Source organism: Phoenix dactylifera, chromosome 9, assembly GCF_051530095.1.
Source record: "Phoenix dactylifera cultivar Ajwa chromosome 9, Ajwa_hap1_PhDact_Kaust_v1.1, whole genome shotgun sequence".
NCBI classification, from domain to species: domain Eukaryota; kingdom Viridiplantae; phylum Streptophyta; class Magnoliopsida; order Arecales; family Arecaceae; genus Phoenix; species Phoenix dactylifera.
This window is the reverse complement of record NC_143198.1, coordinates 6,065,036-6,137,124: the sequence shown is the minus strand read 5'-3', so window position 1 is coordinate 6,137,124 and position 72,089 is coordinate 6,065,036. Positions and strand designations below refer to the sequence as shown.

Here is a 72,089-nt window from a genome sequence, read left to right as displayed (position 1 = left end):
CTCTTAATCTTAGAGAAAATGTATAGAAATATCAATCAGAAAATGATTCATTTGAAGCTTAGTTTCTTTCAACCGCATTTACATTTTCTTTCTTTTAGAATCATTTGAGTGAGCTGAAATATTTCTAGTTTTAAGATCATTCACTCTATTGATGGAAGTTTTTAATAATGTAGGGGAGAAAAACATATAGATGATCATTGAGGTATATATATTTATAGAACTCAATTTTTTAATCATAGTTTTTCAGCAATGTATACATGAAACACAATAAATCCTTTTAATATCAAAATAAAATCATATATTTAGAAATTTTTGTTTGCAATCAAGATCATCGAAAGACACATCATTTGAACCAATATTAGTATACTTTGAAGATAAGAAATGATATGTTTCTGATGCGTATCGGAGCAATCAACCAAGGCATCAAAATTAATTCTGTTTTTCTTACATTAAGAATTTATTTAAAAATCATATTGAGTTCAAGCTTTTATATAAAATCAGATTCTGAATTACATAAGGATTTTCAATAGAGGCTTTCAAAATCATAATTTGAGATATGTATCTTCCACATTGTAGCTCATCTTAAATCATTACGATTGAAAACCCATATTTCAAACATATAAGAGCATATTCAGAATATTTGTATTTATGTTGAATTTTGGTGTGAATTAGAACATTATATACTAAAATTAGGCATGTTGAAAGATGAAACAAAATCAATTCATTTTTCCTAAATAGATATATCCTTCTCTTCCCCTTTTTTTTTACAAATTTTATTCTACTTTCAGATTTTAGAGATGATTGTGAATGACAAATCTGAAATAAAATAAAAATAACTTCATATAGTACTTCAAACATTCAATCATGGAACATTACAAAATATTGGGAATTCATAATTCAGAACATCAGGCCACATGCAAAATATGTTATGTGTTAAGTCATGCATTAAAATAATAAGAACACGCATGTCAAGGATCAAAATCAATTCTTTTCAAATAAACTCCCCCTATTTAAATATAATCTTGCATTGATTTCATCCTTAAATTATGTTTTCAAGTGATAAAAAAAAAGATGACTTGATTCTTCTTATATACTTTCATTTACTTTGTCTTTCATTTTTTACTTTCTTATGCTCTATACTCTATTTACTCCCTATCCGGTGGAGTTGGGAAGGGGCACGAGGTACTACCACTAGCCTCCCTCTTGTGCCGTCCCTAATATGCCCTACACCGAATAGTTGGGTCAAATAGTGCCGGGTACTACCACTAGCCTCCCCATTGGCACCATCCCTATGATGAGCAATATAGAAAGTTTAAAATGGTTACTTCAAACTCTCCCTGTTTAAGTGTAATTAATTATGGATTTTATCCCTTCCAAAAGAGTGCTCACCCAAGTCTCATAAGTGTGCCGAATATATTATGTTTGTTTTGCTTTTCCTTAAGATTGGAGTACTTGCCTTGCTTAGATTTTTCATCTCTTGAATAATGTCCACTTTCTTTTCTTTATCTCTCTCTCTTTTTGTTATTCCCAAGTAATTTACATGAAAGAGCAGAATAAAGAAATAATCTTATGTATCATATAGATGTATATCATGCAAACAACATTTTCATTATGCTCATGGATTCATAACTTCTCACAAGTTATTTTACATCAAAATTTTAAGCATATACTTGTGTATTTCATGGTTATGATATAGTCAAAGATATATTTTAGTTTGTGCAAACCATGAAACAATTTCTAAGAGCATAAGTCAATCAATATATATAGAGACATGATATCAAAAATTAATAATTAAAGACCTTAATCATGCCATAATAGGATTTAAGTTATTGACTTTGCTCAATTAATTTATGAGAGAAGTATCTAGAATTACCAATTCATTCTGCATTCTTCAGCAAATATCTACTAGATTTCTTACGTGTGAACTTTTGGCTGAAGAAAATCCTCTCTCTTGTTTGCATGTGAATGTTTGTTGTATCTTATGTGGAGGTGTCCTTCAAGTTGAATTCACTCATTTTCTTGCTCAAGGATTCTGCATTATTAACAAACTCCTTTTCTTTCTTGAAGGAAAGTCTTTAGTTTATTTAATATACAAACCATTCATCTAACACTTTTCTAACTAGATGACTCAATATAAGATAAGACAATAGTTGAATATTGAGTAACTTTACTCAAGAGATTGCCTAAATATAAGCAAGCATATATCACTTGAACTAAAGAGATAGTTTCATTAACCAAGATGGTTCAAGGACAAGCATGTGAGGCAATAGGAAGATTCATCAAGGTCAAATTAATTTCTTATTTTCAACATCAATTTAGCTTAGATTCTATTTGCTTAAGATAATTATCAATAAGGCATGCTAGCTAAGTTTTGATCAAATTGCCTTAAACAATTGTTTCTATCAAAATTCAGATTATGATTCATTTGTTATCAATAAATTATGATTCATTAGAGTTAGATTGAAGTCTTGCATAAGGGCACATAATGATCACACAATCTGGTCTATTAGGTGTTTGATGAAATAATTATTCTATCATGCTTTTGATGCTTGTTCCAAATCACATATTGCTTTATCATATTAGTAATGAGTGTTTTCAAATAACGTGGTTATTTTATATAGATTTTTTTTTAAATGAAATAACCACATAGACGTATATTCTACACATTCATTTGACAGAATATAAAGCTCATAAAGCAAGCAAATGATAATGGTGATCTTTACTTCTAATCATGCAAGAATTTCATCAAGATCTAATTCATCTCTTCTTGATTGAATCTTTTAGTAGTCACCAATTTTTCTTCATTAAGTGTATTTTTGAAAACTCAATTTGGTTCTAATTATTAACAAGTTTTCAGATTGTCATATGTAAAAGATTAAACATATCCATATATAATTTGATTTTAGTATCTTGATAATGAATCATTAGTCTCATAAAGAATAAACTGAATTGATATTTCTTTAACTAGAATCTTTTTATTGAATATTCTATATGCATTGCTTGATGAATGATATCCAAGGATAGAAATATCTTTATCAGATTTGGCATTATTTTCATAAGAATATATCAGGTATAACGTGTACGACTAAAAAATATGAAAGATATGCAGTAGTTCATTTTCTATTTTTCAGAAGATCAAATGGAGTTTTCATCAAATATAGACCTAATAGAAACCATATATATGACAAGCAATGATGATAGCTTTTAAATGACTATCGTACAACATTGCCTTTTTCATTTCTTCAAGGATTCTATTAACCCTATTTTACTTATGGTGTTCTTTGGTGCAGAAATAATTGTATTCAATATTATTTTCTGTGCACAACTTAATACAAAATTGGTTTTCAACACTATGCCATGATACTTCTTTTACTTTCATAGTTTGCAAACCTTTTTCATTTGATCCCTTTCACAAGATTTAGCAAATGCAGAAAATACTTTAATTTTACTTGCCAAAAACAAATCCAATGTAAGCTTGTGAAAACTTAGTGATGGAAACAACATCTTTAGATTTAGAAATTGATTCTTGTTTGTTTCCTTAGTTAACATGCATAGTAAACTTTGACCTTGCAGAAGATATTCTAAGTAAACCAATGACAAGATCTTTTGAGATTAGGTCCATACTAGCATAAGTTAATTTTATATGCCAAAAAGAATTCTTTGATCATAGTATTTATAATGCATATATTCAAAGATATACCAAGTACACATTTTCATATCTATGATCAAGGAACAATAATGCCATGGATAAAAACTTTCAATCAAGCATATAGAGAATTCATAGAGTTATTCTTAATAAGTTGATTAATCATTTAGCACCTTATCCACTAGTGAGTAAAATGAAATGATTTGATTATATTTCCAAAAGTATTTTCTATATACAAAATTGATCACTACTAGCAAATCATATCAAATACTAAAGCACAAATAATGATGAGATGCAAGAATTACTGATTTCATTATTATTTTTTTTTGTTAATAACTTTTTAAGTTTCTTTATGTTCCATGGGTACCTTGGTACACCTATGTGTACATCCTCATTTTCTCATTTTGGGTACCCAAGCTTGCTTGAGTCCTTGAGAGTTAGGACATATGGTTCCTTTTGGAACCCATATCTGTTTAATAGTAATAACTTTACCATTTGATTTAATTATACTAGAACGATAGGTAAAGTTGTTATTCCCATCCTTTTTATTTTTGAAATAAATTATCTTATTTAATGGTTTGCTTGGTAAATTGATAACCTTTTTCTCTAGAGATTTATGGCTAAGTGAAGGAGTCAAGCTAAATTTTGATTTATCAAAATCAGCATGTTGGCTTTCAAACATCATTTTTAATCTTTCTAAGCTTACGGTGAATTTGTTAATGCAAGATTTTAATTGATTAATTTCTTCGCTTAAGTTTTGATTTTCTTTAATTAAGCTATGATTTTTCTGAATCAATTCTTCTGAAAATGACCTTAAGCATTCATTTTCAGAATTTAGTTTCTCTTGTATTTCATCATTAGAATTTCTTTCTTTTGAAATTTTCAGATTTAGTTTCTTAAGATTTTTATTCTTTACAGCTAATTTTCTACATTCACCATACAAATCATGAAAAGCATTTAATAATTCATCATAAGAAAATTCTTCTTGAAAATTATTTGATGTAAGAGTAGATTCAGTTTTTACCTTGTCTTCTTGTGCCATAAAGCACAAGTCAGTTACCTCTTGTAGTTTCTTGGAGCTAATATCATCATTGTCGCTCCTAACTTTTATTTTCTGGCTTGACTCTTTCTTGGTCAAGGCTTTCTTCCTTTTTATCTCTTTCTTCCTTTCTTCTTGCTTCCTTTTCTTCTTTGTCTTTAGGAAGCTGATTTGCCTCGGAGTCGACTCGGACCTTATTGGAGTCGACTCGGTGAACTTGAGAGTCGACTCTGAGATACTTGGAGTCGACTCGACTGAGGGAGATTCAACACCCTTTTCTGCAGTCTCATTGTTAGTATATATTTGAAGCACATGTGAGCTAGTCTGAGATTTATCATAAATATTTTCTAAAGTATCCCAGATCTCCTTAGCAGATAAGCATGCAGAAATTTCATTAAACTTCGTTTCTTGAATAGCACAATATAACATGTTCATAGCATTAGCGTTCAATTGTGCTAAGTCCTTTTCATTAATAGTTTGTGAGAGTGTGTGAAGGTCATTTGTTATGATTTTCCATAAATAATAGTTTTGTGATTGAATAAAGATGCGCATGCGTATTTTCCAATGTGTATAGTTTATGCCATTAAATAGTGGAGGTGTATTAATTGATTGTCCTTCTCCTAGAAAACTATCTATTTGAGTTGTCATGATCTTTGGCTCTTGATCGTGAGATCAATGATTAAACTTAGAGCACCTGCTCTGATACCACTTGTTGCCCAGTAGATACAACCCAAGAGGGGGGGTGAATTGGGTCTTTCAAAACTTTTATGCTACTTCTAAAACTTTTTGATTAACTATGCTAAGTTGTATAGATGCACAGTGAAAGTTAAACTTAGCAAGGGTTTGATGTATAGACTTCGACTTGATTAAATATGCTTGCAACTAAAGGATGTGCGGATAAGAATTAAGCAAGCAATTTATCTAAGTAAGTAAGTGTGTTATTTAGACAATAACTAGAGGCATTACAAACACAAAGGACATATAGTGGTTCGGTGCACCCCAGCACCTACATCCACTCCCCAAGACCTCTTGGGAATTTCACTATAATCCTACCGATTACAGCCGGTTGTTTTACAAGCTCACAACCCAACTTGTTGTTTTACGAGCGCACAACGAACTCGGTCGGTTTTTCCAGGCTCACCGACTAGAACCACTCCGATTGTTTTTCCGGGATCACAATCGAACCCTACTCGTTGGTTTTACCCTCGGCTCACCAACAAACCTAACACAGTTGGTTTTCCCTTTGGCTCACCAACAAACCTTACACAGTTGGTTTTCCCTTTGGCTCACCAACAAACCTTGCACAGTTGGTTTTCCCTTTGGCTCACCAACAAACCTTAACCCCTTGATTCAATCCCTTGATTGAATCAAGTTACAAGATATTAAAACAAGGTATAAAACAAAACAAAGCTTCTTAAACAAGCAAATATGACAATATAAACAAATAGAGTAAAGAGAAGCCCTCAAACGAGTTTTGAAGATGAAGGAGCTCGGCTTCTTCTTTACTTGACCCTCTTCTGATTTGGCACGAAGTAGAGGATCACCGAGGCAGCACACGGATGGAGAGGAAGCTTTGGGATTCACTTGGATGCTCTTCTTCTCTCTATTTTCCTTTGAATGGCGCCCTTTTGTGCTTATGGGAGATTTTCCGTGTAATCTCTCTGGAATCTTTTTCCTAAATGTTCTCTCCCACTTCCATGAGTTCTCCCCTAGCTCTCTTCTTGTTTTTATAGCTTTAGATGGAGTGGAAACAAGAATATAGCCGTTAGAGACAAAAATATAGCCGTTGGAACCAGTCTGCACCTCCTGACAATATTACCGTTGGGATCGGAGTCGACTCGCGCGATCAGGAGTCGACTCGGCTGTAGCGGGAGTCGACTCAAGCTTTTCCGGAGTCGACTCGGCAACTGTTCCAAATTTGAATTTTGTCCACTCGAGTCGACTCGACTATCCTGGGAGTCGACTCGAATCCCAGAGTCCGAACTCCCGATCCTCTGTCTTTTGGCTCGTCCAGTCTTGGAGTCGACTCGAACTTCCTTGGAGTCGACTCGGCTCTCAGTTTTCGAAAGTTGGTCTTCTGCCATCTTAGTGTAGTGCTGCCTTGGAGTCGACTCGAGCTGTCTGGGAGTCGACTCGAATCTCAGAGTCGGAAAACTGATCCTCTGTATTTTGGAGCCGCGCTGCCTTGGAGTCGACTCGACTTGTCTTGGAGTCGACTCGCCTCTCAGAGACGAAAATACCGTCTTCTGTCTTGGGGTTGCGCTGTCTTTGGAGTCGACTCGGACTTTGTGGGAGTCGACTCGAATCTCAGTGTCCAAAAACTGCTTCTCTGAGTTTTCCCTTGTGTACCACTGAGAGTCGACTCTCGCTTTCTTTGGAGTCGACCCGACAACCATTGGAGTCGACTCGCATTCCTCAGGAGTCGACTCGAATCTCAGGGTCGAAAATCCCTCTCTGACTTTTCTGCCTTTTACACCCTGGAGTCGACTCGTTCTACTCTCGAGTTGACTCGCCAAGCATTGGAGTCGACTCGAATTCCTCAGGAGTCGACTCGAAGACTATTCTTTTAAATTTTCCTTGAATTTGCTCCTCCAATTTGAATCTTTTGAACTTGAGACTTGGGCCAATAACTTGTAGCTTTCTTCCAACTTTTCTTGAGTGCTTTTAGAGGCCTTCTTGTGTTCTTCCAACTTGCTATGTTCCTTGCAACATAAATATCTTTCTCCTTGCAACATAAACATTAGTATCTATACTTCAAGGTTTTGTGATCATCAAAATCAATCTATGAATCAATCTTTGGGTCATCAGCACTGACTGCGATTGGGGAGACCGCCAGATAGAGGTAGAGCATCTCCCCTTCTTGCGGCTTGGACAGCAGGGGAGGAGACGCCAAGTATTCCTTGAGCTGGTCGAATGCTGCTTGACATTCGGCCGTCCAGAGGAAGTCTTTTGGGCGTTTCAACACCTTGAAGAAAGGTTGGCAGCGTTCGGCCGATTTTGCCACAAATCGTCCGAGCGCGGCGACCCTCCCAGCGAGCTCCTGAACCTCCTTCACTTTGGTCGGAGGGGACATATCTTGGATGGCCTTGATTTTGTCCGGGTTGGCTTCGATCCCCCGCTGGTTGACAATGAAACCGAGGAACCTCCCGGCCGAAGCGCCAAAGGCGCACTTCGCTGGGTTCAGCTTCATGCGAAACTTCCGCAGGGTGGCGAAAGTCTCCTCCAGATCCGCGATGTGCTGGTCTGCACGGCGGCTCTTCACCAGCATATCGTCCACGTACACCTCCATGTTCCGGCCGATTTGCTCTTTGAAGATTTTGTTGACGAGGCGCTGGTAAGTGGCGCCAGCATTCTTCAGACCGAAGGGCATTACCTTGTAACAGTACAACCCCCGGTCTGTTATAAAGGCAGTTTTCTCCTCGTCCTGTGGAGCCATCATTATCTGGTTGTAGCCGGAGAAGGCGTCCATGAAAGACAGCAGCTGATATCCGGAAGTCGCGTCGACCAGTTGGTCTATCCGCGGAAGCGGAAAGCTATCCTTGGGACACGCCTTGTTCAGGTCGGTGTAGTCGACGCACATCCTCCACTTCCCGCTCGCCTTCCGGACAAGTACGACATTTGCCAGCCATTCGGGGTAGCTGACCTCCCTTATGAATCCTGCCTCCAAGAGCTTGTCTACCTCCTGGTCGACCACTCGGATCCGATCCGGGGCACAGTGTCTCTTCTTCTGTTTTACCGGTCGGTGGGTCGGGTCGACGTTGAGGGCGTGAGAAATGACCTCCGGGTCGATCCCAGGTACATCGGCCGCCGACCAGGCAAACACATCGGCATTGGCTCGGAGGAATTCCACCAACCGGGCCCGAGCTCCCAGGTCGAGATTGGCGCCGACCCGGATCGTCCTGTCCGGGCGACCTTCCTCGAGGGGAACTTCGATCACACCCTCGGCCGGCTCCCCGTGCCGCAAGGCCACCTCGTCTCTGGCGTCGAGGGACTCGACGCTTAAGGCTTCTACGGGCTCCTTCCCTTTGAGAGTTGCTAGGAAACATTGCCTTGCGGTCGGTTGGTCACCTCGGACCTCTCCAATCCCGGCCGCCGTGGGGAACCGCATGAGCAAGTGGTACGTAGAGACCACCGCGCGAAGGGCGTTCAGTCCGGGTCGTCCGAGGATAGCGTTGTAGGCCGAGGGAACACGGACGACCAAGAACCCGAGCCGCACCGTGGCTTCTGCGGGTGCAACGCCCGCAGTCACAGGCAGCTCAACGACACCTTCGGCCGAGATAGCGTCACCAGTGAATCCTATGAGGGGGGTGGATGTTTTGTGCAACAATTGTCTGGACAAGCTCATCTTTTGGAAGGCCTCGTAAAACAAAATATCAGCTGAGCTTCCACTATCCACAAGAACACGCCTTACATCATAATTTGCCATAGTGAGGGAGATCACCATGGCGTCATCGTGGGGGGTCTGAACCCCCTTTACATCTTCATCACAAAAAGTGATTACATTACCGACCCTTTGCCTCTTCGCGACGGCTGCCCCTGACGCTTCAGTCGAGCCCCCTGCGTTCCTCTCGGGCCGGGGGCAGCTCCCAGTGATAGTGTGGATCACGCCCGCGACGGGTCGATTCTGCTCCCGAGGCTCCTGAGGGGCCGGGTCGGCCGGACGCGGGTCTGCGGGGGGACGTCGGTCGTTCACATATCGACCGAGACGCCCTCGGCGGATGAGAGCCTCGATCTCGTCCCGAAGCTGGAAGCAGTCTTCGGTGTCGTGGCCGTGGTCCCGATGGTACTCACAGTACGCCCGAGAGGGCCTCCTCCCAGGAATCCTCTTCATCTGTCTCGGGACCGGGAGGTCCTCCCGCCCCTTGATTTCCATGAGGATCTAGGCCCGGGGAGTCAGGAGAGGAGTGTACCGGTTGAAATGTCGGGGCGGAGAACGAGGGCGTAGGGCGTCGTGGTTCCTCGCCGGCGACAGGCTTCTGCGCCGACATTGAGGCGTCGGGCTCCTCCTCTGGTGTGCCTCTTTTCGCCTTTTCTTCCCGAGCTTTGGAGGGATCTCGGCGGCCTCCTTGCTCCGGTGGGCGGCCGCTTCCTCGGCGTCCGCATACTGGTTCGCCCGGGACAACAGCTCCGGGAAGCTCCGCGGCAGGCGTTTGTCCAGGGAGAAGGTGAGTCTGCCCTTTCGGAAGCCACGCTTCAGGGCTGAAAGAGCCACCTCCTGGCTCAGGTTCCGGACTTCCAGCGTAGCCTTGTTGAAGCGGGTAAGATAATCCCGCAAGCTTTCTCCCTCGTTTTGCCGGACATCAAAGAGGGAGTCGGAGACCAGTCGCCGCCGGCTACTGACGGCGAAATGGGTGATGAAGAGGCGAGTAAACTGGTCGAAGGACTGGATTGAGTTAGCCTCCAAGCCGGCGAACCACGCCCTTGCCGGGCCACGGAGGGTCGCCGGGAAGGCCTTGCAGAGGAGAGGATCTGATGCTCCGTGGAGGAGCATAAGGGTCCTGAAACTCTCGACGTGATCCCGCGGGTCCGCCGCCCCGTCATAGGGCTCGATCGCCGGCATTTTAAACCCCGGCGGATTCGGGGTCCGCAGGATCCTCGAGGCAAGCGCCGGCTGGGAGGAGATCTCCAAGTCGGCGAAGGGATCTTTGGAGTGGCCCTTCAGGACCTGGAGTTGTCGGTGGAGATCGTCCACCCGCCGGTCCAGGGAGCGCGACCGATGGGTGGGAGACAAGGAGCACCGAGAGGGGGACCGACTGGAGCGCGGGTTCCTTGAGGACTGGGGGGTCTGGGAACGCACCCGGGCCCGCCTCTCGTACCCCGCGCAGCTCCGATGGGAAGGTCCCGGCAGAATGGACCGTGCTCGAGAATCTTCCTCGCGCCGGCGCTCCTCCCCATGGGAGAGGAAGGAGCGCGGGTTGAGGAGGACAGGTGAGCGCTCAGGGAGCAGCGGCTCCTGGGCCCGCTGCGGCGCCCGAGACATCACACCCTGCAGGTTCTGCACTGCCTCCGCGAGGGTGCGAACCTGCTGGGCTAACTGGTCGAACTGAGCGGCTTCGACCATCTGAATGGGAGGTGGAGCGGTGGAGTGTTGCTGAGAATGTGTTGGAGACGCAGCGGCCTCCCGGCCGGAGGCGCGAGAGGCCCCGCGACCGGAGGCATTGGAAGCTCCACGACCACCTCACCGTGCCATTACGATCGCTCTGAGATTCGGCCCTTCCTCTAGCGCCAACTGTTGCTGGTGGTCCAAACCGAGAACGATTGGCACAGCGGTGTGAACGGGATTCCGTCTGAGTTGCCTTGGTTGGTGTTGATTGCGCTCCACCTTCCACCGAAAAACCTGCAAGCAAGCCTCGCACCACCACTGGGGTAGTGGGGGCCCTCCGACGATCAAGTCAGAGGAGATTGGAGGAGAAGGAGAGATAATAGTAGCAAGTAGGAGAATGCTCTGGAAGTTCTTGCTTACCCCCCCTTCTTCCCCCAGCCGCATATATACCAGGCTGGGGGGTCTTTCAGGGGGGTTCGTCATCGTGGGGCACGATGGAGCTGCCACTGACACGGCCGTTACAGGGCGTCGTGGGGCAGCGCTGGGTACGGACATGACAGGGCGTAGTGGAGCTCCGCCTTGTACGGCCGTTACAGGGGATCGTGGAGCAGCGCCAGATACAACCGTTGCAGGGAGTAGTGGAGCAGGAGGCTGCGGCGTGCCTCTGGGGAATAGCCTGTCGTTGTCGAGAGATGTCCGACTCGGGGTCGGGCTGCGGAGACGAAGATGTCCGACTCGGGGTCGGATTGCTGGATCAAGGGGCTGCCGACTCGGGGTCGGGCTGCGGAGCCGAAGATGTCCGACTCGGGGTCGGATTGCTGGATCAAGGGGCTGCCGTAGTCTTCCTGGGCGCGCGTGCCGGTCACGTGGGGCATGGTGGCTAAGTTCCCCCGTAACAGTTTATAATTGTGTTGGTTATTTGCAGATAAAAGTATATATATAATATTGATCTTTATTGGTTCCGTTGGGGGGGGAAATAGATCGTCCTGCCCACAACAAAAGGGCCACCCAATTTCGGCCCAATAGACATCAACACCAGCCAGACGGACCAGAACCAGCCCGACCTCGGACTCCTTCGACCTCAGATATTCGTCGACTCGTCCGACCAAGTTCGGGGCGCCTCCTATATTTGCCGACTCGTCCGACCAAGTTTCGGATGCCTCCTCTATTCGTCGACTCACCTGACCAAGTTCGAGGCGCCTCCTATATTTGCCGACTCGCCCGACCAAGCTCGGAGCGCCTCTTATATTCGCCGACTCGCCCCGACCGAACTCGGGGCGCCATCTCCAATAATACGCCTCGACCCTTCAACTCCGGGCGCTCCGTTGAGCACACCTTGGAACCCGAGATGCTAGACTAACCCCAGCATCCGTCAGGTCGTCCTCACCAAATGCATGATGCGACCTCTCAACGAGCTTGGCCCTGCCAACGGCCGCACCCATACACGTGCCCACGCCCTCCTACGTGGCCGTACATAGCAACACCACCATGCCATGCTTTGCTTGCTGGCCCACGACAGCCAAGGATAGCGCCTATGCTACTCCGGCCATACCCTACAACGGCTGTCAACATCTTACCGTTTCCAAGAACGGACTCCACCGCGGGCCACAAGCAAGCTCTGGCTGCGCGCCACTCCCACTCATGATGGGAACGGACCATACCTCCGCCACCTAAGCGCTCCTACCGAGACTATAAAGAACCCCAACAGGTAATGCCTAAGAAACTTTTGGCTGGACTAACTGATTACCACTCTAACTTTATCGTCGGAGGGCCTTCATCGTAGACACCAGTGAGGCTTTGTGTAGGTGCACCGCCATGCAGGAAGCAGTTTCCGTCCTTTCCTTCTACACTCCGGCAGCTTTCCTGACTCCTCCGGCGTGGTCACCCTCGGGCCAGATTTGAACCACAACAAGTTCGGCCGATATAAAATTAATGTTTTGAATGATTTTGATTCATGAACATCAAAAACAATTCTTCGAGTAGTAATTAATGTCAGTTTTTGGAAATTAACATTTGAGTGTTGAGTTATTTGGTTTATAATTGTGTTGGGCATTTGCAGATAAAAGTGTATATAAAATATTGATCTTTATTGGTTCAACCAATATATAATTTATGTTTTAAATGATTTTTATTCATGAACATCAAAAATAATTCTTCAAGTAGTAGTTAATTGTAGCTTTACTATATTTTTGATATTTCAATAACTTGGTTATTGTATATTGGTCTGGATGGCCAATATTTCAATTTTTAAGAATTGTTTGCCTAGATTTTGCATTGATCTTTAAGACACCAAAAGGCTCATCGAAACATGAAATTTGATTTGGTGCAAAAATAGTTAGTTTTTAGTAGATCTTGCTTTAGTTGAAATGATTAACATTTCAAGATCTGTTTTCTAAAAAAAATATATAGAGGCCATTTAATTAAAAGCAAAACCTTATTTAATTGGTTGCTTGATGTATTTTACCTCCTAACATAATAGTCATATTAATGTTGATATTTCAGGCCATGATAAACTTGTAATAATCAAACCAAGATATATTCCTCTTTAGTAGTTTCATTTGCTAATTCCAGCCTCTTGGAGATCTGTACCAAGAGATGATGAACTTCCAACTACTCTATCAAAGAAAGGACCCGCTTAGCACTATTAAAAATATATAGGAATGGTTGGGAATTTTGAGAAAGGCTCACTTCATTCTGCTATTTCCAAAACTCAAGACTATTCATCATCATCACTCAATTTTTACACAAGACCTAGTTTTCCAAATTTCAGATGCTTACCCCTAATATATTCGAATTGCATATTTCAGTGAATCGAACACAATTTTCATAGCAAATATGTATTCTTTTACAATGAGTGTGCATATCCTTTATATTCAATATACATGTATTCTAAATTTTGAGTGCACATAAGTGGTAGATAACAATTGGTATTCCCAACTCTCCTATTCTTAGATGGGAACAACCCCCTTCAATTTTGTATCTTTTGCTACCATTTTGGAACAGTGAAGCACCATTCTTGTCATTGCCAGATAACACAACTTAAAAGGGCCCAACTACATGGACTACAGTTCTCTCTCCCCACTTGTTGCTTGTTCATCATTTGTGATAAGGAAAAAGAAGGGATTGGTGTGATTCTGAAGGCTTTGTCACAACCCCAAACTTGAATTAAGATTTCAGCCTCTTGATGCACCATAGTATACTCTAATTCATGCAAGAAATTTAACTGTCTCAAATGCTTGGTCTATGGAGTTCAGATACAGGTCACTACAGAAAAAGCGAGATTTTCCGATGCTAGGAGAAAGCGTCAGAAAATTTTGGATCAGCGCCAAACTTTACCGATGCTCCTAAAAAGCGTCAGAATCGACGACGCTTAAAAAGCGTCGCTGTAAGCTGAACCTACAATGACGCTTATAAGCATCGGAGGCCAAATCACTTTCCAACCCCTCGCCCTACTCTCGATTGATGCCCTAGCTGCCTTAAAAATCTCTCCTCTCCTCTCCTTCATCAATCTCTCATTCAAAAATGTTCGACGCCAACATCAATCCATTGCCTCCCCATCTCGCTTCCCGATCTCCGATCGGCATTCTCCGTTCCGCTTCCCTGCCACCACTGGTGCCCTTCTTCTTCTCTCGTTTCTTGGGTTTTTTGCTCTTGGCGAGGCTAGTATTTTTTGTTGATTTTTTGGGGTTTTTTGCAGATTCCTTTCCTTTCTTGGTGATTGCAGGTGCTTCCGGGCCTTCAAAATTATAGGCGCTTCCTTTCTCATTTCTGAAGCGGCTTAGGGATTTAGAGAGGAGAGAGAGGAGCTCTTCTTCTATAATTCCTCCTCCTCCATTACGGATTGTTCGCAGTTGTTTCTATTTCTTCTCCTCGGAATCGAATCCATGGCGCGGAAGTACTGGAAATCGGATGCAACGCACCTCGACGAGGTGGATCGGACGCTCTACTCCATCTTCTGCAGTGCGGACAACTCGCTCTCTCAGTTCTACACCCAAGCCATGAACCATCATAAGCTCTCCTTCTAGGCCGGCGAGGGCCATGCCCCGGTTTCTCTCTCTCTCATCCTCATCAATCGACCGTTCCCAGGTTCATCTTTGATGGATATATATATTTCTCCTAAATTGTCATTCTGATTGATGATTGAAAGGTTGTTGCTTTATGGTTCCTTTAGATCGTTACTGGTTCCTACTAGATAGATTCAATTTTTATTGGCTCTTCTTTCATGGAATCATTGTAAAATTTCTTCTTCCATTTTGGGATTTTTTTTTTTGTTTTCTTCTATCGTTGTTCACATTTCTAGTCCTTGATGGAGTGCAGTTTCTTTTCTTTTCCTCTTGATATGCATGTTTGGAGTTTGTTTTATGCTTTTGTGATTCCATGATCTTGCCAAGTTAAGCTTTCTCCTGTTCTTTTCTTCTGATTGAGCGATCTTCTTCTATTTCGTTCTATTCTTAAGTGATCGAGCGAGTAGCTTTTGGTGCATTCTATCACTTTCTTCCTCTTGTTGCAAGGCATAATTTTCCATGTAATGCTTGTGATTGGCTAGATTATAGGTTCTTGCCGAGCACTTGCTGCATTTTTTTATGGCCATAATCGTATCCATATGCGTTGAAGGCTAAAGCGTTGGCTTTTTACTTTTAACTTTTTTTAAAAAAATTGGAGACTAAAGCCGACTCTTATAAGCGTCGGCTTTTAGTTTTTTTAGCGACGCTTTTAAGCGTTTTAAAAGCGTCGCTAGAAATTGTCGCTAAAAACTGATCTTTTACGATACTTTCCAAAAGCGTCGGAAAAAACTTTTCCTACTCAGCTATCGCCGATGCTTCGGCAACGCTTTGGATAGCGTCGGGCGGATCTTTACCGACGCTTATAAGCGTCGGTAAAGAATATAAAAAATGCTGAAAAAGACCACTTTTTTTTGTAGTGGGTGATCAGCATTCAAGAGTCGGCAATAGTAACTTTCCCAAAAAGAAAGATAAAGAAACACTCAAAGTGCGATATGTTTAATGGGTCAAGTCGGGTAGATATAATAAATTGTTTCTATTTACACATTTGAGTGGCGAATATTCAATGGGTGAGCTATCTATATATATTAGACCATATGAATAGTTGTTGGAATAAGAAAACATGATAATAGTTTTTATTTCACATAACAAAAATGATGAATTTTATTAATTAAGTCCCAACATCAAAAAGTCAGATAATTCTACTTGACTCTTGAATTATCTTAGTATGATCTTCCCTTCCTATCACTATAAAAACACCTTTTAAGTCCTTTCTTTTTTTTAAACCAAATATTCTGCTCTATAATCTCTCAGTTCTGGATGCTCATATATATAAATAAATAAATAAATAAATATATATATATATATATATATATATATATATATATATATATATATATATATATATATATATATATATATATATATATATATATATATATATATATATATATATATATATATATATATATATATATATATATTCTTTCAACATTTGGGACGCCGTTACTTTGAAATCTAGAAGAATAAAATAACAGGAATTTTTTTTGAGAGAATAAAATAACATGATCGAGATGACAAGTAAACAAGAGAAAAATCAAATTATATAAACCAATATGGAGCAAAATGTCAAATTAATGACAAAATTGTAGTGGTCCCTGTCGAAGAATAATTTATCAGATGCATTTAGATCGGTTGTATCATAAAATGTAATGATTCAGGACCTCACCAAAAAGGTTAGTTGGAAGGCATTGTTTAGATTTCTTAGTATTATATAAGTACCTAAAATCTACCTTATATATAACTGAAGCGACACTAAATATACTTGACATATGAGCCAGTGGTCAATCCAAAATACCGCCCTCTAATTCATGTAAGTTATGAATCAAGTTTGCTATGATACTATTTGTAGCGATCAAGAACCTCATCGAAAAAAAAAACAAGCTGACATGTGTTGTTTAGATTTTTTAGTCCCATAAAACCATCCAAGATCTAATTGATGTATAATTGATGCGATACCAAAAACATACTCGCATGGGCTCTCATGTATAGTCTCTCTAAAATATAAAAATTACAATGTGGGGCATCTCGGGGCATCGTTTTTCTTTTATAGGAATATACTCAATTTAGAGTTGGACCAACTGATAATAGGCAGAAATAACAGCCTACAATCTAGTCGTACGAAGAACCTCTTTTCTTTTGTCTCATTGCCTTGTTCAGTACCTATACCTATAATTTCTAATAACTTGATAACACCAATGTATCTACATATTAGAAAAAGTGTGAGAAAATACTGATGGCATAAGTACAGCCCCTTCTTGGTGATCTTGATATAATGTGGATTTTCACTGCAACAAGAATAGAAGGATTAGCTAAATCAACAGGCTTAACCAAAATCTATTTCAAGTTGTTTATACGCCATCACCCGTTCCTATCAGACTAACTTTGAACTAGGAAGGCCCCGGTTGGGGAAGTTTTTGGAGGCCCAAAAAGTACTTTCTGGCCCTCCAAAAGTACTTTTGGATGAAAAAGGGTATTTGATAAAAATTTCGGAAAGCTGTTTAAGCTTTTCCAGAAAGCTGAAACAATTTTTTGGAAGAAGCTCCATTTTGGAGCTTTCCGAAAATACTGTTTTCAGCTTTGTCGGAAAGCTATTTTTTTGATCAAAATACTTCCATTTTAATCTCACTTTTTTTTTTTTTCCAAAACACCTATCCCCCTCCCTCTACCTCTCTCACCCATCCCCCTCCCTCTCCCTCTCCCTCTCTATCTCTTCTTCCTCTCAACGCCGCCGCCGCCTCTATTCCTTCTTCCTCCTCTTTCTTTTTTATTTTGTTTTGGGAGCTCGTGGCTGCCACCGTATTGATACTTCAATCAAGTTCCTCATAGAAAATGTTCCATACATCTCTCTTTTTTGATAAACTGTACATCTTTCTTTTAGCTAAAAAATATTCTGGACAGAGTGCTTTGCAATGTTGTTAGTTAGTCTTTCACTTGGATCAGAACATAGGCCAATTAATTAGCATCAAATAATTTAACCAAAAATATTTCTTGAAATAATTTTCTAATATTCCTTAATTAGCACCATAATTATGAACCAGCAATAAGTCTATCAAAGTTCTTTTTAATCAAAGATTGAGCACTGCGTAGAAAATATGTGTTACATAAAACAATTTTAGCATCCATCAAAACCAAACCTTTTTTCTCATCAAAAGAATACTGTAATCTAAAAGACTAAAGATATATGACAAAGTAAGTGGATGCAGAAATATACTTGCAGTCTGAATAGGAAGATCAGTAACAAGAAGTCTTAGATGCAACACACCTACCAAGAAAGATAGGGGTTTGCCCAGGTGAAGGTGGCAGTTGACACCACCAAACCCCTGCTACTGGGCGTGTTGATCTAGGGGAAGACGAAGGTGCGATGGCAGCCCTTCGTCTTCGAAAACGTGCCGGCCCTCTGCCCCCGTTGTGGGCGGATGGGTCATCAGGCGGCGGCATGCCATTTTCCGACGACTACCCGGGTCGAGAGCGTTTGCCCTCGATGGAGGTGGACCCGGGGGGTGGGCCTGCTCAGCCGCCTTCGGGCGTCGGGGAGGAGGCCCAAGGACCGATCTACGACCCTTGGATGGTGGCCACACGGCGGAGACTCCCGCGGGAGAATCGAACGCCGCGGCCGAGGGAGACGATCGGGCCTCAATCGGGGCCCGGGTCGTCCTCGACTCGGCCGCCATCTCCGGCGGCTCGCCCAACCACGCCAGTATCCCCGGCGGACACCGACGGCTGGCAAAAGCCAGTGAAGGTTGCGCACCGCCGGTCGCCGCTGGCTAATGAAGGGGTTGGGCAGCACCCGGAAACTCCTTTCGACCCTCTCCAGGTCGACTCGACTGACGAGCCAGCGGGTGGCTTGGCCGAGTCAGGAGACTTGGGGCCAAGTCGGCGAGTCAGCCTAGCCCTAGTGTGGGCTGACCCGGGGCCCAGCCGGGCGGGCGAGGCCCGAGCCCAAACCCAGAAGAGGCCCAGGCCGCCTGCGGGCCCAGCCGGTCTATGTGACACTTGCGTTGGGCCAGCGGGCCTCAAATGGGCCGGCCTAGCATGCATAGGCCCACAGGGTTGGGCGCCGGGGACGTGGGCCGGCGAGTGCGGCCCAGGGCACGCCCCGCGCCGAGGTCGCACCCCGCGTTCAAGGTGCGCGGTCCCAGATCAGGCTAGGCCCGTGAGAAGACGCGTGCGGCCAGGGGGATATGGCCGCGCCGCGTGATGAGGGCCTGCAAGCCCAGGCCCAGCTCGCAGTGGACCCTTTGGTCCAGATTTCGGCGGGCCCACAGGCTCAATCAGCTTCGGGCCAGGGGAGTCAGGCCGACCTAGAGCGAGGTGCCAGCTGGGCCTTTTCAGTATAGCCCATCCTGTCGGGGGCTTGATTTGGAGCTGGGGACCCCCCTGCCGATGGCCAAGCCCTTCTCACGCCGAGCATGATGAGCGAGCCAACTGTCGTGCAACGAGTCAGGGCGGTAGTCATGCGGGTCGTATCCACTGCAGGTGATGATGATGAGCAGGGGGGCCTAGGCAGCGAGCTTAAGGCAGCCCCTGTGACCCTGGGGAGGATAAGTCTGAGGCCGACTATGTGGACTGTGATCCATGAGGATCTTAGCCTGGAATTGTAGAGGGCGGCCAAGCCGTCCTTCATGTCCTCCTTTAAGCGGTTAGTTCAGGTCCACTGTCCGGATATCTGTTTCCTTAGTGAGACTCGATTATCTGGTGAGGGGCTCGTATGGCTGAGGCGGCGCCTGGGGAGGGACTGGGAGACATATGCAGTCGATTCCTAGGGATTGTCGGGAGGTGTCCTAGTCCTATGGAGGCGAGGGGTGGCGACTTTTGATGTCTTCCACAACTGCCCCCAACAGGTAGTTCTGATCGTGTCGGAACCTGATGCTGCTCTATGGGTGTTGTGTGGTGTGTATGCAAGCACGGATTACGGGGTTAGAAGAGTCCTCTGATAAGAGATCACCAACCTTGCCGCCCAGGGTGTCCCGACAGTGGTAGTTGGTGATTTCAATTTTATCCTAAGTACGTGTGATAAGAGGGGAGGTGCAACATTCACAGATAGAGTGGATAGGAAGGAGTTTCACGATTTTGTGTCGCAAAACAGCCTGATAGACTTAGGTTTCTCCGGACCACAGTTTACTTGGTGCAACAATCAGTTTGGCAGTGCTAGGGTTTGGGAGCGACTAAACAGGGCCTTTGCATCCCCGGACTGGATCCTTCGATTTCCTACCTGTCGAGTTAGTCATTTACCTCGGATTGCTTCGGACCACTGCCCCATGCTGATTTCCACATCATTGGGACCTAGTCATTACAGCCCCTTCCATTTTAAGAAGGTTTGGCTATCGTACCCCCAGTTTTGGGATATTATCCGCGATGCATGACGTGTCCCGGTGCGTAGGGATGTAATGCAAAGGGTGTCGTGCAAACTAGAGCTGACTAAGAGGCGTCTTTGTCGTTGGTACCGCGAGGTATAGTGGGCAATATCTTCCGGAGAGTAGAGGTGGTAGAGACTGCGATCGCTGAGTTGCAAAGAAAAGAAGATCTAGAAGGCGCGCTCTCAGTGGATGACATGGTTGACCTTCGGGGGCTTCTAGTGACTCACCACTCACTATTACGGTAGCACGAGATTTTTTGGCGACAGAAATTCCGGGTTCAGTGGGTAAGTGAGGGTGACCGTAATACTAGGTTCTTCCACCGGACTACAATTATCCGGAGACAACGGAGCATGATCCACTCATTGCGAGATGGGTATGGCCATCAGGTGGAAGGCGAGCTTGTCGTCAGACAAGACTTGCTTGACTTCTTCCGCGCTAGATGGACGGAGGATGAGTACTCCGATGATGGAGACCACCTCCTAAGGATGGATGCGAGTATTGATGATGATGAGAACGCAACCCTGGTCCGGTCGGTGTCGGCACGGGAGGTAGTTTGGGATCTGGCAGCAGACAAGGCCCCGGGACCTGATGGTTTCCTCCTTTTTTTTTTCCGGCAGTACTGGGGTATCATTCGGGTAGCTGTGGTAGAGGCTATTCTGTGCTTTTTTACTCAGACGGTGATATCGGAGGATTGGAAGGCCACCTTCATCACGCTCATACCGAAGCGTCAGGAGGCGGTAGAACCCTATCATTTTAGGCTCATTAGTTTGTGCACACCCCCGTACAAGGTTGTGGCACGAATAATGGTGGGCAGGATGAACCCCTATTGCCTGACATCATTAACCAGGATCAGGAGGCGTTTGTAGCTGGCAGAAATATTTTTCATAATATTATGTTGGCCCAGAAGATGATGCGGGATCTTCAGTGAGCACCGAAGCGACGAAGCTTGATGGCTATTAAGTTGGATATGGAGAGGACTTACGACAGGATCAGGTGGAGTTTTCTTCAGCAGGCACTAGAGGCTTACGGCTTCCACATGTGGTGGATTGGATGGGTCCTGGGGTGTGTCTGGGGGCCAAAGTTCTCTATCTTGGTCAGGAGCGGCCCAAGCCTTAGGCGACCTAGGCGGTCGCCCAAGGCCCCGGCTCGAGAGAAGGCCCCCGCGCGACGGCATCCTAGGCTCTAGCCTCTCAGCTCCCGCTCCTAGCTAGCTACAGTGTCCGGCTGTCCGTAGAGCGGAGGTAAGGCTGTAGGAGCCAACGGCTACCTCGACAAGACGCGGGTGCTCCACTGTCCACTCCTCCTCAATGGCTTAATCTTGATCCCATATTCCCATCGGCCATGATGCCATCGCCCATCATTCCTCTCTGGCTCTCTTTAAAATCCTCATCCTGCTCCACTCCTCAATCCTCTTCTGCTCTGTTCGACTGTTCCGTGAAGGTGTGACTGCCTGGGTCAGTCTACTCATCTCCTCCTCACCTCCCCCCGTGCCTCCGCCAGTCCGCCTCCCCGCCTCCTCGGGCCCCGGCATCCCGCGACGGTCCCCGCCTCCCCGGCATCCAGGCGGTCCCGCCGCCCGCGACCTCCTCGCCTCCCTCCCGGGCCCCCGGCTCCCATGAGGCCGTGACCCCGTCGGCCCATCCGGCTCAATCCAGTGAGCCGGCGAGGTCGTCTCCTCCGCCTGAGCACGTTCCAGTCCCCGGCCCTCACCTCCCCAGCATCCCGGCGATCCTGCGAGGCTACGACCTCCTCACCTCCCTCCCGGGCCCCCGGCCCCGGCTGACCGGCTCCCACCTCCCGTGACCAGTGAGGCAGTGCCGCAGCCCGCAGTGACCTCCACGGCTCCTCCTCGCCAGTCGCCTCCCTCCCCGGCCCCGGCTCCTGTGACACTGTCAGGCCGTCAGTCCGTCACTCCCGTGAGCCGTGACCTCCTCCGCTCCTCGCCCGCCCCCGGCCCCGGCTCCCGTGAGGCGTGATGCCGTGACGGTAGACGGCGTGACCTCCTCGCCTCCCTCCCCGGCCTCAGCTCCCGTAGTCCCGTGACCCCGGCGGGCCCGGCCGTCCCCTCACGTCCGTCTCACTGTCTGTGAGACTGAGTCTGTCAGTCTATGACAGTGACTCAGTGGGTCAGTGGCACTATAGCACGACATACAGTGTGATCCTTCTAATCCTCCATTCCTCCTTTTGTTGTTTGATTATATTTTCAACATCCAGTGTTTAATTTCCCTAATTTTGTTGCAATTTCTATAATTTTGTTACAATTTTTCTCTTCTATTTTTTCTCTTTTATATTTTAATTTGTTTGTAGTAATTATCTTAATTGCTTTGTTTGGTAATATAATTTTTAGATTCAAATGTCTAATAGAAAATATGAATGTGAATATGAAAAACTTAAAAAAAAAAAGAAAAATCAAAAAACTCGTTCAATCTCAAAAATGAGCTCTAGATAGATTTGTTATGACAAACAAACAAAACACTACATCAAGTTCAACTCAGGAATTAGCAACAGAACAAGCACTTGAAATAGAGCTAAAAGATGACATGAAAAGAATGAAATAAAATGAGATTGACAACCATATTCATGGTGAAGAACATAATGAGAAATTAGATGGAGATAGGATAAATAAGGATAGTATAGAGCTTAATGAAATTAGTTCTATTTCTACAAATATATACGATCCTGGTCAATGGAAGCAAATCGATACAAGGTTGAGAGATCTATTAGTAGAAAGAGGTCCAATTAGAGATTATGATCTTCATTTTCCTAGGGATGAAAATAATAGGCACTTCTCTACGCTACATTACATTCGTAAATTATCTAATGGTAAAAAATATGATAGAAGATGGTTAGTATATTCGAAGGATTTGGATAGGGTATATTGTTTTTGTTGTAAATTATTTGATTCAACACCTAACACGAGTCACTTAGTCAATGAAGGAACTAGGAATTGAAAAAATCTAGGTATTATGATCAAAAGTCATGAAATAACTAATGAACATATTACTAGCATGAATAAGTGGATTAATTTAGAAGTGAGATTGTTGAAAATAAGACAATTAGCAAAAGTCTCCAAGAACAAATAAACCAAGAGAAAGATCATTGAAAAAAAGTATTATTGAGAATTATTGCTGTCGTAAAAAATCTTGCAAAAAATAATTTAGCATTTCGGGAAAAGAATGAAAAGATCTATCAAAGCAATAATGAAAATTTTTTAAGTCTTATTGAAATAATTGCAGAATTTGATCCAGTAATGCAAGAACATATTCGACGTATTCAACATGGTGAAATTCACAATCATTATTTAGGTCATAAGATTCAAAATAAATTGATTCAAATGTTAGCATCTGAAATTAAAACTATAATAATTAAAAAGATTAAAGAAGTAAAATACTTTTCTGTAATACTTGATTGCACTCCTGATGCAAGCCATCAAGAACAAATGATCCTAGTTTTAAGATGTGTAGATAATTCAACAAGTCCAGTAAAAATAGAAGAATATTTTTTAGAATTTTTAGAAGTAGATGATACCTCTGGAAAAGGCTTTTTTGTTGCACTTATAAATATAATAGAAAAATATAAACTTGAGGTTAATGATATAAGAGGACAAGGGTATGACAACGGGTCTAATATGAAAGGAAAACATCAAGGTGTACAAAGAAGATTATTAGATATAAATCCTAGAGCATTTTACACACCATGTGGATGTCATAACTTAAATTTAGTATTATGTTATACTGCTAACTCATATCCTAAGGCTATATCTTTTTTTTGGAGTAATACAACGAATTTATACCTTATTTTCTTCTTCTACAAAACGATGGAAAATTTTACAAGATAATGTATCTACATTAACTCTTAAACCTTTGTCACAGACACGTTGAGAAAGTCGTATTGAAAGTGTCAAAGCAATTAAACATCAAGCTCCTAAAATAAGAGATGCATTAGTTCAATTAGCGGAAACTAGTGAAGATCCTAAAATAAAGAGTGAGGCTATATGTTTGCTACATATGAGATTGAAAATTTTGAATTCTTGTTAGGCATGAATATATGGTACGATATATTGTTTGCTGTTAATTCAGTTAGTAAGAACTTACAATCTGAAGACATGCATATTGATGTTGCTATAGATCAATTAAAAAATCTTCTTTCTTATTTGAAAAGTTATAGAGAAAATGGATTCATGAATGCTTTGAATTCATCTAAAGAAATTGCAAATGAAATGGAAATAGAACCTATATTTCGTGAAAAACGTGTGATCCGTAAAAAAAATAATTTGATGAAAATAGTAATGATGAAACAACAAGATCAGCTGAAGAATCTTTTAGAATTGATTACTTTTTATATATAGTAGATCAAGCTATTCCTTCAATTCAAAATAGGTTTGAACAATTCACCATATAGGAAGATGTTTTTGGTTTTTTGTTTAATTTTAGAAAGTTAAAATCTTTGAATGAAGAGAATTTGAAAAAGTATTATCTTAATCTTGAAAACTTTTTAAAGCACGGTGAATATTCTGATATTGATGGTCTTGATCTGTTTTCGGAGTTAAATGTTTTAAAAGAAGTTTTACAAATAGAAACTAGTACCCCTATTGATACTTTAAGTTTTATTAAAAAAATAGATTCTTTTCCAAATGCATTCATTGCTTATAGGATATTGTTAACAATATCTGTAACAGTTGCTTCTGCTGAAAGAAGTTTTTCAAAATTAAAGTTGATAAAAACTTATTTGCGGTCAACTATGTCACAAGAAAGATTAAATGGATTAGCTATATTATCGATTGAAAATAGTATTTTAATGAATCTTGAGTACAAAAGTTTGATTAGTAATTTTGTATCTCAAAAAGCTAGACAGATTATTTTGAAATAAATTTTTAAAGTATTCTATACTTATTAAAAATTTATTATTATTATTATTTCGTCATCCGGTCCGAGAGTAAACTTTCTGAAGTTAGCTATCCATTTCAGCCCGAGCACGGAGAGCAGGATCAGACAGGAGACCCGAAGAATTCTGCATATACCTGAGCAGGAGGAGACATTGACCTACCTGGGAGTCCCCATTACTGGCCGCAGACTACGGGTGGCATAGTGCTCCAGTCTTGTGCAGCAGGTACAGAGCAGGTTGGAGGGATGGAGGGCGTCTTCCTTATCCATGATGGGGAGATTGATATTGGTCAGATCAGTGTTGGGGTCTATGCCAGTATATCTCATGGCCAACACTATGGTATCAAAAACGACCTTACTGAGGATCGAGCGACTCCTTCGGTGTTTCTTGTGGGGGTCACACGGTGGAGGCCACGGGGTGCGTCTGGTGGCCTGGGAGCAGGTCTGCCGACCCACTAGTGAGGGTGGTCTCGGGGTGCAGTCCCTACTGGAGCGGCGCGAGGCTTTTATTGCTCGGCATATAGTTCGGTTCCTGTTAGAGCCACACGGGCTCTGGAGTCAGGTGATGGTAGCCAGATATGGTCGAGGAGGCTCAGAGGGGGCATTGAGTGGGCGTTGAGTCTCGTTCATGTGGCGTGAGATTGGGAGGTACTTGCTGACTGCATCGGCAAACACGAGGTGGCTGATAGGCGATGGGCGATCGAGGTGACTGCTGACTCATGGGTGGATACCCTTCCCCTGTAGTGATGGCTGACCATGGTTGATACTGAGGCAGTGGAGGGGCTGCGGGTGTGTAAATCTCCTAGCCCCGGGAGAGACAGCATGGGATGATGCCAGACTACGATAGTTGTTCGAGGTACACCTAGCTAAGAGGATCCGGTCTCTTTCGGTACCAGGATGTGGGGGGCCAGATATCAGGGTTTGAGGCACCTCTTGCAGGACCAGTGTCAGACTGGGAGACCTTTCCGTGTCATCCAGCGGGAGCATGAGCTGAGGCGGGATTGCACTTGGATCTGGAGGTCAGGACTTCACCCGAGGGATGTACTCTTCTTATGGAAAGTGATGTGGGACCGCTTTCCGATGAGAGCAGTGCTGAATAGGCGTGGCTGAGAGATCCCCACGGAGTGCGAGACATGTGGTGCTGAGGAGTCAGTGGACCATGTGCTATTCCAGTGTACATGGGTGAGGTCGGCATGGCAGTGGATAGGGATCCTGCAGGAGGCTTAGAGTGGGAGGTTTCAATTTCTACAGGTGATATAGTAGTGGTTGGTCCACCTCGGACATGTCAGGAGGCCATCAAAGCGACTTACACAGTACATCAGATCTGGCTGGCAAAGAACGCCCGCACCTTCGGCGAGCGCAAGGTGTCATCGAGGTTTGTTGCGGAGTTCGCTCGAGTACATGCGATGGAGATCATGCCCACCCTCTCTTCAGATGGACCTTTGACAGCTTGAGACACCTGAGGTTTCCTCTCTGTTCAGACAGCTCCTCAGATGGTGTTCTTTACCTGGGAACTCCCACCCTCGAGTTTCCTCAAGGTCAACTTCGCTAGATCAGTACTAGATAGAGGCGCGCAGGGTGGTGCAGGCTTTATTAAACGGGACCCACACTCCAGGGTGGTGGCAGCGGGTGGCTGCCAGTTGTTTGGCACGTCGGTTCTAGGGGCAGAGCTGCGAGCCGCCTGGGCTGGTCTTCGATATGCGCGGCAGGTGCTGCAGGCTAGCTCGATCATGCTGGAAGGCGATTTGGCCACGATTATCGGTGGATCCAGGAGGGGCCGAGGGGTGAGAGCCAGACCACCCCCTTATCCTGGAGATAGGGATGATGAGAAGGGATGGGGTGGCCTTCGAGGCCAAATATGTATTTAGAGAACCCAGTGGGGCGGCCGACTGGGTGGTTGCCTATGCAGCTTACTATTCAGGATACACCCTTTGGACAGGGGAGGGGGAGCTGCCACAAGCATTCCACGAGTTAGTGTTTTTTGACTTTGTTGGGTGTATTCGTACACGTATTGTATGAAGAATCCGTTTCAGCAAAAAAAAGAAAGAAAGAAAAGTAAGTAACAAACTTAAATGATCGAAGCAAGACATTATGCGCTCGATCAGATATCAAATATTTTATACATTCTCGCAATTTGATGAGCCAACCAAAACAAGAAAGAGCAAAAAAAACCATCCAAAATCATCATCAATATTAACACCATCAACTAAAACAATAAAAGCTTAAAATTTTATATGATTAAGACTGCTCAAGCATAATAGATCAACCAATAGTTGAATTGACAAAAAAAAAGGCCTCTAATGCCCAAAAAAATAATTATGTACCCCAATGTTTAGCATCTTGGAAAGGGACACAGACTAAAGAGCAGTCCAAATAATTTTTATAGTTTTTATTCTAGACATATGTAAACACAAAATACCCCAATGAAGATGATGCGGAAAGGAAGTAGCCCTCCTATGAGTGAGACTGTGGATGCAGTGACATTCCATTTTTTCTCTAGATTAGACAAGGAATAGTCTTCACATGGGACAGATTATTATTTAGTTCCTAGTAATCGGTAGTATCTTCATCTTAGCTCCATATCAAGCCACATATCAGAGATTTATTACTCTAGAAATTTTAAATTTTGAATTCAATATTTTGAAAATTTAAAATTTCTAAAATCATGAATTCTTGATATGTGATTTGATATGCGGTTGAGATGAAGATATTGCCAATACTAGTCATTCATAATAATACCTAAAAATGCTAGAGAAAAGCCGAAAGCATGAGCACAACCACCTTCATAGCTGATTCTATATGTAGTTTTGTGTAGTTCTTAGCAGTTGCTAAGATAGTTAACAGAAAAACAAACATTATTGGCTAGGCGTCATTACCAATAAGATTGAAAGGAGAATAGTAAATACACAATACACAAGACATTTATATTATTTCAATGGAAATTGACAGGTTTTGTTCCCTCTATTTTTCAAACCAAAAAAAATGCCCTCCATGTGATGTCTATGTTCTAGCAAAGAGCTACACGCAATCATATATTTGACCTAAATATTCATTGGAACAAAGCAGTAAGAAGTTCATGGATTGATTTGAATCATGCATGTAGGTAGGCTAGGCAAAAATTCTTTAGCTTAGAATACAGCAAATCAGGTTGTATGTTGGGTAGCCATCCTTGTAAACCCAAATATCCCATTGCTTAGAAGTTAGAACAAAGAAATGGATCCTTATATTAGACTCTTTATCGTTAGGGTTAAATAAGTATTTAAGTTAAAATAAAATAGAGAAAAATTCATTGCTGCTGACTAGTGTACTTTAATATTTTAATTGACTCAAAATATTTTAATCAAATTATATAAAAATGATCAAAAGAATTCTGCTATTTACTTTCAGATATAGATATAGATATAAATTGAAATATAGATGTAGATTATTATTTTTATTTTATTTTTTAACCAAAGTGGCACGCTTTAATTACTGTAATCTTTATCGGCCACCATAATACTATTCTTCCAACTACTTTAGAATTATATTTGATAAACTTAATTAATACTAAGTAGGAGCGGGGTCGGGTCTCAGACTCATCATGCGATCAAATGATCCGATGCAGAGCAGATTCTTGGATCTGGATCAGGGTCCGTCTGCGTGCATGAAACAGTATTTTGCACGACTCTTAATGCAGATCCAAGGGTCTACGCTTTATCGTACCATCAACCTAATCCATCCCTTGTTAATTGTTATCGAGGCGCGTTGTACTTTGTCACTGGGATTTACGTTAAATTGGGCTTGACATCCTGCCAAGTGGAGGATTATTGGCCGTCCGATTGGTGGGCACGTGAAAGGATGGGGCTGACAAGATGTTTCCTTGCACCTGATACGCGTCGGGACCACCCGGATTGCCGGCTTTTCCGGCGTGGACGGCGCGACGTGTCTCCATGATTGCCGACTCCAGCTTGCCCAGTGACACGCCGCCACGTGTTCGCCTGCACGAGATACCCACCTCCTCCGTTCTGTCGCCGTGCCCTCCTATGGCGGACGCAGCAAACGCGCGAGATATTTTTATGCTTCGTCTCCCCCCCGCCGTCCCCACAAGGCTGCCCGACCACGGTTTTTTCCTGATCCGTCGAGGGGAAAATTTGACATTTCCGGTCCAAATTAAGCATCAAACCGTGCATAGAGCTAAAAAGCCGGGCTTGTAGCCGTTCCGGGGAACGTCTTGGGGAAACGTAGTAGCGTCGTCCTCTGTTATCACCGAGCGGGAATTCTCTTGTAACGGCCACCCAGCTGTAATCCGCTCACTCGCCACCACGCTTTAGATGACTACAAATTTACCAAACTGCCCTTGCGTGACCTATCATTTTGGATCCGCCCACTCCCGGTGTACTTACCTCCAGCATCCAAAATTCCAAGCAGAGGATCTCAGAGGCCCAAAAATTTCACCAAACAGTTTTCCACCCATCGGTGCACCTGGAACAACCAAATTTGGCTTCCGCCACGAACTACTCGTGAGGCGAGCAAATCCCCTCGTGCTACGTGCCTTCTTTTCCTCGAAGGAGAAAATTTTGGTATTAGCCTTGGGTTCCCCGCGTTATTCAAGAAGAATTAGCGTCCGCCTTCAGAAAAGTTTCGAGTACCGTTAGCGGCTTGATCCGATTCTCCCACTGCAAACTTAAAAGTTAAAGGTGTTTTGGTAATTTCACATGAATAAAAATAGTTATACTCTTTGTTTCGATAGATGTACTCCAGGGCTCCCACTCGGGAAAGTTTTTCTTTGGCGTACGATATAAAAGTAGGGGTGAGAATATAAGTTCGCTTTAAAGGGTATGCGGATTATTATAATTTGGATTATCTTTTCTCGATCGCGTTTTAGGGGGATGGTGGGGAGAGAGCGCTCCAGAGCGTGATTCGGGAGAGTCAAAAGCACGGTGCTTGAGCTCGAACCAACTGGGCGACAGAGATAGAGGGAAGAAAAAGTTAAAAAAGAATCCTAAATTTCGACAATTTTGCGATCCAGGTACGGTTAATCTCTGTTGTTCTGCTGTCTGTACGATCCGTATGGGTGTTTTCGTGGCCGAATTTCTTTCAGGATAGCGGTAAATCTCCGTGGTTATGGTGTTTTTTTTGGCTATCTTCTGGGTTTCTAGGCTTTTATTGGGTTAGGAAGAGGGGAATTTTTCGATTGTTGCGATTTTTTATGGTTTTTGTTCAAGATTTCGCTGTTGCTTGTTGTGGAACTTGGTAAGAGTGTTCTGTTGAGTTAATTCTGTTGGCATATCGCAAAAAACGTGACGTTTGCTGGGAAATTTAGTGTGAAATGTAGGGTTTAGATTTTGATCCTGCATAGAAATGCGATTTCTGGAGTTGATCTCTGTTTTCTGGTAGTAGATCATGTTGGAGTTTTTGTTTTTTGTGCATGGAACACTTGGGCAGCTTGAAGTGTGTTTCGTTGGTGTATGACTACTGTTTACGCTGATTTGAACGCAGATTACTTGTTCTCAGCCGTATAGGTTAGTTTTTTGGTCGCAAACAAGAAATTTTGTGTCTGGTGACGATAATGCTGTGATTAAGATGGATTCTGCGAGAAGCTGGTTCCAAAGATTCCAACCTAGGGATAAGTCAAAGTTTGGACCGACAAAGAAGAAGGATATGGACAGTGGGAAAGATTTGCAGAAGCCTCCAGTTGATGATGCGCCTTCAAACGCTACAAAACAAAGGGTTGCAGCTGCAAAGCAGTACATTGAGAACCATTACAAGACGCAGATGAAATCCTTGCAAGATCGAAAAGAGAGGTGAATTTTTACTTTGCTTCTTCTTTCTTTCCTTTTTCTTTCTCCTTTTCCTTCATAGTGTATAGTTTGGTACCGAGGTATACTGAATTACATGATATACAAAAACGGAATAACCTTGAGAGGAGTCTGATGTACTTGAAATTACTGATTATCCAATTTTGCATTATGACATTTCTTCGCCTATTTGATTGATCTCTATGTTAATCATATTGTTCTCTTTCTGCACTGGGCCCAATGAGTTCCTTTGATGCAGGCTGGCCATATTGTTGGAGGGTGGGTGACATTCCATCGTCCTTTTCTCTACTGAGTATCAGGGTGTCTTTGGATGTAGCACAACTCAACTCAATTCAACTAAGCCTTAATCCCAAACTAGTTGGGGGTGGCTATATGAGTCCTTTTCCTCCATTCTACCTATGTATAATACTTTGTACATAGCCACTCCCAAGTTTGGATAAAGGAGGGTCGCAGTAGGTTGGCATTTGGCATAAAACTATAGTTGCATCCTATCAACATGGATGTGGTACTACAATGTAGTACATTTATAAATTTCTTTTTTTTTTAAATCAAACATAAATGGTTTTATAACACCATTTGTTTGGTTGTGAATTGAAATTTCATGAAAGCTTTAATCATGAAATCAGATACTTCCAACATCTAGTTTTCTCTTTATACCATCTTATGTCTTTCCACTTTATAGCTTCGTTTTTTAACAAACAAATACCTTATAAAATAATCTCAGTTTTAAAAGTTCAAGGAAAAAATGTAAGATGGCAAAATCATGTTTTTGAATTTAAAACCTTCAAACACTGTCCAATATCTCCCGAATATTCTATGTGTTGACTACTTCTTGCATTAAAGGTTGATTTGGTCTTCTTATGGAAGTTTTAGACTTGTGATTTTCTTCTTATTATTGTTATTATTTATTTTGTGTCCTGCAAGGGGATTTTTAGTACAATATTTGAGACAACTGTCAAATCTATGAGATGACAACAACATTCTTTTAAAAATTTAAAACCCTTCAAACAATGCATGATATCTTCGATACATAGAATGCTGTTTATATCTGTTACAACTTGGAGACTAAGTGTTTATATCTGTTACAAATTGGAGACTAAGTCTCCACTGTGGAACACCCTGACATAGAAGGTGGACTTTGAGATTTGGAAGCGGGTTTTGCCATATGCCACTTAAACATGGTGGCACTTTCCAATCTCAACAGTCTACCATGTATGGTAAGCAGGCCCAAAGCGAAAACTTTGTTTCCACCTCGTAGTGGACCTAAACCACATTTTTATACATAAATTTTTCTTTTAGCTGCCTTTTGCTTTTATGGTAGTTTTGGCCATCTCTTGGGAGCTTCAACTAGAGATTTGCTTATTATTGTTGCTATTTATTTGACTTGCGAGTGAGGATTTTTAGTATAATTATAAGCAATTATATGTTGACTAAAATATTTATTGCTGTTAGTCATTTTTGTGAATGTTAAAGACATGCATCGATGAATATACCCCACAAGCAACTTTCTGCCTTTTCCCTGCATCTCTCAATTAATCTGGGAATATGGAACTTTATGCTATCCCGCTAGATAGAATGAGTAGATGCTGTTGGATAGGAAGAGAATTGGAAATTTCTAAATGATAATAGACTTCCAAATTACGATTGAGCTTCTCAGTTAGTTGGAGGATACTTGTTAGATTGTTGACAAAAATTTTCTTTTCTGCTGAAGACTCTCTCCTGCCCTTGCTGTTTGTGCATGTGCATGTGCGTGCATGTGCTTCCTAAACTCAAATTGCATGGTGTTCGATGTTTCTGGATTTTTGGCACCAAGGTTGGTCTCATAGTTGAGGAGGTATTTGTACTATGTGCTAGAAGAAGTTATGAAGGGATTGGAGTTTCCTTCTGTGCTAGGGGCATTGCTTGCAAGGATTCTATTTTTCTGGTTTTTTGGATTGTGTTTAATGAGTGGTAGCTTGAAGAACAAATCAGTTGGAAAGAGAAAGGAGAAGAGATGTAAAGTATGCCATGTCTTGCTATGAAACTTTTGAATGTTTTACAAGAGAATACATGAGTTTTTACATGTTGAAGGGAGTTGAGAAGGCATGCTTTGTGTAGACTTGAAGTTTTGCAGAGCTTGCAGATAGTTGCTCGATTCTATCTGTGTGTTGGAAGTTGAGATAGTGAGTCAGAGAGACAGGTTCTTAGTGATGGAAGTCAGTACAAAAAATCTTGCATGTGTGTGGGAGCCTGCTTGTGGGTTTTGAGTGCAACAACTTGATGTCAAGGGGTTAGGCTGAAAAGGATGTCTGAGAATTCTAAGTTTAGCTACCTGACTGGGTAAACTTGTGATAGCTTGGATATCCATCACAAGCTGATTTGACACCTTTTAGTGGGTGATATATATTTCCTATCTATGATAGTTTTAAAAGTCTCCTTCTCCATTAACTTGATACATCCTCATTCATTCTGTATAATAACTCCAAGAAAATAAATGTCATCTTATTGTGGTATCTTGTGATTATTATTTTATTGATGCCTCATATTACTTTATTTCCGTTTAGATTGCACTCATACACTTTCTTTTGTTCTACTGACTTGTTTTATCTTTATTCTTGAAAGCTGTCATTTAGTAGTTCTAATCAGCATTAAACCGTGACCTTGCCTTATCATTATGTACCAAGTATCTCCTTCAAATATCAACAGCTAGTTTGCTTACTGCAAGTTAAAACAGATAGGGCATAAATCTGATCCTTAGTGTATTTTCATGATTATCCCAAGAAAATTGTTTTGCTACAAGTACTTTGTTTTCCAGTTAAAAAAGTAGTCTCCATCATTGACTTCTTGGCAATGAAGCTAGATTTCCCTCCTAAATTGTATTTATTTTCTTTACTTTCATTTTCTATCCTCTCGTAGATGGATATTGAGGGTTTACTATGGTTATTCTAGTGACAATTTGTTTGTTTTTGTACATCACCATTAACTTATAAATAGATCAGTAAATATAGGTTGAACAAAGTGGTTTTCAAGCTCTAATGAAGATAGATCGCTTATAGGAAAAAAAAGATATAGATTCCATTACTTGCCAAAATGTTTAATGAAGTATGTGAAACCTACACCTTCTTTGTTTGTATGATTTAGTTAAAAGTGGTTTTGTGAAGTGCTCCTTTCCATTTTATGTGCATTTTGAAATTTTATACATTTATTTAAGTTGCTTCACCAATTATTTTTATTGTTTTTGGTAATGAAGCCAGATTTCCCCCCAAATTGTATTTATTTTCTTTACTTTCATTTTCTATCCCCTTGTAGATGTATATTGAGATCTTACTAAGGTGATTCCAGTGATAATTTGTTTGGTTTTGTACATCACCGTTATATTATAAATGGATTGGTAAATATAGGCCACTTGAACAAAGTGGTTTTCAAGCTCTAATGAAGATAGATCACTTTTAGGAAAAAACAAGATATGTATTCAATTACTTGCCAAAATATTTAATGGCGTATGTGAAACTTACACCTTCTTTGTTTTCATAAATTAGTTAAAAATGGTTTGTGAACTGATTGTTTCCATTTTGTGTGCATTTTAAAGATTTATATATTTCTTTTAAGTTATTTACACCAAATGATTTCATTGTTTTTATTTGAATCTTCTAAGATTCTCTGGTAGTAGTGGATTTGCATGTTCTACTTTTATTTCTAATAGTGATGATTACACTGAGTTTCATTGACATCATCATTTTTATCTTCGTAACCCTAGCCTTTTTTTCACCCAAAACAATTTGGTTTCTTTTAACATGCACTTTCATTTTAGACCCTTCTACTGAATGCCTAAGATGTCTTAGTTTAACTTTGATTTTCAATGTGATGATCTTAGACGCTGGATTTTGGAGAGGAAGCTTGCTGATGCTGATGTTTCTGAGGAGGAGCAGAACAATCTCCTTAAGCATTTAGAGAAGAAGGAAACTGAATACATGCGTCTTCAAAGGCACAAGATGGGGGTGGATGATTTTGCACTGCTGACCATTATTGGGAGGGGCGCATTTGGAGAGGTTGCCATCTGCCCACACTTCCTGCTATTGTGGTTACTTCCCCTCATATTACAGCTTGATATAAGCATATCAATTTTGATGTTATGCAATAGTTTACTGTGTCTTCTAACAATATATTCTAGAAAAGACCTTTAAAGGTGATACTATATGAATCAGTTCTCTGATTGTCTGAGTTAAAACTGCTTGTCGCTCTTGACAAATCAGAATTTTATATTTGTACCAGTATGTTCCTTTTATCTGCCAAAGCTTCCTGTCTTCTCTGTTTCTCCTTTCGTTTTCCGTTTTTTTTTTGGGTAAGCATTGTCTCTGTTGTTCATAGTAAGATTACTTACCTGGCATGAATTTGAGATTCTATGGTGGATCCAGCTCCACCGTTTAATGTAACTACCCTGTACTGGACATTACACTATAATTCTGTTCAAACTGCTATTCTTTTTCAATTTTGTAGATTCTTGTTACTGTTAATCTCATAGAGTGGTCATGAATGCTTATATTGACATGGCCCTATACCCCTCCGCCAGCAAAATTATTCTACTGGTATCTCTTTATTTACTTACTGCTCATCTGTTCTGATGTTTACATCTTTCTTGATGTAATGGAATTAGATTGTGAATACCCTCTTATTTTTTCTGAGTATAGAAATTTTCTGTCAGTTATGACTTACTAGTACGAAGCACGTGCATTTACATGTCAGATATAAGATGGGTGATTTTAAAATTGAGGTCCAATCTTTATCATTCTATTTTTCAAAGAAGAAAAAGAATGGATCCATGGAATTTCAGGAGTCTAATGGATGGAGTCAATGGGAGATTTTAAATGCTCATGGCAAAAGTGGAGTGGCTCCATGAGAAACCAGACATGCACATATTTTACAAAGCAGAGTCGAAGGTTCTGGGTGGAGTCCAACTTTTCGCATTGGCATTATAATAGTAGAGAAGAGAGAATCCAGCATGTTCAATGCTGAGCAACACATTTGTGATTCAATTGAAAAAGGACTCACAATGGAAGCCGAGCTACATGCAAAGGGAATGCTTTTTTATTTTTTAAGGGGCTGTGGAGGGGAAGCGACAATTTTTTTTCCTGTTCCTTATTCAGTGAGAGGTGTTCTTGTGATTTGGAGGGGAGAGTACCTTATTTTGATGATAGATATACATTACAATAGGAATTATTCTATAGATGGTTTGATAGAAGTTTTTTTTTAAAAAAAAATTTTCCTGGTAATTTACTCTTATTGTTGAATAGTACACCTCTTATATTTCTTTTGAGGGGCAAAAAGGCAATCCAAAGGAGTGTATGCTAGAAAAGAGGGAGCGTTTATAGGAATGGAAACTTGGATAAAAGTGAAAAATTCCTCAAAGAATGGAGAGGAAGAGAAAGAATCCATCGGATTAAGCATGATTTCCCCTCTAAGGAAAGGAAACAATTTCATGTTTACCAAAAAGTGATGTGTCTGGACCTTTTTTTGGAAACATGGAAGCCTTTGTGGCTTCCATTTGATGTGCGCATGGTTGTTGGTGCCACCACCATGAGAGGTTTAGGCTCTGGTCTCCTACGGCAAGCCTCAAAGCCTTTCCTAGATGCTGATCCAAGGTCATTTATTTGATCTAAGTTGGATATTAGCCCAAAATCAAAACTTGGGTTTGTCTTAGTCTAAGGTGATCTAACCTCTGCCTGCTTATAGAATAGCTTTGTGTGTTGAATTTGGTTCATCATATTAATACAAGTAGGGACCTATGATCCTGTTATTTTATTACATAAATTTTTACATAGCAATGCATTTTTAAAATGTGATGTGGAAGGCCACATGTGCAGCTGCACGTGTATAAGTGTATTTATTCCTATGACTAACTACATGCCCTATATATGGGTATTGTATGTGGTAGGACCTCTTATGGGTTGAAAAGATGGTTTGCTTAGCATTCTGCGGACACATGCATTAGTTTCAACATTGTGCAGCTGTATATGCAGTTTACTCATCATTGTGCAAGTACATACATGGGCCTTTTAGCATTGTACAACCACATTTGTGGCCACTCTTATGCAAACCCATGCGATTACAGTAGGTTCAAAAGCTAATGGTTGGGTTGGCTGTTGGTTTCAAGCAGGCCATACGCATGTATATTAATAATGTCAATGTTTTTATTATTTTATGCTATTAATTAGAACCAAGCATTAAGTAATAAGTTCTAAATGCTAGACAAGGCTCGCCGTATCGGTACCGGTCCCTATACCGGTGCCACACTAGCATAGTGTCGGTACAGTATGGTACGGAAATTTTTTGGCATACCGAGAGTCGGTATGCTACATATACTCTTGGTACGCCATATGTACCGGTACCGGTACCATCCGGTTCGGTACGGTACGAGATACCATGTTGCTAGATGTTATTGTTGTTAATATTGCTATTATTTATGACACATATGGCTATATTTATTGTTCAGTACTAGTTGTTAGATGTTATTGTTATTAAATATTTCTATTATTTATAAAAATATTTCTATTATTATTGTATATAATATACTTTGTTTATTTTCAACATTTAAGATACTAACCACATAGGTACTTGCATTTGTGGCCTGCATAAGGCATATGCGCTATGTGGTCCCTTGACCCCTGCATATCGTAGCTTCCTTTTAAAACATAGGGAAGTGATATATTTAAATAGATCTATTGGGTGGCATATAGTTATGGGAAGATAGCCTATTAATGTGATTTCTATTTATTACAATCCTCCATAGATATGAACAACAATTCTTCCTACCATCAATTTATAATTATGAGCCTCATCTTGAATTATGCAAGTTATTTTGCCTTTTCGGTTTCTAATGTTGTACACTTTTAAAGAGCCCATTTGGTTAGCAAATTGAACGATTAATTCACATAGATTGTACATCAGGGGCTTGAGTTTGTCTATTTTTTAATGAATCAGAAAAATTAGAGATTGCTAAGTGAAATTTCTTCCCCTCCATAGGTAACTCCCCCCCCTCCCCCCCCCCCCCCCCAAAAAAAACCAAAAAAAAAAAAAAAAACTATTGACCTGATGCAAATTCTTAGTAGGTTTTGATGCAATGATGCAGGTGAGACTTTGTAGAGAGAAGACCACTGGTAATGTTTATGCAATGAAAAAGCTTAAAAAATCTGAAATGCTTCGGAGGGGCCAGGTATCATTAACAGGTCAACCTTTCCTTTTTTGTCAATTACCTTGATAATCTAGTGACCTCCCTGTGCTCATTTTTAAGGTGGAGCATGTGAAAGCTGAAAGAAATCTTCTTGCGGAGGTTGACAGTGCTTACATTGTCAAGCTCTACTGCTCTTTCCAAGATGAAGAGTTTTTGTATCTTATCATGGAGTATCTTCCTGGTGGAGACATGATGACTTTACTTATGCGTAAGGACACACTGACGGAAGATGAGGCCAGGTTTTATGTTGCAGAGACGGTTTTGGCAATTGAGTCTATTCACAAACACAACTATATTCATAGGTATTCTTTTCGCAATTCTGTATCATTTGTTTGCAACCTTTTTAAGTTGTAAAAGTAGAAAATTACTGTCCATCTTTCCAGGGATATAAAGCCAGACAATTTATTGTTAGACCGAAATGGTCATATGAAGCTTTCAGATTTTGGGTTGTGCAAACCTCTTGATAGCAGTAGTTTTCCAAACCTGAATGAGCCTGATTATGCAACGGGAAGAAATATCAAGCCTCCATTAGATAGCAATAAGCAGATGAGCACCTCCCCTGCACCTAGGCGTACACAGCAGGAACAGTTATTGCATTGGCAGAAAAATAGGCGATTGTTGGTAAGTCATTTATTAAATTACTTCATTTTTAGCTATTCTACATGTAGATTGTAATGGTTTAGTTGTACTTGTAATATATCTAATGCTAAAATTTGGATATATTTTTCATTAGGGCTTTTTGCATATGTACCCCTGCAAATATGGCTTGCTGCATATGACCCATTTCTGTGAGTAAAGCAAAAAACGTTACGAAGGAAAGGTTATGTGGAAGTACTTTTAAAGGAGTCTGTGATAAGCATAGCCAGGAAAGCCTTACCCTATCTGTTTTTGGATTGTTTCAGTAAATACTCTTCTTATGGCACTACTTATTAGTTAACTGGCACAAACTTGAGGCCCATTTCACTCTTCCGTCAAGTTGGTAGGCCTTCTAGTAAGAGAACCATAAGTGTACTTTTCTTGTGCTTGAAAGATGTTTTTTGTCCAATTTTATGTTCAAACATTACTTTGAAAAACGTAGTCTACAGGTTCTTCTACTAGCCGACATGTTCCTGTGTTCCACGTCTGGATATTATAGTTGATGGAATTATGTACATGTACGGATGGGATATACTGACAAGTGACAACTCCATTTTTATGTTTATGCTAGCACTTATGCTCATTCTTTTTTTTTTGTCAAGTGCAGGTGGGTATTAGCTGCAGTTCTAACATTTGTTAATATGTTCTTTTGTTATTACAGGCTTATTCAACTGTTGGTACCCCTGATTACATTGCTCCAGAAGTTTTATTGAAAAAAGGATATGGAATGGAGTGCGACTGGTCAGTTTTTCTATTTTGTTCTATTCTTGAACTTTCTACCAGTTTCCTGATCATGCATATATCTATCAGGTGGTCACTTGGAGCAATTATGTACGAGATGCTTGTGGGTTACCCACCATTCTATTCTGAAAATCCAATGTCAACCTGCAAAAAGGTATGCAAGTCAAGTTTACTAATTGCTTTAAAATTTTTCTGAATTTATTATTTTTTACGGTGGAACTTTTATCATGGTGTATTTCCATGAGGGGACCACTGTTGTTATCGTTCTAGTACTTCCAGACCATGACATCAATTCTCTATTAGCTTCCCTATCTGAAAATAGATCTTCAAATGAAAATCTACGAAATTTCTTTCAGAGCACTTGCATTTTTTATGTTACAAATTTAGGCTTGTGAATCTTTTTTCAAAAATACATTGTCAACATTAAAATTGCCTCTCATGTCCATATAGACATGGCCTCCCATCATTTCTTATGACAAATTCCTTGTTTGACTTGAAAATGGAACCGGGACTACCATTTCGCATTTAACTAAGATGCCTATTGTTAACCATAGAACTACCTTAAATCACTTATAAATTCAGGGCCTCCTTATTTGTTCTTGGTATAGCAATTCAATTTTGTATTTGACTTCTATATCTGTCAATTTAATGAAAAAGATATCCACCCTCTTGTGTAAAAGGCTGACATATTTAAAGTGTCTTCCATTCATGTTCTTTAACCACACATTTGAAAACCATCTACAACCCACTTTTGTTTAATGGATAGCGTACCGTAATCACTATGCTTCGCCCTGATTGTTCACCTTTACTCATACCCCAATTCTGCACCCGTATTCTTTTTCTGAAGTTTTACACTTAATTCTAGGAGTAAAAAAATCCCCATTAGCACCCTGTCCCCTTTCATGCTACAATGGCACGGCAACTTTCCCTAGCTTGGATGACAATTGCCTGCACCAACCTTTAGCACCTAATCCTACAAACATACTATTCATCCGTTCCCTCACATTTCCCTCTACCTAGTTTAAGTAACTCTCACCATCAGTTCTCGATCTTCTAAGCTAAAACAAACTAATCACAGCCATTATTTCAAAGACTTTAATCAACAGGTGGGTGGCCTGGTGGCTGCAGAGCACCTAGGTGCTAGGTAAGCACTTGGATTTCAAGGTGATTTGAAAGCAATGAACTGTAAGAACAAACAAATATCAGGAAAAACCCTGAAAAATTATAATACAACAAATGAAATGCACCATGTCAAATAAGCTTAGCAAGTCAATGACAATTATTAACTTGGAAATGTCCAGTACTAACTTCTAAATCAATCTTAATGTTTGCACTAAAAAATGATGCAGAATGTTAAGCTTGGCTCCTAGGCAGGCTGCCTTGGCTGCCAAGGCTGGATTTTAAAACAGCGATCACTTTATCTTTATCAAACAACTAAAAATGCCAAAGAACCCACTGTTATTATAAAACTCCAATTTTAACACATGGCATATCTGACCCGCTGGATAAGGATATCTGTACATTCTCCTCTGGTATTCTATAAATAATCTCATCCTGCTTTTCCTACTTTCTCATGTATGAGAAACTCATAGGAGAGAAACCGCCTTAATGCAAGAGATCCTTTAGCTTAGCATTTCTTCAGTATCTAGAAGCTCCATCCACCCGAACTCCAAGGAAGATATTGAAAAAAAAGTGTCTGCAAGAAATCCAATAATAGTAAAATCCATGACAAGCTAACAAAACTCTATATATCTATGGAAAGTTTGAAAAATAGGAGAGCTCCCTTGACCGTAGAGATCCTTCCTAAGGTAGAAGAGTGCTTCCAGAGTCTTAACATAGGGCTCATTTGCCGCTTCACGGGAAATAATTTCTCTGATCTCCATACGATATAAGAGGAAATCTATTTCTTCAGTGGAGTTTACCACTGAAAAGCCATTTCTTATATCCATCGGATATAAGAAAAGTACTTGTCATTTTCTATTCCTACTTAGGGCCGTTTTAGGAAAATCCTGCAGGATCTAGCTGGATAGGCTGGAGAGAGAGAGAGAGAGAGAGAGATGGCAGGGGGAAAGGAAGGGAGGAAGCCGGAAAGGGAGATGGAGAGCATGGGGTCCCGATCGGGCCCCATGGCCCCCAGTACTTGCCATCTCCAACTCCCCCCCCCCCCTCTTCCAAAAAAAAAGAAAGAAAATAAAATGTCTGCACTTTCTCGCCGGCCTTTCTCACCAGATTTTTCCAAACAGGCTCTTAAAAGGTATCTCAGGAAATACAAAATGACATTCAGTTTGAGCTTTATCTATCTCTTCTGTGATTTAGTTTACTTAATTTTGTTGATTTAACAGCTGGTACATCTTCAGTTTGCTTGTTCATAGTTTTGTACTCTTTCATATTTAGTTCAGATTTTCACCCTTTTTGCACCCGCAAGAATGCCTTATTCAGAAGCAATTAATGATGCTGAGCATCTCTATGCCAAGTGGATCCCTTTTAGAAGCTTTCTTTTGTTCTCACAGTTACATGAATCCATCATTCCTATGAGATACCAGCATTGTCATGTGGTATATATGATGGCTCTACTTCGTATTGCTTCAGTGCTTAACTTGAAATTATACCTCTGGAGAAATGAAATCCCTCTGATGGTGAATATTCTGAAAATCACTGATTTCTTGGGCATTCCATTTTCTACTCTGAAATCAATACTTTTATTAGGAAAGAGTCCTGAAATGTAAGGTACCTTTAGATTGGTAATACTTTTTAAAAAGCTTAGAGAAGCGATATCAAATTGATGTAAGGAATACCAGTGATGGAATTTTGTTGCTACTGAGGATCTTAAAAATGAACACTGTGCTTACAGTAGCATGCATATATTGTGCATAAGATAAGAATGCTTTAGTCGGTTTGGTGGTTGAAAATTTATATGACCAATGATAATTGTCCAGAAAATTAGAAATCCCTTGTTCTAAAATCTGTGGCAATTGATTTAGACTTTATGCTGGGTCCTCATGTCTGAAGTATGTCTTGATTATAATCTTAATCTTCTGCAGTAGTTGGTTCCATAGGTATCCGAACTCTAGTTTGTTATCCTAACTTAATTACTTTGTGTCTTGCAGATTGTAAATTGGAGAAATTACTTAAAATTCCCTGACGAGGCAAAGCTTTCACCTGAAGCTAAAGATCTCATCTGCAGACTCCTGTGCAATGTAGAGCAAAGGCTTGGAACCAAAGGGGCCCATGAAATAAAGGTTTGCACTTATCAAGATATCTAATTCCTGTTGGTTTTCTTTACTGTCTGTTTGAAGGTTAATACCAGGATAATGGTCCACTTCAGGCACATCCATGGTTTAAAGGCATCCAGTGGGACAAACTGTATCAGATGAAAGCTGCTTTCATACCTGAGGTTAAAGATGAATTGGACACTCAGAACTTTGAGAAGTTTGAGGAGGCAAGCCATTCTTCATGTTGGCTGATTCATCTATTTTCTTAAGCACAAAGTCTAAGCATCCTCATGCAATAAAAATCACGTGCATAAACTCATGATTAAACTCTTGATGCACTGCATCTCAAGTACCAACATTTTTCTTTTGTCTGGGATGCTCAGCCTACTATATTCTTGAGACTAGTCTTTTTTCTCTGTTACCTTGAGTAGAAATCAATTTCTTTCTGTGCATGCATTCTTTGCTTTTGCCTTTTAATTTCATTTGCCATGCTTTTCAACTATCCCTTCTGTTCCTCTATTCTTTTCTGCCGCTAAGAGTTACCTCATGTTCAGTCTCTTTTAACCTCCACCATGGTGGAAACTGGAAAATTTATGCAGTAATATGTCTTGTTAGTATCATTTATGGAATGAAACACAAGTTGTCTGACTTATTATTTGTCTTTGGCAAGGCACGGCAATGCTCCTATGATTGTGTTTAAATCAGTAATAGTGACCTAATAATCTTTGAATGTTGTAACAACTCTCAGTTTGTACTTAGTATGTCAGTGGTTTAATTTGGTTTTTCGGCCAAGCTGGAAAAAAAAAGGCTCTTCTGTTTTTATATTTCTCATAATTTTTTTATTTAATTCAAAAAATAAAACCAGCATTTTGAAGCATAGCTTCTGATTTGTTCTGCCTGTAAAAAATAATAATTTGTTAATATCATGGTTCAGATTGCAGCACCAATGCAAACTTCATCAAAGTCTGGCCCATGGAGAAAGGTATGTTGCACTTATTTTCTGTATCCTTGCTTGTTCTGATGACTTATACACAACATGTTATTGAGTTTTACAAGTCATTGCACAATTCTTGTCCTTTTTATCAGTATCCATGAAAGATTTATAGGTGGTTATATTTTTAAAATCATATGCTGTTTTATTGAGTTGTCTTGTTTATCAAACTGCGTTTTCTTGTCTGTATATTTAAATCATAAAACTAAATCCATTCTACTTTGAATCATTACCTTGTATTTCTTTCACTGTTTCATCTGATTCAGAATCATGCTCTCAATCATAATAATATTGGTTAGATCTTCTATCTTTATTTATAAGTTATTTTAGATCTTCTGTCATCCCTTCCCTTCAGCCCTTTAGATCTTCCGATGTCTTCTTTGATCTTTCATCCATGTATTTCTTTCACTGTTTGATCTGATACAGAATCATGCTCTCAATCATGATAGTGTTGGTTAGATCCTCTATCTTTGTTTATAAGTTCTTTTAGATCTTCCATGATCCCTTCCCTTCAGCCCCTTAGATCTTCCATCATCTTCTTACATCCTCAATCATCTTCAGAATCATGCCCTCAAGCATAGTTATATTGGTTAGATCCTCTTTGTTTGTAAGTTCTTTTATGTCTGTGATCATCCCTTCCGTTCATCTCTTTAGATCTTCCATCATCTTCTTAGATGCTTGAACTATAATAAAGATTTAACGACATGGCCCTTCAGATCTTCCCTTCAGCCCTTTAGATCTTCCATCATCTTCTTAGATCTTTCATCCTTGAATTTCTTTCACTGTTTGATCTGATTCAGAATCATGCCCTCAATCATAATACAGCATTGGTTAGATCCTCTTCTTTGTAAGTTCTTTTAGATCTTTCACATCCCTTCCTTTCAGCCCGTTGGATTTCCATCATCTTCTTAGATGTTTGAACCATGATATGGATTTCATCACATGGCTGTTGCAAAAATTTTGAAAATGGTAGAGATTAACAGTTATGTGTATTCTGGAGTTCCATGTGGAATATTGTACCTATATTGGCGGACTTTCATTTGACAGATGGTAGGCTTACTGGCTTGGATATAAAGATCTTCAGTTGATAACATAAATCATATTAGGATATCGGATCCTTTATGGCAAGGCTAACTTGCAAGCTTGTGTTAATGTGAGTTTGGCTTGAACTTAGTATTTGAACCTATTGGCGGAGTTTTTGAGTTTTGAACTTATGCTTTTGACTACATGTGATCAAACGAGTTAGTGTGAGTTTAACCTTGTTGAAACTTGATTTGACTTTAACCTTGTTGAAACTTGATTTGACGTTCTAGTATCATATGATAGTCATTTCTATATGAATTTGACTATGTAGTGGTGTGAAAAATTTGGGGTTGAGCTTTGGTTAGAATGATCGATCATTCAAACTTTACCCATCAAAGAAAAGCCAAGATGAGCTCTGCCTACCAAATGTTTACTTTGGACATTTTATCAGCTTATGCTGATGCAGATAGGTGGGCCATGCGGCTCCGGCTCCCTGTTTGCAGAGATACATGTGTTTGGGAGGTTTATTATAGTAATTAAACTTGCTAATTGCAACTTCCAACTATTGATGTCAGCTGGACTGTGGCAAATTTGGTATCATCTCTAAGATCATGGTAGAAAATATTAGAGTTTAATTACCAATTTTCAAAGCTTAGAAAATGGATCATGCTTCCAAGAATGTTAATATGTTACAACCAAATTTATAAGTACTACTATGTATGGTTGTTCTGCTTGTCTTTTGTACTTTATGTTTCGGAGGGCTAAAGCGACTTTTGTTGTCTGCCCGTAGCACATAGAAAGGTGAGAATGTGGTTCCCTTCCTTAAAGTTGGCACTTTATACGCAGCAAATAGTTACAAATTGGTGAAGGAAGTCTTCCCTTTGGTACATGGAATTTGGTGCCACACTGACCTTTTTTAATTTTGTGACAATCTGGCATTGTGTTATGGAGGTAGACCACAATTGGGAAGGAGAGTTTTTTGGTGAATTATTGGTTCTTTTAACATCCTACAAGGCACTAATATAAAGATCTTCTTAAGAAACCTCCAGGGCAGAGTAAGTTTTGAAGTTTTCTATTTAACAGAAGTTAAAAAATAATCTAGCATGGAGGTGAATGAGAAGCTATGTCAGTGTGAAGTTTTTTGATGCATGGTATGGTTTTTGAATAAGCTGTTGGTGGTGCCTTGTTTATTTTGTTTGCTCCATCGTTCTGTATGTCCTTTCTTCTTTGTTCATCATGTAGTCTTCCCTCCTCCTAATTCATTTTGTATGCAATCCCTACTTTCATTTCCCCCACATGGAATAACTAGTACTTGTCACATGGATTTACTTCTCTGTCCAGAATGGGTTTGGGTTCGGTTATGGATGATGGCCTATATTCCTTAATTTTAAATATGATGGTGAGAGTTTGTTAGGTTTTTAAGGGCATGCTGGATATGTTAGATCCTGGGTTATAGAGTGATCTTATAATTGAGGTCCTCTTATTTCATCACTGTTGTCTATACCCTTGTAAAACTGAAATATATGTTTTCACATGCCTTGGTTTGAAGCATATCATAAATATCCTTACATTAATATAGTTGGATACAATAAAGATAGTGAAGTCTTAGAAGCATATTATAACATGTAACAAGAGCCATGAGGAAGAAATTTTTGAAGGGGTTAATTTGTCATCTTGCTATTTTGAAAATAATAGTTTGTAGTCACGTGCAGTGCATTTTGAGTATCAAACAACAATAATAAGTTTATATGAAAATAAAGAGATCTAAAAGAGATTTATTTAGAGTTATGTGCTTATTAATGTGAATGAACATCTAACAATAACAAGGAACATGGAAAATCAAAATAAAAACCAAATTGAATAAAAAGCCCACAGTTAAATCTTCCACCTTCTCATGTTATTTACATTCTGTATTCTGAAGAGAAGTAATAGCAATATTTAACAGGCAATGTAGAAGGGTGTCACATTCCCTAGTCAAGGTGCCATTAGGAACAAAATGGTGAGGATCAGTTAGGGATATTATTGCTGCGAAAAATAGATAACCTGATTTAGTTGTTAGGCTTTTGTGTTTATAATTTGATTTTTAGAATTTAGAATCTGTTATATATATATATATATATATATATATATATATATATATCGACAACATATGATGTAGGTTGGCATAGTCTGATTAGAGAATATCTTAGTGTTATTAAGCTTGTTTGGTTGGTTATACTGAAGTAAATATTTCTCTCTTCCCTTACAGATGCTCTCGTCCAAAGATGCGAACTTTGTGGGCTATACTTACAAAAACTTTGAAATTGTGAATGATCATCAAGTTCCAGGCATTGGTTGTCCTCTCTCTCTCTCTCTCTTTCCATGAATATGTGATGATGCTAGGATACTCTAAGATGATCTCATAACATCTTTAAGTTGCTATATTTAATTAATTCTCTAATAATCTAATTTTAATCATTTTAATGTACAGCTGAGTTAAAGAAAAAGAGCAACAAGCTGAAGAGGCCAACCATCAAAACGTTGTTTGGTAACGATCCCCATTGTAATTCTGGTTACCTAATATTTTCTTTCATCATGGGATCCCTTGCTGAATGCATGTGGTTTGCTCAGAGTCAGATACAACAGCTACTCGGAATCAGCCTGCCCAAGGGAGCTTTCTCAACCTGTTGCCAACACAGTTAGAGGTGTCTGAAAGCCTTGAACAGTCTCCTCATTCCAGCATTTCTTCTCCAGATCAATCTCAATCTCGACATAGATAGTGAAAAGCATTTCACCAGCTAACTGTTCATAGCCAAATCAAATTTAAAAGAAATGAGTTTCCTGTTTTGTTATACTGTTCAGTATCTGAGTTTTTGTAACCCTGTTCGTTCCATATATCCTTGTGTTGGACCTTCCATCCCTCTCCCATCACTCTGGAGACAGGAAGGTTGAGGTATCAGTTTGGTTCCCTTGTAAATTTGCATTGCTGTTTAAGAATGGAATTAGATTTTTTAATTCTTGTAATTTGAATCTTTTACCAATGGGAAGAATGCTTAAAATTTAAATCGATCTTATTTGGATTAAATATAAATTGTAGCACTTTCTTTTGTGTAGCACTTTCAAAAAAACGCTGTGTAGAAGGAGCAATGTATGAATGGTGATATGAATGAGAACTTTGAAGATATGCACTTCCCATGTGAAGTTGTATTTACTTGGACAAGTAAGTGGACGGTGCAATATTCATTCTTTTTAACTGGCTCGTCTTTTCTTTTGGCATATCTGAATCTTTGTTGTTGACTCTGGACTTGGAAAAAATTTTTAAGGGTGTTTAAGTCACATACCCTATAGTATGGGAAATATTAGTTTCGATTTGTATGTGGAGAAATAGAAAGATAAAGGGATTCTCCCATCTCAATATTTACGGGACCTTGCATGTCATTTTGGTTCAGGACAACAAATGAATGTAATTCGGTGATATTTTTATCAACCATGTTGGAATCTTATTTAAAATTCTAAGCTTTTATTGTGAGATTTTGATAGATTGTAGAAATCCCTTTCTGCAATCTCGGTATTTGTATGGCATTGCATATCATTTAGGTTCAGGGCAACAAATGAATGGTTCGGCGGTATTTTTGATCAACCATGTTGGAATCTTATTTAAAATTCTAGGCATTTATTGAGAAATTTTGTGAAATTATAAAGATTTTGATTTCTCTTTGATTCTTGCAGAAAAGTCTTGAGAGATTCCAAACATTGTTTCTTGGGATTTAAATGAAAATTCTTAGGTCAAAATTATACAGTTTATATATATATATATATATATATATATATATATATATATATATTCCTAAATTAAAGAAGGTTTTATTGAAAAAATAAAGAAAGTTGGACATTCAAGGATACATACACATCTGATCTGGATTATGCTAGATATTTAGTAAAAGATTGAATGATTCAAAAATTAATTATGGAATAAAACAAGGATCCATTTATAGTTTATATTTGTAAAACATTTAGAAATAAAACATACAATTTTAAAAAATTTCTGATCTATGTATCTTGTGGGTGCAAAAGTAAGCTATGCCTATTTTGGCAATCATTTTTAAAGTATTAAGTCATTTAAATCAAATATTTAATTTACTGATCATGATTTATACATGCAATACATATTAAATCATGTAGATTGAAAATCATCATGTTTTAATAATGAAGTCATATATTGTTCTTATGTCATTATAATCATCTACTTTTTATCAAATTGATATAATAGTTTGGAACTATCCAACATTGGCTTTAAATTGTTAAATCTTTTGTTAACGAATTAATGATAATGTCCAATTCTCTCTGTCTGGGCATGCACGTGTGTTTTGCGTGTGTATTGGCGTGCATGTAAAAATATGTTGGTCATGTTATCATCAACTATTTATGATTAAAAATAGCGGTTATATATTATAAGAAATAGGCTTGCTTTTAGATACGCTATAAGAAGATTGGGCAAGTATACCGTGAATCCCAATCAGCCTCACTAGGGTGAAGTTGTTAGATATCTTAAGAGAAACCTAAACTATTCTTTACTCTATACTAAATATCCTAAAGTGGTTAAGGGATATAATGATGCAATTTAGGTAATATTCTCTTAATATCAAATTTACGGCTGATTATCTTGATGGTACTATTTTTGCTTGTGGATTTTCTAAGCAAACCATATTTTTTAAAAACACTATAGAAATAGGACAAATTGTCCTTGGTACGATTTGCGCTAAAGCAGAGTAGATCAAAAGTCTTTTATTTGAAATTTTCTTAGTATCAAAATCAATTCCTCCTATCTCAATCCATTGTGCTAGTAAACTAACTATTAAATTAAGAAATCAAAAGAGTTTGAATAAGAACATGAATAGGTACATTCATTTAAAATATAAGTCTTTCGGATAGCATATAAAATACTTTTTGTAGTTTTTTAAGAATTTGTCAAGTTATATAAAAGAAAATCTTTCTAGGAGCCGGGTCCTAAAATCATCGAGGAGATAGAGCTTAAGCTATGAGTTACATCATTGGAGATGATAGCTTCCACCACCATGAGTTTCATCATTGGAGCCTGCATCCTTGTCGCCGGCTCCTTTAGTGGCTGCTCCATGTATTCAAAAAGGCAAAGAGGGAGAAAAGAGATGAAGGGTGGTCCTGGGTGGAGGGGGCATGTTGTTTTTTAACTTTGAAAATCAACATTTGTTATCATTTTTTTGAATTGTTAGTATGACTTTTAAAAATCATGTAACAGCCTGCATTACTCATAATTTTTTTTATTAGTATAATTCTATATCAATCTATATTATTTTTTTTGTTAACATGAAGTTGCTAGAATAATTTTAGGAATTATATGGCAATCTGTATCATCTATAATATCTTTTTTTGTCAGCGTATCCGTCTATATTATTTTTTTATATAGGTCATAAATATATATAAATCTAATATATATCGAACATAAAAAAATAACAAAAAATTTATTTTTTTCTTTTTTTTCCTATTTTATTTTTTTTTTCTGCAACACTGGCCATATTGAGGAGTGGATGATAACAGTTGTCGCGTGATCATAGCGGAGGGGTAAAATTGTCTATATAATTGTATGGCGGACGATCGTGACAATGCCATCGCGGGTAGTTCTATATACACCCCCCCTATTGCTCAGGACACCCCCCCCAAAAACCAAAAAGAAAATACCCAAACTAACCTTTAGTGTAATTACCATATTGCCCTTGAAATTTTCTCATACACCCCCCTTCCTCCTCCTCCGTTTCGTTTTGAAAAGAGAAAAAAAAAACACCCCTCAAACCCCCCTTAAACCCCTCCTCCCCCGTTCCCCCTTCTCCCTCTCGTCGCCGGCATTCTCCCGATCTCCGACCACCTCGCCGGCTTCTCCCGGAACCACCTCGCCGGCTTCTCCCGAAATTTTTTTTTTTTCACGGTTCGTGCTCCGTTCGGCACTGGACCGCCGAACAAAAGGCTTCTGTTCGGCTGAACAGTGCCGGACAGAAGCCTTCTGTTCGGCAACCCTCAACCGGACAGATCTGTTCGGCTGCACAGTGCCGAACAGAAGGCTTCTGTCCGGCACTGTTCAGCCGAACAGAAGCTTTTTGTTCGGCGGTCCAGTGCCGAACGGAGCACGAACCGTGAAAAAAAAAATTTCGGAAGAAGCCGGCGAGGTGGTTCCGGGAGAAGCCGGCGAGGTGGTCGGAGATCGGGAGAATGCCGGCGACGAGAGGGAGAAGGGGGAACGGGGGGGGGGGGGGGGTTTTGGGCGTTGGCGAGGTGTTTTGGAGGGGAAGAGCGGGGTGGGGGGGGTTTGGGGGGTGTAGAGAGCAATTTAGGTGAGGGGGTGGGGAGGGTGGGGGGTAATTTAGGAATTTTTAATTTTTTAGGGGTGTCCTTAGCAAATGGGGGGGTGTAGAGAGTATTTAATTTTTTTTTAATTTTTGGGGGGTGTCCTGAGCAATAGGGGGGGTGTATATAGAACCACCCTGCCATCGCCCCTCGACCAATCTCGTGAGTGAGTCATCTTTAGAAAATTTTTATATAATATTTTTTTAAAAAAATCACCCCTATATCTCAATATAGGCAAGAAAAGGGATGATTTTTTTAAAATATTATATGAAAATTCAGGCCCTATTTTCTTGGATTTCTTCTCAGCTCTCTCAGCGGAAACGTCTTTACCGAAACGATTTAATACATCCGCCACAAAATAAATAAATAAATAAATAAATGCAAAATGCCTTTCACTTTATGTTTTATCAAATTATTATTATTATTATTTTGGATGGAGAGGAAACCTCACCCGCGTAGCATCTCTTATTGGGCTCCTCTTCCATCAGAAAATGTTCGATGCATATAGAAATTTTGCTCATACCCTCCCTGACCTGTAGATCACCCCGTGTGTGAATATGTCACTCCAGCACTATCTTAGTGTCAGCTGGACCAGATAGCGTTCCCATGGAGCGTGTCCAGGTGGGAGCATCCGGTCCCCAACATTTATCCTTTTCAAAATACGTAAGAAGCTTGGAAATTCATCAAAAACAAAAAACACTGCATCAGCCGAAAATTACAAGAAATGCCATCCTCCTTCCCTACGGTTCCGAGGTTGAAGCGTTTCAGACCCAACCAGGAATTCCCTCTACAAAGGATTCAGGGGGGCGAAGCACAAGAGGAAACTTTTAAGAATAAAAAAAGAGGATTCTTTCCTGTTGAAACACAAAAACGGGAGGGTGGGTCAAAGTTATGATGAAGCTAGCGGTATCACCACCAATCTTGATGAGATCGTTGAGAAAGGCATTTTCTTGCAGCGCTGCACCCAGGTGGGAAGGTGGCGTCTCCATGGTGCAAGGAGCTTCCAGAGGAATTGGCCTTGAATTCGTGAGAAAAACCCATTCATGCTCCATCTTTTGTGAAATTTAGGGTTTATTTTGTTTTCTGATGGTCGTTCATGTTCTTCTGTTTGATGCTATGAACTTTATATGAACAACTATCTTAAAATCTGCATGCCATTATCTTGATGGGATTTAGTTCATGTTATTGCTTATTTAAGTTGCACATGGAAAGTTCGAATTACAGTTTATGTTATTGCTTGCTATCTTGATTTGGGCGAAATACTTGAACCTCTACTGAATTATATTTTTAAGATGCACAGCTTTAACTTTTAAGGAGGACATAACTGTAGAGACTGAAATATGAGAGATCCAAAGTGATGCAGGACGGAAGTACGGATTGAAATACAGAGAGAAAGAGGAGAGGAAGAGGGGAAGAAGAAGGGAAAGAGGAGAAGAGGAGGAGGAAGAAGAAGACCAATTTTCATTCATTAATTCATTAAAAAAAAATAACAAATGCATGCCCTATATATATATAGGGCCACCAAATAACAAATAAGTCCCAAAAAAAAAAAAAACAATTCGAAAGAGGTCCTCACAAGACAATATGCAAACTAATCCTATCCACATAAAATAAATAATAATAAAAGAAAAACATCAATCAATCCAGCCACAATGAAAGTGGCTGGACCGTCTTCCTGCGACAACCATAATCCCGCAAAATAATCAGTCCAGTATTCGTGTCCGCACCAACTCCCCCCGGGTAAGAAGAAGTCGACCCCGACGAATGACTCTGGTAGTACTCCAAAAGATCTGGGTCAATGCGCTGTAACTCCGCACGGGTAATCCATGTAGTATCAGACTCCGGGCGTCCTCGCCAACGAACCAGAAAACGCTGAACACCCCCATCACTGGTAGAAACAGTCTGCTCATCTAAAATGGCATCAATATGTTCTTTTTGTGCTGGCGGTAAAGCTAGCTTGGTCGGGGATGGGATGGAATCAAGAGGAGGAGTATCATCAAGCTCAAGTGATGGCGGAGCGAAAGGATCAGTAGGAATAGAAAGGGGGCCCTTGTAAGCAACCAAATCCTCAATATTAAAAGTGGAGCTAATACCAAAATCAGAGGGAAGATCAAGAACGTAAGCATTAGTACCCACGCGTTGCAATACCCGAAAGGGCCCAGCACTACGAGCCTGCAGTTTCTTGACGGTTCCAGATGGAAACCGCTCAGGCCGAATACGTATCATCACATAATCCCCAGTTTGAAATGATTTATCTCGCTTATGAGAATCAGCTTGTAGCTTATATTGAGCATTACTCATATGAATGCGCTTGCTAATTTCCTGATGCAGATTATGAATGTGCTGTGCAAATGCATGTGCAGACTCAGAAATGCGAATATGGGGGGACATAGGTAGAAGATCTACAGGTTTGCGAGCTTTATAACCATGGACCACTTCGAATGGACTCATCCCGATAGATCTATTGACTGACGAATTATATGCAAATTGGGCGACAGGCAGAATAGAATCCCAGTTACGATTGTGATCCCCGACTAGACTACGCAGAAGGTTACCTAGACTTCGGTTGACGACTTCGGTTTGGCCATCGGTTTGAGGATGATAAGCCGTAGAAAATTTAAGTTTGGTGCCAACCAGATGCCACAAGGTTTTCCAAAAATAGCTCATGAAACGGACATCCCTATCGGAGACAATGGTTTTTGGTAAACCGTATAACTTAACAATCTCATCAAAAAATATCTTGGCTACTCGAGAGGCATCAGAAGTTTTGGAACAAGGAAGGAAGTGGGCCATTTTAGAAAAACGATTCACAACCACAAAAATGGAGTCATGTTTCCGAAATGTGCGAGGAAGGCCGAGTACGAAGTCGATACTAAGGTCAAGCCAAGGGCGATCTGGGACAGGTAACGGAGTGTATAGGCCAGTATTTTGTTTTTTGTGCTTAGCTAGTTGACACGTGCGACACTGTCCCACAATTTTAGCAACATCCCGTTTCAAACTTGGCCAAAAAAATTGACGTTCAACTTCTTCTATGGTCTTATCACGGCCAAAATGTCCAGAGAGACCACCGGCATGTACTTCCCATATCAAGAAATCGCGCACGGAAGTGCGCGGAATGCAGAGCTTGGAAGCTTTGAACAAGTACCCGTCTTGTAGATAAACACCATCAATCAAAGGTCCTTGTCCATCAGCAAGGGCATTATAGAGTTGGCCAAAATCTGGGCAAGACAAGTAATCGAGCTTAAGTCTATCAAAACCGGTGATGGAAACAGACATGGCGGACAACAGAGTTACTCGACGACTTAACGCATCAGCAGCTTTGTTCGCAGCACCTGACATATGCTTGAGGACAAAAGTGTAATCCTGGAGGAACTGAACCCACTTGGCATGTCGATGATTAAGTTTTTTCTGGGAATTAAGAAAACGAAGTGCTTCATGGTCAGAATAGAGAACAAATTCATTAGGAAGGAGATAATGTCGCCAATACCGTAGGGCCTGGACTATGGCATAAAATTCCTTGTCATAGGTGGAATATCTTTGTCTAGCCTCATTCAGCTTTTCACTAAAATAGGCTATAGGATGACGTTCTTGACTAAGCACACCACCTATTCCTAAGCCAGATGCATCACATTCCACCTCAAAAACTTTGTTAAAATCAGGGAGTCGCATAACTGGCGCTTCCGTCATTTTTTTCTTAATGTCATTAAATGCTTTAGCGGCTGCGCGTGTCCACTGAAAATCACCTCGTTTAAGACAATCAGTGATAGGTGACATAAGTGTACTGAAGCCCTTAATGAAACGACGGTAAAATGTGGCCAGGCCGTGAAAACTACGGATGTCAGTCATATTCTTAGGTTCAGGCCATTCAACAATTGCGGTGATTTTCGCAGGATCAGCAGATAAACCCTCAGAGGAGACTATATACCCTAAGAAGTTTACGTGAGTAGTGAAAAATGAACACTTCTTAAGGTTAGCATAGAGGCTCTCGTTGCGTAAAGTCGTACAAACTTGCCTTAAATGGCCTAAATGTTGCTCCTTAGTTTGACTATAAATAAGGATATCGTCAAAGTACACGACTAAAAATTTGCCCATAAAAGGTCGGAGTACTTGAGTCATCACTCGCATAAATGTACTTGGAGCGTTTGAGAGGCCGAAAGGCATTACCAGCCACTCATAGAGACCATCTTTTGTCTTGAAGGCTGTCTTCCATTCATCTCCTGGACGAATCCGGATTTGATGGTAGCCACTTTTTAAGTCAATCTTGGAGAAAATCGAGGCACCTGCCATCATATCCAGCATATCGTCGAGCCGGGGAATAGAAAAACGGTATTTGACCGTGATTCTATTAATAGCCCGACTGTCTATACACATTCGCCAAGTCCCATCCTTTTTTGGAGTAAGAAGGGCAGGTACGGCACAAGGACTTAGACTCTCTCGAATAAATCCCTTTTGTAGAAGCTCGTTAATTTGCTTTAGGAGCTCTGCATGATCAGAAGGGTTCATCCGATAATGGGGCAGGTTAGGAAGGGTAGCTCCCGGGACTAGATCAATGGCGTGCTGAATATCACGCAAAGGGGGTAAATGATCTGGAAGGTCTTCCGGAAAAACTTCTTTGAACTCCTCGAGAATAGCGAGGGATTCAGCCGATAATGTGCTTTTAAAATGTGGCTGAAGTTCTTTAACTAGCAGGGCAAACACCGGAGAGTCCTTAAAGACGTTCCTCTCAAATTCCGTGGGGTTAAGGATATGCAGTTCCTTCCCCTTTGATTTACTCTTGTCTGTACTCTTATTTAGCGTTTTGGGCCGTAAAGGATTAAGCTTAATCTTTCTACCCTGGAATACAAAGGAGCAAGAGTTAGTTCGACCGTAGATGGTGACATCGAGATCGAACAACCAAGGCCTACCTAATATCAGGTGACCTACGTCCATTGGGAGTACGTCACACCAGACAGTGTCTTTATAAGAGAGGATTTGAATAGGTACAAGACACCGTTCCTTAATGTGAATGGACGACGTGTCGATCCAGGAGACCTTATAAGGTTGAGGTTGGGACACAGGAGTCAGACCCAAGCGGGCGACAATGCTGGAAGAGATCGCATTAATGCAGCTCCTGCTATCAATGATAACTTTACAGTCTTTTTCGCCGCATTTAATGTAAGTGTGGAAAATTGAGGTTCGTCTCCAGTCATCAGTCTCTTTAGGCTGGGTAATTGCACACCTTACTACATTCACAGTGGATCGGTCAGGTTCGTGGGCAATTATCTGGGGAGTAGGTCGGATACAACCTAAAGTGTGTGATTCGTCCTCGGGTTCATCTTCGACATCTTGAATATCATCTAAATTAGGCTCATAAATTTGTTCCTCCAAATTATCTATGTCATCCTTCTGTTCAAGTGCATCAATAACAAGGGTCTGATTTGCACATTGGGAGGCAACATGACCAAACCCTTGGCATTTAAAGCACTGAATTCTTGAGCTTGTTTTTGGAGGTTCACCTAAAATTCCTTTGCCTTTAATATCTCGATTTTGGATAGGTGGAGAAGAAAAGGGCTTAGGTGGGACAGAACTGACTGGGGTTTTGGGTCCAGATGGTTGGGCACTAGTGGGAACACGCCTGGTGTCAGGGCGCCTAGCAAACACAGATTTGGAGAATTGTTCGTAGTTTTGCACAAATGTATATGCTTGGTCTAAGGTGGCCACTTCACGAAGGACAAGTTCTTTCCTAAGCTCATCATTTAGGCCTCGTCGAAACCGGCTTAAGATCATACGTTCATCTTCAGCTATATTACTTCGCATCATAAATTCATCAAATTGGGCGATGTAATCAGTAGCTGTGCGGCTGCCTTGTCGTAAATTGTTCCATCGATCTAGGAGGTCAGATTGATAACTTAATGGAAGATATTTTTCTTTTAATTTTTCTTTCATCTCTACCCAATCGGTAATAGCAGGTTGATGTCTCCTGGCTAACAGTTGTTCGGTGTTTTGCCAAAACAACTTAGCTCGACCAAGGAGTTTCATTTTAGCGAATCGGACCTTTTTCTCTTCCGACAGATTGTACCACTCAAAGAAGTGATCCATTTCGTGTAGCCAATCGGAGAAGACCTTCGGATCAAGACGACCATCGAAAGTGGGGGCTTCAATCCTAATGCCTCGCATTACATCTTCATCAGGGTCACGAGGCTCTCTAGATTCTACGGTATGTCGGTGACCTCTATCAACAGGAGGAATGGGACCAGGTCCTCTAGGGCGAGGGTAGGCATAATGGTGACCTGGAACAGACCTATGATCAAAGTTGCCCTGCCGAACCGAACCTTGTTGTTCTAGGGTATCGTCCTCATCAAGATCCGGTAAATGGGGAGTACTAACCTTTTGGGATTCAATAACCCTTTGAAGTGAAGCCTCAATTGAATCGAGTCGAGCATTAACCTGGGTGGACATTGTGGTTAGGTCATGAATTTGGGCGTTGTTTGCTTGGACTTGGGCATTCGTATTTTGGACTTGAATATTAGTTTTTTGAACTTGGGCATTAGTGTTTTGGACTTGATCATTAGTGTCGTGGATAGCTTTTAATAGGGCTTCAATTTTGGAATCCATGTCTAGGGGAAACTTAAGATGAGATGCGACACGACCACTACGTAGATGCATAAAATGAATGACCAAATGTATGAGCCGACCAACTGTAAAGGTTCCTAAGTAGACCTAATGCATGAAATGAATTCACAATTGCAAAGTAAATGCTCAATATAAACTAAAACTACTCCCTAGCAAATAGTTATTGCAAACTGAAAATTAATAAAATACGCAGGCCAACAAGTAGCTGCAAACAAGTAGTACCAAGTTCTCTGACTATGCAAGGTGTCACGGAGCCACATATGTCTCCTCGATTTGATCTAGCTCCCCAGTTAATATTAAGGAAATGTGACTACTAGGGTTTCTGGTTGTCTTGTGGATGTATGTGGTTGCATGTGTTGGAATATATGGAACTTAATCACCAAGCACAAAATTTGATAATTAATGCCAACTTAAATGAACAGATTTAACCGGCGGGGAGGGGAAACAGAGTTGATACCAGAGCTGATTGAGGCCTGTGCTTGCCGAAGATGTTCCAGCTGAGATGATGATGGGAAGAAGGTCACGGCGTTGCAGGGCCCGGTGGAGGTGGTCGGAGCAACTGATGGCAGGGACGGTGGAACGGTCTGTGGTGATGGCTGTCAGAACCGGCAGTGGTGGTGCAGCAGTCGACGGCGGCGACGGCAACGCGGCGGCGCGGCGGTGAGAGCAACCCGGCGGCGCGGCAGTGCGGCAGCAGGCGGCGGCGCGGCAGTGCGGCAGCAGGCGGCGGCGCGGCGGCGACTAACAGCGGCGAGCGGCGGCAACGCGGCGGCGCGGCGGTGAGAGCAACCCGGCGGCGCGGCAGTGCGGCAGCAACTAGCAGGCGGCGGAGCGGCGGCGACTAACAGCGGCGAGCGGCGGCACGGAAGAGCGGGGGCGGCGCGCGGCGCGGTGGTGCACGCAGCAGAGATAGCAGCGGCTGTGGAAACGGGCGGGAGCGCAGATAGCAGTGGACGGCAGAGTGGGTGGCGGAGGAGGTGGGCGTAAGTGGTGACGGCTGAGAAGGAGCGGCGGGGATGGCAGAAACGGTGGTCGGAAAACCCAAGAAGAAATCGGGAAAATAAGGAAAGGGGAAAGGGAAGAGCACGTGCGTGACTTACGCGTCACGTGCAGCTTCTTTTTTTTTTTCTTTTTTTTTCTTTTTTTTTTTTGAATTAAGTCGGGTTGCCGGGTTATCGGGTTAACAGACCCAACCCACTAGGACAGTCCGACCCGCAAATTTTTTTTTTTTTTTTTTTTTTTTGAAATGACTCGGGTTAATGGATAATGGGTTAACGGGCTAACGGGTGCAAATCTTACCCGTACTGTAGATCATCTTCAACCTTCAACCGTCCGCTCGCTTCCGCCGGATCTCGCCTGATTTTGCGGCGGTGGTTGCGGGGAGGTGTTGCGCCGGCGGAAGAGGGTGCTGGTGCGGCAGTGATCGGGGCGGTGACGTCCTTCCTTGGATCCGGCCACGGTCGGTGGCAGCAAAATGCTTTCGAGACCTCCGGGAAGCACGGCGGCGACCGAAGGCGAATCGGCGGCGATCGAAGGTAAATCGGCGGCGCGGCGAAACGATGGCGGTGGATGATGCTTTCACAGGGATAGGAGGCCGGCTTATTTGCCTCCCGTGCTGCCTTGGGGGTTTCCGGCGACCGAGCCTTCCTTCTCTGCGTGAGATCCGACAGAGGAGGACGGCCAAGAAAGGGAGAGAGCGTCGGAGGCAGCGGCGGAGGGAAATGAAGGCGGCGACGGCGTCTTGCGAAGGAGCTCTGTGGATCGACGCCGGGTAGCAGCCGACCGACGGGAGGGTTTCACTTCTTTTTTCTTCACAGCGGGTGAGGTGATGAATAGGGAAGAGAATAGGGAAGAAATGGAGTGACCCTTCTTCTTCGGGCTGCGTGCCGTGCGACGATCTTCCGTGCGTTCCGGTGTTTGCGGTGCAAATGATCTAGCAAAATATAGGTGAGGAAAAGGCCGAAAAGAAATCGGCGGGGGTCCGTCCATAAACTGGATCCTTCGACTTCAGCAACAGAGGCAAAGTCAGCCCTGCTCTGATACCAAAGCTGATGCAGGACGGGAGTACGGATTGAAATACAGAGAGAAAGAGGAGAGGAAGAGGGGAAGAAGAAGGGAAAGAGGAGAAGAGGAGGAGGAAGAAGAAGACCAATTTTCATTCATTAATTCATTAAAAAAAAATAACAAATGCATGCCCTATATATATATAGGGCCACCAAATAACAAATAAGTCCCAAAAAAAAAAAAACAATTCGAAAGAGGTCCTCACAAGACAATATGCAAACTAATCCTATCCACATAAAATAAATAATAATAAAAGAAAAACATCAATCAATCCAGCCACAATGAAAGTGGCTGGACCGTCTTCCTGCGACAACCATAATCCCGCAAAATAATCAGTCCAGTATTCGTGTCCGCACCACAAAGATGGGTTGCAATGATGCTATAAAAGCTGTGCACTGTGTAATTAATGAGGTGTTAACGTTGGAACCAAGAGAAGTTTAAAAACACGTGAAGTAATCGATATGTATGTATAGAAATCACCTATGCAAAGATTATGGGTTTAAAGCTATGAATGGTAGAAGGCAGAAGAGCAGATGTAAGAATAAGGGGCGTAAGCTTGAGCCACCACCAAGATGAAACACTTGGAATCCGTCACGAAAATTATTTAAAATCAGCCAAAAGTTAGTCTAGGATTTGTTGAAGTGGCTAACCCAGCTTTTGAAACACACAGTAGGTACTATCTGAGTTTTGTTATCGGCAAAGAAGCTCTTCGATATGGTGAACCACCCAGGACTTTCAGCCTGGCCTGAACACGATCAAAGCTCAGCTAAGTATACCTAAATAATAAGCAATTGTAGAAAGAAATAAGGAGGAAGAAGCTATATTCATGCTTCATTAGTTACTTCCATTAGGTAAAATTTATGCTCAATATTATAATATTGGGTGTTCGTAAAAGTAGGATCTTTATCCTGAACTTTGAATTTTTTTTTTTTTTTTGTTTTTTTTGCAATTCCATAACGTGTGTTGATGCTGAGACATTAAGTCCAAAACCTGGCTGGCCATATTGATGTACCAATCTAATGGACTACCTAGCACACTCAATTAATATCTTTTCACTTTCATCAAATGTAACACTTTGATGAACCTTAAGCCAATGAAGAAGAAAATCAAAGTTGGCATTGATGTAAATCCTCCTTCTAGAAGGGAAATTCATATTCTTAGGAAGAAAGATTAATGGGTCTGGTTAAATTAAAATGCAGGCACAGTAGATGCCTGAAAAGATGGGAAACGTCCATTGCTTTGATGTAATACCCACTTCATAGTTCATGTCATGTCTCAGAAATGAATTGTTTGATTCATCCATTTTAATCACATGGCCGTTTTTGTTTTTTTTATGACATAGGGAATGTTGAAGTCTTCTTGTTAGAGCTTATGTAGAAGCGACCCAAGGAAAATGGGAGAATTGGCAAAGAGTCGAAAGTTCTATTTTTTTCATAAAATGTATATCAAGTATCCTCAACCATCAGAAAGGTAGTTCAGATATTCAAAGGAGTCGAACCAATAGAGGATATGTTCATGAATACCCTGACATTCGTAAAATGATAAATCAGTAAATCCATCATCTGAACCATCGAAACAAAAGTTTTAATGGTTCCCTCATCCACACTATTTATTTGTATTGTTCTGAAGCTACTACTGTGATTGATACAGTAGCTTGGTGGACTTCTAGGATTCAACCACAGAATGCAGATTTGTAGATGATAGGATGCAGAAGTGATGGACCGAAAAGGAAGGGGGAAGTTGGGGGAAAGAAGAACTGTAATCAAAATCATAAGCAAGGTTTAAGTCCTGGTGGGATGGGGGCGTCCTGGCCGTCCCAGTTTGTTCTTGTGAGAAAATGAGACCGGGACGGGGTCGGAACTTCGAAACCCATCCATGCGGAGAGAAAAGAAGAAAGTGGAAAGAAAGAAAGGAAGGAAAGATGAAGAAAAGAAAAAAGTGAAAGAAATGAAGAGAAAGAAGAACAAGGAAAGACATGAAGGAAGGGAGAAGAAAAAGAAACAAAGGAAGGAAAGAAGGAAGAAAGGAAAGAGAAAGAAGAAGAAAAAGAGAAAAATAAAGAAAGGGATAAGAAATAGAAAGAAAAAAGTAAGGAAAGAAATGAAGGTTGAAGAAAAAGAAAAAAGGAAGAAAGGAAAGGAAGAAGAAAAAAAGAAGAAAGCAAAGAAAGAGGAAGGGAAGAGACACAGGATATCTTCCAGGATGCATGACCGGGACCCTCCCACTAGGAGGGGGTGGAAGAGCGAGGCATACCATTCCATGGAGAAACCAAGATATCCCCATCCCACGGATTTAAAACCTTGATCATGAGGATATAATACTTGTCCTCTGACAAGCAAAAATAAATAAACTTTCAAGCAGATTCTCTAAGATTATGGGCTAGGCTAATTTTACATAAAATAGTGACCAAGAGGAAACATATCAGATCTATATTGTTTACTCATTATCATCACGGTAAGTCCGAGACCTAGGAACTCACTGGACTCTATATGCCTTGGGACAAGAGCAGATGGATTTAATAGAGAAAAATTGGTTTCTATGTACACTACCTATCTTAATGATACTCTTCTTTTTTGCCTTCTCTCTTTTCATGTCTGTTGGACTGGGGATGGCTTATGTGAGTTATTTTGGCTTCTCAAATCCTATGTACCCAATTTGAATTCAGTGAAGAAAGTATGTTAAGACTTGATCAACCATCGACTTACAAGAATTAGTTAATTGAAGCTTTCGAGCCTATCTTATCGATAACATAGCTCCAATGTATTCATATGACTCCAAATATATATATATATTTTTTAGGATAAGTAATGCTATTCAATCTAATAATCAAGCTTAGTTGCCAAAAGTCAAGGCCATTGTTTGGTTGTGCTTCAAGTCCTATATCAGATGACTATGCAAAATTCACTTTGCCGACTGCTGGAAACCTTTAGTTCTATGCTGCATGAGACATCGGGTATCATGTGAAAAACATTAATCACGTTTCTGTGGGGCAGGCAAGGCAACTGTTGGAGAGGAATGAAAAGGGGCATGTTATTGCTACTTGTCGGAATCCTGATGGGGCAACTAGCCTTCTTGAATTGAAAAGGAAATTTATGGAACGCCTCAACATAATGCAACTGGATGTAACAAAAGAAAGCACCATACAGGTAATACCAGTTTTTTTCTGAATCATCTAGTCCTTTATATTTTTCATTCAGAAAAATATATAAGTTGCACCTAGAAGCCAGAAACTGATCTAATCAGGCTTATATTCCACATTCTTGATATGAGAAGATGCAATATTTTGATCCAATTAATTTTTCTTCTGAGCCAGGTGGAAGATGTTTAATAGTAATTCAAATTGATATAATGAGGTGTTCGTTGGTAAGCTTCACAGAGTCAGGTGCTTTCTTAGATGTCAAGCTGGCATACTTTGTTATTCTAAGGAACATTTAGATTTTTCTAGCACTAAACAATATTATTTATTTTTCTGATAAAATAAGAAAATAATTGAAATTCCTTTTTTTAATAGAAGAAGAACTAAATGGATATCAAACATGTAACATGCTTAAAATAGTTCTGCACGTAGAATATCTGTTTTTAATTTTCATTATGTATTTGTGCTACTTGTGGGACGTGTTCTCATGCGTTATTAATATAGAGCTTGGAGCCATGACAAATCAAAGGGGATTGTGCTAATACCTAATGAAGTAGAAACATTATGAAGGTACAGAATTTTGAAAAGGAAAATAAGGCAACTTAGTACTGTGGGTTTCTTTCTTTTAGTACTGTTAACAAAGTTCCACCAGTAAGGTTCTTAAGGTAATTAAACCTTATATACAATTCTGTGCTAAATGATTTCTCAGTTTAGTCCATGGGATAAGTAGCTGACAACAAATTAATGCAAAATTTCTATCTGTACTTTCATATAAAATATTATATATTTCCTTTTATATAATCAAAAGTAAGCAACATGCTTGCTTATAAATATTCTTAGAAACTTTTCTGTGTTGCGCATCAAAATTGCAGTTAGTTGGCCAACAGACTGATGACTATTAATAAATTTTATATATCTTCATAGTTAAGGCATTTATTTGGAGCATAAAATAAAAATAATTTTTTATCAGGATCAAATAAATGAAAGCATAGAGCCCTAAACTTGACAAAAGATTTACTTTTACTGTTGATTTGCAATTCCATTTTTTCAACCAAAGACATACCTGATTTTTGAATTGTCTAGAGCCAATTGTTCTACTTATTATTGGCCATGCAGAAAGCAGCAACTATTCTGAGATCTCCAGTCATTATTTTGGGCTATTCTTGTAAAGCTTATTGAGACAAACTTCACTTAGACAACCATGTGTTTCTTTTAGTGATGAACCCTCCATGGCATGGTTATATCTTAGTTGCCAGAATCGGGATTGAATGTGGGAGCTGGTGCAGGTGTGGGTGAGGATAAGTGGATACTTGGGAAACAATTTAGTTAAGGAAGCGTTTGGGAAGCGGGTGTGGGTTCGAGACTCCAGGAAGACTGATGCGGGTGTGTTACCTTTGGCAGAAGATTCCAGCTACTAAGGGCTATATAGCTTATTCAGAGACGGACATACTGTTAGCATGCTTTCATTGAAAGGATTACAGCAACCGGATTTGTAAAGCTGATGCTAAAGATATCTAATGGGTTCTTGTTTTTGATTTTACATCTGATGGTTGATTTCACCCTTATATTACTTGCAATTGAGAACCATCAAGTTTGATAGTCTTATTGTTTTGCCACTGCTTACAAATTCTATTTACTTTCTTATTACTTGAAACTCTATATTTCTTTTTCCTGTTAGATGCTTATCTGTTGTCAAGCTCTCATCATTGGGATACCACTTTCAATTGCATATCTGAATTCAGTCAAAATGTCTCTTAGCAGGCAACAGCAACCTCTATAAGAGAAAGCTATGGGTCACTGAACCTACTGATTAATGCTTCTGGAATTCTTTCAGTACCTAACATATTACAACCTGGTATGTACTTCTAAGTTCTAACCCTTTAATCACTTGAATATTGATATTTTTTTTTTATATTTTCCACGGGCAATTTGTGTTCATTTACTGTGCAGTATCCTTACTAAATTTTCTATTCTTGTTGATTTGGAGATCACTTTTTATTTGATCAGATATCTGTTTAAACCATGAAATTGCCCTCATGGAGTTTGCAATATAGATAACATTATTCATCATTTTTCTAATTTGGAATTCATCTCAAACTTAGTGCAGAAACAACACTGAGCAAGGTAGAGAAATCATCTCTGCTGCTTGCATACGAAGTCAATGCCATCGGCCCCATTCTTGTGATTAAGGTATATTCTTTTCACTGGACTGTTTTATTTGTGAGCCTGATCTGCTTGAACTATTCTTATACTTTTTGACTTGCATTTTGGTGATACCCAGTATTGCATGACTAACTTCTGCACAAAATTTTATGACTAGCACATGTGGCCACTTCTAAAGGTGGGCGGTGGCTCCAGAATCAAAAGAAAATTTGCTGTTGTAGCAAACTTAAGTGCTAGAGTGGGCTCAATTGGAGACAATGGTTTGGGGGGATGGCATGCATATCGCTCTTCAAAAGCAGCATTAAATCAGTGTGTGTGATGCACTTTGCAGCACTTTGTTCTTCATGCCTCTCCATTTGCATTATCAGTTTAGACTTTAGAAGTAGTATATATACATTTGTTCATTTGCTGTGGTTGTTGATATTGACCTTTTCTTCCCTACATGTGATGCATGTTCTGTGATGCCATCATGTCTTATATATAACCCACTATAAATCAGTGTGTGTGATGCACTTTGCAGCACTTTGTTCTTCATGCCTTTCCATTTGCATTATCAGTTTAGACTTTAGTAGTAGTATATATACATTTGTTCATTTGCTGGGGTCGTTGATATTGACCTTTTCTTCCCTACATGTGATGCATGTTCTGTGATGCCATCATGTCTTATATATAACCCACTATAATTGTGGCTGTTATCCTGCTAAAAGGTCAACAGATGCCTTTGGGCTGAAACCTATAATTTGGTGGGGTATGAACACGGGTTTGCTGACAATCCAAACTTGGGTATGAGACATTTCAAAAATGGCAAAATTTTGAAATCAGATGGATATGAGTTTCAGTTATAATGAATATAGGATTTTCAAAAGCCAGATGCAGTGATCTATCCAATTATCCACACACATATATGTTTTGTACAATATTTATTAACATGTATACAAGTTTCTGTGAGGAAAATTACAAGTATGGTTTCAAACCAATTTTTCTATATCAGACTAGAGGAAAAAACTAAACTAGAAATAAAAAATCGACAGTATATGTGATTATTTAATATGTTCCATTATCCTTGAGTCAGGGATGAAGATCGAATGTCATCATTATCATTACCTTAAAAGATCATTTCCATAGTCTCCAACTTAGGGTAAATTTATGCTAGCTCTATCAGGAATAAAATCCTTTTCTTTGGCTAATATATCTAAACTATTGAACAATGATACTGTAGCAAGTGTCATGCCCCGAATTCGGATGATGACACGGCCGTGCTATTGCCAAGTTAAGCATACAATAACACGCAACCTTTTTAAAAAAACTTCAAATTGTAAACAACTATATTCATGGAAGTCATTAAATGTTCAGGTATTAAAATCCATACAAAGCTTCTAAAAACAATATCATCATTTAATATTTTATTATTCCCATAACCCTGAGGCATGTCACGCTCCTTGTTCCTAGCATCTCCTATTCATCTGTAAGAACATAAATAAATGGGTGTGAGCTATAAAGCTCAGTAAGTAACAATGCATAATCTTATCAGATCAAGCATAATATTTTTATATGCCAATGCACTATTTGAAGAACAAACAGTTGTAATAAAGAAAGCATTTTCCAAATCAAAACAGACGTAAAACTTTTGTCTTTATTCCCTGCTTTAAAATCCGTACTCATCATTATTCTTGCTTTGAAATCCATACTTATCATTATTCATGCTTTGAAATATGTACTATTATTATTCATGCTTTGAAATCTGTGCTTGTAATAAAGTAAACATTTCATATAATCAAACCTTTGCCATAATCAAACTAGTTATAAAACTATGCCTGTCCATTCATGCAACTTCATAAATATGATTATGCATCATAAAACTTTTGCCATTTATGCATAGTAAAACTTTTGCCATTTATGCATCATAAAACTTTTGCCATTTATGCAATATAAAACTTTTGTCATTTATGCAACATAAAACTTTTGTCATTTATGCAACATAAAACTTTTCCCATTATTCCATACTTTGAAATTCATACTCTCAGATGGTAGTGTAGCTATGGCCGCTCTTATTCCCACGGCAAGGCCTTTACCACTGCAGGGTCATCTTCCAGTTACTATTACCCACTGGCGGGGGTCGTAAAGCCAAGTTATTTTTTTCCACTGGCTGGGGTCGTATGCCTAGTTACTGTTACCCACTGGCGGGGGTCGTACATGGCGATCTGAGAGTTCTTTAAAACATATCATGCTTTTCATAAATCTTTTCTCATCGATACATTGAAAAGTGAATAATGGCATCATGCTAATAAAACTCATGATCATGCTGAAAACTTTATTTTTCCATGCATCTTTCTACATCATCATAATTATGTATAATATAATAATAATAATAATGATGGATGCTATGTATCCAAAATCATGTAATCATTTGCTAACACATGCTTGATCTTGATTTTGTGAAAATATAAATAATCATATACAATTTCATAATCGAGTAATCACAAGTATTTGATAAAACATAAGATTATATCAGGTACTTAATTTCTATTTATAATCTTAAAGTCATTTACAGCCCATTCTTAGGACTCAATTTTATTTTCGGGTTCATAGCCTAATTCAATTTCTGGTTCAGGCCCATGGCCCAATTCAATTTCTGGTTCTATTCTAATTTACTTCCTAGTTCGGATTTGATTTAATTTCTGGCTCAGGTCTAATTTAGCTTTTGGTTCAGATCTGATTCAACCTCTGATTCAGGTCTGATCCAGCTTCTGGTTCAGGTCTGAGCCAATTCCACTTCTGGTTTAGACCAAATTGCCCTCTGGTTCAGGTCTGGGCCCATTTGCATTCAGGCCCGATGTTTAATTGGGTTCTGAATAAGGCCCTTGGCCTGATTTAATTACTGGGCCCACTTATATTCATGCCCAAAAATACTATTGATTAATTTATAATTATACCTTATCAGTTCTAATTAATTTAAAAAGAACCTAGCCTCAAACTATATTCAATATATTTCCTATATTAAAATTTGAGCTCTTCAGGCCCAGTTAGTTTTGGTTTTAAGAACACTGGGCTCGGACCAGGGCCCAGCCTGGCCTCAGGCTTCTAAAGCCAAATTTATTTGAAGCCCACTCCGGAATCAGGCCCATTTCGGCCCACAGCCATTTTTTATTTATTTTTCTTTCTTCTTTTCTTTTCTTTCTTTTCTTCTTTTCCTTTCTTTTCCTTTTTCTTTCTTTTTCTTCTCTTCTCCCTTCCCGAAGCTTCTTCTCCTCCTTTCTTCCTCCCGTCCCGATCTCCCCTCCTCTTCTCCTCTCTTCCCATGGGGCAGGGGGCAAGCTCGGAAATGCTCGAGAGGAAGCCGACCCGAAACCGGTGGCGCTGCGGCCAACCAGCGGCGCCCGCGGCGGCCACGGTCCGATCCGCAGCAGCCGTGGCCCGGCTGGCCGCTCTCCTTCACCTCCGATGGAGGAGATAGGGCACGGGCACCTCTCGAGGAGCAGAGAAACCAGCTGAAGCCGGTGGTGAATGCAGGGTGTGCGGCCACACCCAAGGTGCCCGCACAGCCCACGGCCGGCTCTGCGACTGCCGCCCGTGGTCAATCCGATGGCGTCCACGACCGGGAGATGGAAGAATCCTCTTCACTTTCTTCTTCTCCGGTCACCTCCGGCTGAGATCAAACCGGTTCCACCCATGGGAACCGGATTTGCATGAGCCGAGGAGCCTTCCATGGTATGTTTGCATTTTAGGATTTTAGACCTAGGGTTTTGATTGCAGTGGTAAAAGCCATGATCAGATGAAGGAGAAAGATCTTTGGCCAATGTCAGATCACGAGTGAGATCTCCCCCTTTCCTCCACTGCATCTTATTCCTACCCTTCCTTTTCTTCTTTTGATCTCTTCTATTTCGTTGTCTCTCTGTTTTGTTGTTCCATGATTAAACTAGATCGACCGAATGTAACTCATGAACATTGGTGATAAGAAATTTACCTAGCTCCTAGGAGCTGTGAATCCTTTCCGGCGAGCCACTGTGTCTCCTCCGGCGGCTCAGTTATGGTGCCGAGCTGGGGGTATCTCCTCCTCCGCCGCTCCCGATCCAGCTCCTTGTAGCAGAAGAAAGAGGGAGTGAGAGGCAGTGAGAGGGTGAGGGATGAAGCATCTCTGAGAAGACTCCTAGGTTCTTATAGCCCTGGTGTGGGGGAGTGGGGGAGAAGAATGGTGGTGATCGTGGCTGTCAAGCGGTTGTAACCACCTCAGCTGGCGATCACCACCTCTGGGTCTCCAGATGGGCCAGCCATGTTGGGCTTGGCCCATTAGCTCACTGTCTTATGTGCTGGTTTTCACAGCAAGTACCTCTAATTGACAATAAGCATATTCTCGTTCAAGACATGCATAATATGGAAGCCATGGTAATGACATGGATAGGCCATCAAACACCAGATTTAGAATGTTAATCAGCAAAGAGGATGCATATTTCTAGTACTGAAAGCAGTTGGCAATATCAGTCCACTATTAAATATTGAAGCACTTAAATTTTTCCGCGATTTAGTAGGTTGTACTCACGTTAGAGTTATATGAGATGAGTAGCCGCTTTTACCAAAAAAAAAAAAAAAAAGCACTTAAATTTTATGTAAGTCTATTAATTTGATAGTGATATCTTCTTATTATGAAGTCCATCGATCCTAATCCTTTTGCATCCACATTTGACTTGAGAAATGAAACAAGAATGTGGATATATAATACTATTTGATCCATCTAGGAGAATGTTGTGAGATAAACAAATTTGATTGTGCAGGCAGGAATGTGGTGTTTTGTGAGTCCTTATGTAAAGAATTACAAAAGATTTTTTTTTTCCAACAGATTGGTCGAGAAAATATGAACCGGAGACTGAATCTTGATATACGTCAGAAAAATACATTTTTATTTTTCACAGCATTAGCCATATGAATACAATTGACAATTCCAGCTCTGTTTCTTGAAGTTACTAGATGAGAAAAGTTTTCTGTTTTTGTTGGGAGTTATTTGTCTGGAAAATGTGATATAATGGACAAAATTATACACACACATACACACACACACACACACACACACACACACACACACACACACAGAGAGAGAGAGAGAGAGAGAGAGAGAGAGAGTTTAAGAAATCCATGTACTCCCTCACTCTGTTCAAGGCACATCAACTATATACCTAATGAAGTTGCTGGAGAAGATCACAAGTGGAACACTTGGCAAGGGATGGATCTCTGCCTAATTAATTATGAGTTTAAAAGCCTGCTGACTGGTTAATGTTATTCTTTAAGGGATGCATTTGTAACGGGAACTTGCTGTAATATGTATCCTTTGAAACTGGTTCTAAGATCACCGTACATATAAAAACTTAAATATAGTCGGTACTAGGTACGATGTATAAACTGATAAGTTATGAAGCATGGAGACTAAATTAAAGTGCTTATTGTCCAACTTTAGAGTACAAAATACAGAAAAAGAACGTGATTATTTACATTAGCAAATTTCAAATTTTCTATTATGAGTATTTGGATAGACTGCTAACAAGTAACATGCTGACTTGAACTGCTGGATAAGGGATCTTCAATAATCTTGTTTCTGTTTTCTTTTCACATATGTGCAGTGACGAAGACTATATCCGTGGAGTTTGCTCGAAGAAAAGATCCAATTATTTGCATTCTGTTGCATCCTGGAACTGTTGATACAGACCTTTCACAGCCATTCCAGAGAAATGTACCAGAGGGTAAGCTCTTTACAAAAGAGTTCTCTGTACAGAAGCTCTTAAGCATCATAGAGAACTCTAAAAGCAGTGACAATGGGAAATTCTTTGCTTGGGATGGTCAAGAAATTCCTTGGTAATTGGTGCCACCACCATGCCGTGACCTGCATCATCCAATTGGTCTAATAATTGCATCGGTTAGCCGTGACAAGTAACTAACCAGTGGATAGTAGCCATTTTTTCCCTTCATTTCCTCACCGATTTTTGGTGCATCTTTTCGCCACAACACATTGGTCACTCTTTGTACTTTCTGAATGAATCTTTTTCATTACATTATCATGATACCAGAAGCTACTGAATCTAAAGACTACTAGGAGATGAGGTTATTGGACCCTTGGCATTGGGAATGACTAATATCAGCACATCTAGAGCATAATGCTACCTGCCTGGAGCATAAGCTGTTTGCTGAGTCCTTGGATTTTTCCTTTTTTCTCTTTTTCTTTTTTCCTTTTTGCCCTGAATGCAACAGCCGTTCCATTTTAGCAAATGGATTTCTTATTAAATAAGGGTGGCTTTTCCTCTATTTCATATTTGCATCTGTTCTCCTGAATTACCCCTAAGCAAAGCTTTACAATAGTAGCCAATCACTACACTTCACTGTGAGACTATCATGAGATTTCACTATACCAGGAAATTCAGGCAAATATCCACATTGTGTGCAGATTGTCGAAGCGGATCTAAATTAATTTTGACAAGTGAAAATCCACTTTTTTCTTCGAGCTTTAGTAATGTATATTCGGAAAGATATATGGAATGCCGGAGGCTTGACTTATTGCGGGGTGATTATGTGCGACTCAAGTTAGCGTGATAGTGTAGTCATTTAATCACCTGTCTATTGTTCTTCTTTGCATTGTAACTAAGGTTTATGTGCTGCTTCCAAGTGGTTGTTGTAGAAGAAAGCAATTTAGGGTTGTGTTGTAGGACTGAAAAATACAATAGGAAGTTGAGGTTTCGCGGTTGAGGCGCATGGAAAAGCTAAATTGACAGATACTCTTCTATTGAAGAAGACCGCCAAAGATCACTTAACTGTAGAAAAGTTGCAGATAGGAAACAAAGAACAGGAGATTTAATGCAGCTCCTTTCTGAATCTTTTAGTTCTTGCTTGTAAAACAAGAAGAACAACACAACTAAAGATGGAGCTCCATAAGATCTTAATCTTGTCTCAGTTGTCTGAAATTTATTCATTCAAAATAAATTAGAGCATGGTGACATGGAAAACAAGTTTTCCAAGTGTTTTGAAAAATATTATTAAAAAGGAAGTGTTATCAAAGAAGTATTTAGAAGCAAACCTAAAGGTAAATATCTTTGTTGAGCACTTCTTTTTCAGAGAAAGATACTTATAAGCTGTCACGCCC

At 40.5% G+C, this 72,089-nt stretch overlaps 2 protein-coding genes across 4 annotated transcripts; both read left to right on the top strand.

The window, feature by feature from the left end:
- The first annotated feature begins 29,770 nt into the window (after positions 1–29,770).
- LOC103705427 (uncharacterized) lies at positions 29,771–47,684 on the top strand. 2 transcript variants are annotated; one of them, XM_088704068.2, is made up of 14 exons: positions 29,771–30,040; positions 30,511–30,815; positions 34,684–34,858; positions 37,936–38,019; positions 38,098–38,339; positions 38,421–38,658; positions 39,335–39,414; positions 39,484–39,568; positions 42,522–42,653; positions 42,740–42,853; positions 43,561–43,608; positions 46,889–46,973; positions 47,111–47,167; positions 47,251–47,684. In XM_088704068.2, the coding sequence occupies exons 2-14, from the start codon at positions 30,595–30,597 to the stop codon at positions 47,397–47,399; spliced, it is 1,710 nt and encodes a 569-aa protein (XP_088560194.1). In that variant the 5' UTR covers positions 29,771–30,040; positions 30,511–30,594; the 3' UTR covers positions 47,400–47,684. The 2 variants fall into 2 exon arrangements, with proteins under 2 accessions (XP_088560194.1, XP_088560195.1); XM_088704069.2 differs by having other exon boundaries at positions 29,922–30,119.
- Positions 47,685–51,744: 4,060 nt separating this feature from the next.
- LOC103705426 (NAD(P)-binding Rossmann-fold superfamily protein) lies at positions 51,745–71,262 on the top strand. 2 transcript variants are annotated; one of them, XM_008789133.5, is made up of 6 exons: positions 51,745–52,020; positions 62,664–62,816; positions 64,568–64,661; positions 64,914–64,996; positions 65,127–65,280; positions 70,579–71,262. In XM_008789133.5, exons 1-6 carry the CDS (start codon positions 51,886–51,888, stop codon positions 70,812–70,814), a joined length of 855 nt encoding a protein of 284 aa, XP_008787355.3. In that variant the 5' UTR covers positions 51,745–51,885; the 3' UTR covers positions 70,815–71,262. The 2 variants fall into 2 exon arrangements, with proteins under 2 accessions (XP_008787355.3, XP_008787356.3); XM_008789134.6 differs by lacking the exon at positions 62,664–62,816.
- The last annotated feature ends 827 nt before the right edge of the window (positions 71,263–72,089 follow it).

Excerpts from the sequence above, each read along its gene's own strand:
- LOC103705427 (XM_088704068.2), top strand. The coding sequence starts at position 30,595 with ATGGATTCTGCGAGAAGCTGGTTCCAAAGATTCCAACCTAGGGATAAG. Across the intron at positions 42,654-42,739 it reads AAGGGGCCCATGAAATAAAG|GCACATCCATGGTTTAAAGG; the intron begins GTTTGCACTTAT and ends GGTCCACTTCAG. Across the intron at positions 43,609-46,888 it reads AGTCTGGCCCATGGAGAAAG|ATGCTCTCGTCCAAAGATGC; the intron begins GTATGTTGCACT and ends CTTCCCTTACAG.
- LOC103705426 (XM_008789133.5), top strand. The coding sequence starts at position 51,886 with ATGATGAAGCTAGCGGTATCACCACCAATCTTGATGAGATCGTTGAGA. Across the intron at positions 62,817-64,567 it reads CAAAAGAAAGCACCATACAG|GCAACAGCAACCTCTATAAG; the intron begins GTAATACCAGTT and ends GTCTCTTAGCAG. Across the intron at positions 64,662-64,913 it reads ACCTAACATATTACAACCTG|AAACAACACTGAGCAAGGTA; the intron begins GTATGTACTTCT and ends AACTTAGTGCAG.